Source organism: Hyperolius riggenbachi, chromosome 2 (assembly GCF_040937935.1).
Source record: "Hyperolius riggenbachi isolate aHypRig1 chromosome 2, aHypRig1.pri, whole genome shotgun sequence".
NCBI classification, from domain to species: domain Eukaryota; kingdom Metazoa; phylum Chordata; class Amphibia; order Anura; family Hyperoliidae; genus Hyperolius; species Hyperolius riggenbachi.
The window spans coordinates 83674425-83746513 of NC_090647.1; the positions used below are offsets into that span (position 1 = coordinate 83674425).

Here is a 72089-nt window from a genome sequence, read left to right on the forward strand (position 1 = left end):
GTCTCAGGTTTACTTTGTTACACAGTAGTACTATACTCTACATATGCACTCGCCACAGAGCTGCAAGGAATCCACTGAGAATGTTGTGCACATTGAACACAGAGGTGTTGTCTATCACCCATAAACCTGATTCAGATTATACATGAAGAATGTGTAATCGAGGAAGAATCCCCTTATTCCCCTGCAGAGTACCTGCACATCATTCTTACATGTACCCACAGTTACATTGCCTAGGGCCTGATAGATGTTCTTTGTTCTGGTCTTTACCTTTTACAAGTACTCTTACCAAGGACTAGTTTTAGTCTATGACTAAAGGGAATAAATATGGCAGTCTACATATCCTTCTCACTTCAGTTGTCTTTTAAAATTCCTAAGCGTTGGCAGTTAAGAGACGAATTTCATGTTACATACTTTTAATAAACAAGATTGTAATATGCAAATTAGAGGAGTCGGAGTCGTCGGAATCCTAAACTTAGGAGTCGGTGGATTTTTGTACCGACTCCACAGCCCTTTGAATCACAAGCATGCTTCAGGGACAAATTCTGCTCACTAACCAAGGTTCCACTTGCATACAGTAATGTACACTAGATACATCTAAGAGCCTTTTATGGTGGCAAAGTCAAATGGGTGACAGCACTGGAACAGGGGGACTGTGAGAAGAATGGGAAGGCTCTATAGCAGGGCTTCTCAATCCTGTCCTCAAGTACCACCAATAGTGCATGTTTTGTGGAAATCCAGAGGTAGATAATTGGCTCTGCTGAGAGAATCACTTCAGCTGTGCATGTTTGTGGTTTTCTACAAAGCATGCACTGTTGGTGGTACTTGAGGACAGGGTTGGGAAGCCCTGCTCTATAGGATCTAGAGCCATCCATCCCCATAGGTATGTATTTTTATTTTACATTTTCTTCAGATTTGCTTTAAAGTGTATGAGAGATGAAGCTCAGGTTCAAAATCACATACTTGCCTAAGAAGATGGAAGCCTTTGGATCGTGCAGAGCACGTTTTCATCCAGTCCCCTGTTGTCGAGCAGGGGCCCTTCAAATATTACTGGGCAATGGCTTAGAGTAATGCTTCATACACACTTGAGATAAACGTCTTTGGAAAATGCAAGATCACAGACCAATTTTACCCCCTTCCATGTAGTATGAGAACCATACTCTACACCAGGGGTCCCCAACCACCGGGCCGCAGCCCACTGCCGGTCCGTTGGCAGTTTCCAGCTGGGTCGCGGCGGGTCTGTCATCTTGCCCCTCCCACCCGCGGCCGCCGCTTCTGTTACTTTATGAGCGGGCGGCCGCTTCCGGATTCCCCATGCGCCGCTCTCATTCATGCAGTACTATCTCCTCCTATAACAGCAGCGCGTCTTGCGTCTGCTGTAAGGAGGGAAGGAGGCGGGGCAGCGGTTCCCATGGTAGCGGCGATGCATATCGCCGCTACAGGAAGCCGCTGCCCCGCCTCCTTCCCTCCTTACAGCAGACGCAAGACGCGCTGCTGTTATAGGAGGAGATAGTACTTCATCATGCATGAAGGAGAGCGGCGCATGGGGGAATCCGGAAGCGGCCGCCCGCACATAAGGTAACAGAAGCGGCGGCACCACCTACAGATACTGGGCACTATACTAGCTATAGCGGGGCACTATACTAGCTATAGCGGGGCACTATACTAGCCATGCTGGGCACTATACTAGCTATAGCGGGGCACTATACTAGCCATGCTGGGCACTATACTAGCTATAGCTGGGCACTATACTAGCTATAGCTGGGCACTATACTAGCTATAGCTGGGCACTATACTAGCTATAGCTGGGCACTATACTAGCTATAGCTGGGCACTATACTAGCTATAGCTGGGCACTATACTAGCTATAGCTGGGCACTATACTAGCCATGCTGGGCACTATGCTAGCCATGCTGGGCACTATACTAGCCATAGCTGGGCACTATACTAGCCATAGCTGGGCACTATACTAGCTTAGCTGGGCACTATACTAGCTTAGCTGGGCACTATACTAGCCATGCTGGGCACTATACTAGCCATAGCTGGGCACTATACTAGCCATAGCTGGGCACTATACTAGCCATGCTGGGCACTATACTAGCCATGCTGGGCACTATACTAGCTATAGCTGGGCACTATACTAGCTTAGCTATAGCTGGGCACTATACTAGCCATGCTGGGGCACTATACTAGCCATGCTGGGCACTATACTAGCCATCCTGGGGCACTACCGACCCATACTGGGACTATACTAGCTATACTGGTCACAATACTAGCTATACTGGGGCACTATACTAGCCATACTGGGGCAACTAAACTCCCTATACTGAGGCAACTATGCTAGCTATGCTGCCGCACCCCAGCCCCTCCCCCCGTAACCCGCTGCGCACGACACTGTCCACTAGGTCGCGCGCGCAATAACCCGTAAGTAAGTTCGTAAGGTCAGTAAGTGGTCCCCGAGCCGGAGAAGGTTGGGGACCCCTGCTCTACACAGTCTATTCTATGGAGCTGCACTCCCCATCAAGTAAAATCTTTGCAAGATGCTGCACACAAAGATGCCTGTACACACTCAAAAGATCATTATCTGCAAAAGATCCATTCCTGCAAAATGCATTCATAGTCTATGATATCTGCAGATCCTCATACACACTTGGTTTAACAGACAATTATCTGCAGATCATCTGCAGATCAGATCCACCAGGATGGATTTTCAGATCTGCAGATGATTGCCAGATATGCAGATGAAGTCTGTTAAACAAGGTGTGTATGATGATCTGCAGATCCCATAGACTATGAATGCATTTTGCAGGAATGGATATTTTGGAGGAACAGATCTTTTGCAGATAATGATCTTTGGAGTATGTACGGGCATCTTTGTGTGCAGGATCTTGCAAAGATTTTATCTGATGGGGAGTGCAGCTCCATAGAATAGACTGTGTAGAGTATGGCTCTCATACTACATGGAAGGGGGTAAAATTGGTCTGTGATCTTGCCATTTCCAAAGACTTTTATCTCAAATGTGTATGAAGCATTAGACTAATCTGCTTGGGCCACACTCTAGTAGCATGTGTGAGGGCCTGTTTCCACTCTCGCGAATCTGCATGCGGATTCGCATAGCCAGGACAAGTGGATGGCCCTGTCTCCACTTGTCAGTAATCCTGGGCGTTTTTCTGTGTGGGAAAAATCTGCACGGAAGAGCCCTCAGAATTCTCACCCCGCACACCTCTATGCGAATCGCCGCTAATGTATTTAATAAGGAAATCACATGCGGTTTTGGCACGTGTATTTTACTCCAATTTCGCATAGAAACTAATGTTAAATCACACAGGCAGTGACATGGTTAAAATCGCATAAATACTAACCTATGTGCATTGTGGTAAAATATGCATGCGGAATTGCACTTGCATGCGATTTTATCAGCGGCGATTCCGCAACCGCACAAGTGGAAATAGGCCCTAAGGCTGTACTGCAGACTGCCATGGCTGCTTATGCACGAGCCATTGCGCAGGCATGGTCATGCTTGTGCCAGATGAGGAGCATGCCCCTGGGCAGTGGCGGAGGACCTAGAGAATTCCTAATCCTCCTCCCCATGTGAATTAGTAACTCCCAGCGTGGTCATGCATGCACAGCTCTGTACATTATTATTGATTTATAAAGCGCCAACATATTCCGTGGCGCTGTACAAAGTAAGAAACTAACATGGGGTACATAATAATACAGACAATGCTATACACCAAAATACAAGATACATAATTAGTGACAAAATACAAAGAATGATACAAAAGCAAATTATAGAATTGGTGATGACAGTGATAAAATTAACATGATGAATAACATGTATGATGGTTACCAAGACACAAAAGGGGGAGAGATGCATCTCTAATAATTCCCTGCTGAAAATTACTCCCACAGAAGCTGACAGTTGCAGAGGACAGAGGGTCCCCTTTAGATAAGGAATGGTGGTTCCCCAGCACACACCAGTAGAAACCTCCCCACCGTCACCTGTCTTTCTAACACTCTATGCCTAATCACAACCTGCTTCTGTTGTCTTCACTGGTTGATGTTTCAGCTAGATAAATAAAATTGTCAGATGTTGGCACTAGAGATGGCCAATCAGAAGAAAATGTTGTGTTGCGTAAAAATGTAATGGAAACTATTTGCACTTTTGAACTGTGCCAATCAAATGCACTTCCTTTCGCTTTTAGTCCAATACCAAGCAGCATATGGGAATTATTAGCATCTTATTGGCCACCTAATAAGTGACCTGGTGCAGCGTTTTGGCTACACAGCTGAAACGCTGCATCTAATATCTGCTGTCCATTTCTGACGAGCTGCAGCAGCCCATCTTTATCACTGAGCAGTGCTGAGAAACACCATCTAAACTACTTGTATCGAATTTCTGTTGTTGTCACTACAATTAATGGTGCCTCTTCAGTGACACTTTGGCACTGGGGCCTCCCCAGTATTCCCTTGGTGCCCCTTATGGCATTGAAGCCCATCTCAGTGTGGCCATCAGGATCTTCACCCCCATAACAAGTGTAACCACAAAAACACCTGATCTGAAGTATAGTCCCCTGTATAAGGGGAAGGTCACTAGTTAGGCCATCCCTCTACCCCCCCCCCCCCCCCCCCCAGGCCTTGTTCACACTGCATTCCAATCATGTTCGCGTTGGGCGTTGATTAACGTGATTTATTTTTTGCGAATTTCTGTGCTTGGGTGGGCGGTGCATTTTTTTGTTAAAAGCGCTTTTTTAAGCAATTTTCGAGAGCAGTTTTATAATTCACTCCCTGACGCAAGTCAGGAAGTGAACACTTTCACTCGGAAAATAATAAATACAATGTATTCATTTTTAAAACCGCAAACACAATCCCTGCACAATGATTTTTATGAGAGTTTGCGATTTTTGTATATCTTCCATTGAGGCAAAATTGCCTCAAAAATGGTAAAGGAACCGCTTTGCTGAGCAGATCGGAAATGAACCGCTCAAATGTGAACGCTTTCGTAGGGAATCATTGCACAAGCGTTTTTAGCAGGGCTGTGGAGTCGGTCCAAAAATCCACCGACTCCGACTCCTCAGTTTAGGATTCCACCGACTCCGACTCCTCTAATTTGCATATTACAATTTTGTTGATTAAAAGTATGTAACATGAAATTAGTCTCATAACTGCCAACGCTTAGGAATTTTAAAAGACAACTGAAAGGAGAAGGATATGTAGACTACTATATTTATTCCCTTTAGACTAAAACTAGTCCTTGGTAAGAGTACTTGTAAAAGGTACAAACCGGAACAAAGAACATCTATCAGGCCCTAGGCAATGTAACTGTGGGTACATGTAAGAATGATGTGCAGGTACTCTGCAGGGGAATGAGGAGATTCTTCCTCTATTACACATTCTTCATGCACAATCTGAACAAGGTTTATGGGTGACAGACAACACCTCTGTGTTCAATGTGCACAGCATTCTCAGTGGATTCCCTGCAGCTCTGTGGGGAGTGCATATGTAGAGTATAGTACTACTGTGTAACAAAGTAAACCTGAGACAGATGAAATTAAAGTTTTATACATACCTGGGGCTTCCTCCAGCCGTCTTCAGGATAATCAGTCCCTCGTTGTCCTCCTCCACCACCTGGATCTTCTGCTATGAGTCCAGGTACTTGAGCCAGTCGGGCGTAGTGCGCATGCACACACTCCGCCGCCAGGAGCATACTACACCTGTGCAGCACTATTGCGCAGGTGCAGAATGTTCCTGGCTGTGGGAGCGGCATGCGGCTGGACAGCGCTGACTGGCTGAATTACCAGGACTCATAGCAGAAGATCCGGGTGGTGGAGGACAGCGAGGGACTGATTAGCCTGAAGGGGGCTGGAGGAAGCCCCAGGTATGTATAAAACTTTACTTTTCATCCGTCTCAGGTACCCTTTAATTTGTAGTCACCAAACCAAATTTTAACAACATATCAAATTATTTGATTTCATCAGCAAAGGGAGTGCATACATTTGCATAAATCAGCATCAGTGCAGAATTATTTCCATCTCATTGACCATCTCTATTAGTGACACAGCTACACATCAGGCTTTATTCTTACAGCATAGATGTTATTTAGTATATATAAGAGATTCCTGTGTACACATCATATATACAGTCACAATCAGATATGTATATCTGACCTTAAAAATACGGGGACTGCTTTATTGAAGCAGCACAAGTAACTAATTTTGATTGGTTTATTTCATTTTTGTGGACTAAGCACAGCTATTACTGTATATATACTGTATATATACATTATTTTTAATGACTATTATCTGAGAAATAGAACATTTTATCATATTTTCTATTTTAATTACAGTTACAAATTCATTAGGAGTCGGAGTCGGTGCATTTTTTCCCGACTCCGACTCCAGGCACCCAAAATTGCCCGACTCCACGACTCCGACTCCACGACTCCGACTCCACAGCCCTGGTTTTTAGGGTGATTTTGAAAATCACTTGCACTTGAAAAAAGGGCAAAAACGCCCTAAGAGTGAACGAGCCCTTAAAGCTGGTGAAAAATTACACAGCTTTTAGACCCTAAATCCGGAAACAATTGTAACGTATACATCTGAAATCGGCGCCGCTTGACTTGGGCGCAGGATACAGCCGGTATATGTTAATTACAGTCGGGCCATGTTAATTACTATTCCCCCTCCAGGCCGCCATGGATGGTGGGGAATTATATAATTGGGCTTCCAGCAATTGCTGGAGGCCGAATTATTGTGTTTTTTAAGCAACTTCGGCTACGTCTTCTGACGGCGCCGACGTTACTCACTGAGCGCCGCTGTAGATGTGATTCCCATTATAGTCTATGGTGGCGCCGGCTGCGTCCAAATCTAGCAGCGCTGAAAAGCACTGCTCCGATTGTAACTCCAGGGAGGTTAAAAGATTAGCTGCAGCATATGTTCTTGTAATATGAAGAGGAGGAAGGAGCCTCAAGCAAATGCCACCCCAGTGCAGGAAGTAGCAGCAGACAGTAGCATCTAGTGCATGGTGTTCCACTGTGGTAGATCAGTAATAATGAATCAATCCTGTATGGGGACACCTGTACTCATGCAAGGTTCTCGTACAAGATGATCCTGAGCAATCATCTTTGAGGTGATGATGGGAATCCAGAATGTGTACCTAAATTGTTTGGCTGACTTGCTCTGCATTGCCTCCAAGTGGAGACAATGAGAAGTGCATCTTGAGAATCAAAAAGCCTCCAAATTGCAATTTTAATGAAGCAAGGCAAAATCACTGGTTCTTTGTTATTACGTCCCTTATTGCTTCACATGGAAGTGCAAATCATGGAAAAAGATCCTTTTGTTCTCTTACAATAATGCAAATTGTATTGTATGAAAACAACTTTTTCCATGGTTTAGGCTTTTAAGCAATTGCCCATGGTTTGCACTTTTAAGTGAGGTTTAAATAAAGATCTGTGATTTTGTCTTACTTAATTTAGCCTCAGCATTGCAGTTTAGAGAAATGTTTTTAATATCTATTGAATGATTTAGAATATCTTGATTTTTTTCTAAATGTTAAATATTTGAATATTAATAATGTGCTATGCTGATCTTAATGCAGTACAAGTTGTGTATGCTAAGAAACTGGGCAGCACAGTAGTATGGTGGTTAGCGCTCTCGTCTTGCAGCGCTGGGTTCCCGGTTTGAATCCCAGCCAGGGCAACATCTGCATAGAGTTTGTATGTTCTCCCGTGTCTGTGTGGGTTTCCTCCGGGCACTCCGGTTTCCTCATACATCCCAAAAACATACAGATAAGTTAATTGGCTTCCCCCTAATAATTGATCCTAGACTACAATACACATATGACTATTCCATTTGGGTCCCTGTATGGAACAAATGCCGGTATACTGATCCCACAGCCCCTAGCAGAAGCACCTTTGCGATTTTCACTGGATGCTAGCAACACGAGAAGAAAAACACAGCATGCCGGACTTTTTTTTTAATTGCATCAAAATCGGAGTAGCATGTAGTAAGGACTCAGCCACACTATATTCTGAGCGCTTGCGATTGATTAGCGCTTTCTGAGTGCTTTTTAAAAATTGCTCCCATTGACTTTCATTAAAATCACGGTAACAATCGCTGCGGTCGCATTTGTTTTTATAGCAGTGGTTTTTATCACTATTTTAATGAAAGTGAATGGGAGCAATTTTTAAAAAGCACTCAGAAAGCGCTAATCAATCGCAAGCGCTCAGAAAAGCGCTAAGCCCTCAAAGAGCCCTCATACGTGGTTCATTTGTGACCAGCTTCTGGTTCCACCAGCATGTTCTTATGGCCTACTTCACATTGTGGGATTTTTTTTTTATTATTATTATTATTATTAATAGAGGTAAAAAGGAAACTGTCATTTTTTTTTTTACAATCGATGCAGCAGTCCTAGAACAATTCACAAAGAAAATGTAGTCATGTGACCCAGAGATCCCGCCAGCGTGCATGGAGATTGTAGCAGTGTGGGTGTTCCAAGCTACAGAGCAGCGATCACTCTCCACCTGTTCTCTGCTATGTAGAGATTAACTCTTTGTGGAAAGCACTGCAGGTCAGCTGATTATTATTATAAAAATTAGATGTAGCCACTGGCATAGGAATAGCCATAGCTGGCATAGCATCTGCTATGAGGCCCTGGGCCACTAGGGGGCCCAGTCACCAAATGCATAGGACTCCTTTTTTATATAAGCAAAATATATAACAATAACTCTCTCCCCATACCCTCCTTCCCCCTCCCAATATGCAGCAATGTGCACATATCTCCCCAGTTCCCCCCACGCTAAGTGATGCAGGCATGTAAAGGGGGACTATTTACACACCACTGGCGTATGAACAACTCCCTGGCTAGCCCGGCGACAATATATCTCTGCGTACCCATACTGTGAATACCTTTTGCTACTTATACCGTGGCTACCTAATACCAGGGGCTACCTTGGGTGCAACAGTAACTTTGTAAAAAAAAATTTGGGGGGGGGGCAATCAAAATTTTGCTATGGGTCCCAATGATTTATAGCTACGCCGCTGGATGTAGCTGCAATGCTGGTCGCAAAGATTTAACCTCTCAGCAGAGAGAGGAATTGGGCTGAGTCAGGTGAGCTGCACTGATAGGGAAAACTATCTCACAGCTGCTCTCCAACTCCACTGTGTGAATGTGGTGGGGGACTTTTAAACAGAAGTCCAGGTTTGGGGGGAAAACCCTGTGAGGAGAATGAGCTATAATCACTTTATTCATTATCATTTTTTTTTATATACCTTTTATGGCTGATTCACACTGGCACTTAAGTGGTAAACAGATCCAATTTCCATTCGAACGGATCCACTTCCATTCAGTTTCGTTTCCCCATATTCCTCACAGACCCCCATAACTAAAGTGGATTTTGCTGGCTAAAACAGTCCATGTTTCAGCCAGTGTGTTGTTGAAGGACCATTATCGCGAAAAAAGTAGGCAGTTAAAATCTGACAGAACTGAAAGGTTTTTGGCCAGTCCATCTATACTCATGGGGGATTCTCAGGGTTTTGTTTTCAACAGTATTTCCTGAACAGCAGTTGCAAAGTCTAACTAACAAAATAGTGTGCAAGTCAGTAGGTAGGTATCTTACTGTCTTACTATTTTGGCAGTTAAACTGCTGTTCAGGAAATGCGGTTGGAAAATAAAGAAAATCCTGAGAATCCCCCATGAAGAGATGGACTGGCCCAAAACCTGTCGGTTGTGTCAGATTTTCACTGCCTACTTTTTTCGCAATAGTGGTCCTTTAAGGTTCCGCTTCTTATCACCCCAATGCATTGCTTTAGCGTCTGTTTCTGTTCCGCTGGGCTCCACTGTCTGGAAAAATCGATGCAGTACTAAACTTTTGCGGTACATCCAGTGGATCCGTTCTAACGCACCAATGTGAACGGATCCACAGGTTAACATTGGATCCATTTGCATCCGTTAGGATCCGTTGCGATACGATCTGCGAGCGGACCATTTTTCTATTGCCAGTGAGAACCGGGCCTTAATCCTGTGCTGAGGCTGAGTTTGAGACCCATCTGCACTGACTGTCATTCTGAAAACAGCATCAATTTCCAGAATGGCCCCTAGATCCCACCACCTTTGGGCCCCGTTCACATGTGAGCGTTTTGCCGGCGATTTTGGCAAACTGCTCAAGCGCTAGCGCTTTTTAAAGCGTTAGTGCCATTATACCCTATGGGCCCGTTCTCACTTGGGCGATTTAAGTTAATCGCCGGCGATTAACGCAAATCGCCAAATGAAAATTTGTATCCTGCACTATTTTTAGGCTATAGAAGCGCTAAATGTGATCGCGAAAAAAATAACCAAGTGTAAATAGTGATTTTTTTCGCGTTAATCGTAAAAAAGTACTAGCGTTTTGCAAGTGTGAATGGGCCCTTAGTGACAATCGATCTGGTAAGTCTCTAATGTTCGGTACACATGATTCAATTTCCTGTTTGATCGATGGGTAATCTGATGGGAAGTTGTACCATGTGTACATGTCCAAATTATCAGAATTGATTTTCCCATAACTTCGGAAAATCGATCCCATTACTGAATGGGAGTAGGTCGGAAATATCATCAATTCCCATCAATCAGATGGGAAATTGCATCATGGGTGTTTAGCTTTAGGATACATACACATTAACCCCCTTGCCGGTCCAATTCCCGCCGGCAAGGGGGCAGCGCAGCACTTTTTTTTAATTTATTTTTTCTTAAATCATGTAGCGAGCCCAGGGCTCGCTACATGATAGCCGCTGAGCAGCGGCAGCTCTGCAGCCACTCCGATCGCCTCCGGCGATCAGAGTAAGCAGGAAATCCTGTTCAGAACGGGATTTCCTGCTGGGCTTCCCCGGTCGCCATGGCGACGGGGCGGGATGACGTCACCGACGTCAGAGGGAATCCCGATCCACCCCTCAGCGTGATTGGCCAGGCTGCGCAAGGGGTCTGGAGGGGGGGGGGGCGGCGCGGCGGATCGGCGGCGACGATCAGATGTTACAAGCAGCTAGCAAAGTGCACAAAATTATGCAAATCGGCCCAGCGGGGCCTGAGAAATCCTCCTGTGCAGGTTACCCCGAGCTGAGCTCGGGATAACCGGCAAGGAGGTTAAGGGCCCCATCCAATTCACTAGCGGGATGTTGCATTGTGTTCCCAGTATAACAGGAACGCAACAGAACTAAAATTTGTACGGTATGTTGCAGCCGTGTTGCGTCGCATACAATGAAGCATACAGTCAATGAACAGTATGTTTGAGGCTCCTTTTACACTGAAATCACAATTCTGATTTGCGATTTTCTGTGGATGCTAGCAACACAAGAAGAAAAAGGCAGAAAAAAAACAGCATGCAGGACTTTTTGTAATCGCGTCAAAAATTGGAATCACATGTAGTGTAAAAGAGCCCTCTCAGTACCTGCTAACGCATGCGTTTTGCAGTAGTACAATGTTTTACCATAACATCACACTTTTGTTCTACAAAGCAACCGCAGCATTGCGAACGTTGCTATACATGGTGCAAGCGGCCGTTATACCGCACCACTGTGAACGAGGCCTTACGGTGGCCACACACCATACAAATAAAAGATCCAATTTATCACCAATTTGATTTATTCGATTGGTTGTCCCGAAAAATTGAGAGCTTTTCTTTGTTTTCGATCGATAAATCCAATCGAATTTCCCGTTTTTGTTTTTTTTTCGATTTTTGGAGGTTGGACGTGTTAGAAATTTCAGACCAACTTTATCAAGAATTGTATGGTGTGTGATGGATTGTCAATTACTTGATGTACAGTTCTAATGAATTTTTTTCGGAGCCTTCAATTATTTTATTCATGATTGGGGGAAAATTGAACATACGTGTGTGGGACATTGGTCAGATTTTTCAATTGTTACAATCAGTCAGAAAAATTGATTGCTATTCTTGAACAGATATTTAAACAAAATTGTATGGTGTGTGGCCACTTTAAGGCTCCAATTTATATTCTTCTCTCCTGAGGTTTCTCTGAAAGGTATATTTTTTCACCTTATCTACAAAATACCTTTGCAGCATCTCTAGAAAGTGAAGATGCAGATTGAAATGTAATATCAAACTTCATTTGGGGCAGCTTAAAGTATTTTTTGTACTGTAAGCTAAAGCAAAAAAACAAACAAAAATACACAATGCCAGATCCTGCTGCACTTTAGTAATTCTCCTTTTATTAAGGCGCGTAGGCGGGGCGGTCGTTCTTCCGACAGTTGCACGTAAGTACAGGCTGTTGGCTGACTGTTTTTGATTCATCCGCTGAGCGGATCAGTCAAAAACAGTCTTATCAGTCTGTCGACAGCTTGTACTCGTGTGCAACTGTCGGCAGAACGACCGCCCTGCGGGAGGGTCTGACGGGCCCGTTGTTTGCAAAAGTACGGCATGTTACGGGCCTCTAATCAAAAATGACCCTTGAGTTCCAGGAATTTTTTCTCAATACAGTGCTGTAGGCTAAAACATATTTTGTTAATATGGAGAAAAACTTTCACTTGCGAAATATCAGGAAAAAGTTTGGCAGACATGCCCAAAATTTAATTTTAAGACATTTTTTTCTTATTTCAGTTTAGGATGGTACAATGCTCAACTTGTAATCTATAATCAGCGATTACTATGCCTGTAGCAGTGCTGTATTTGCAGCATGTTCTAGTTACATCTGGATTCCTGGCCCGTGACACAGCTGGTAGGATGAGGGTATTGAGGAATTTGGTCTGTTCAGGCTGGCAGCCCCATTCCAGCCAGTGACAGCTAAAGGACAGACCTTTTAAGGAATAGGATGCTTTATTTTACTGATAGTAGCCAGGCAAGCCCCTATTTGAGGCATGTGGTGACCTTTGACTTCACCACCATCACATCAGGTGATAAGCAGAGGGAGATATACTGGCATACGTGTTTCTGTAAGCATGTAGAACATTTACATTCTATTACTTCATTTGCTTTTTGCCAACATTAACTCTTGCTGGACAGCAATACAACTGTCAGCAAATCCAGACACGCAAATCATTTTAGATTTGCCCTAAAGTTAACCTGAACGAGGTAACATTTTTCAAAATACCTGCAAATAATGATTACATACTTACCTCCCAGTCAGCTCTTCTCAGAAGCTCACCATTTTCTTCTTCGATTCCTTCCATTTCTGACAAGATTTTGTCAGAACTGAAATATATCAGTTTCTGTCAGTTATAACTGAAAGGACAACTGATGAGCAAGGTAATGTCCATGTTTCCCTATGGCTCAAGTGGGTGATATTGCAGTTTAACAGTGTGCTGACTAGGGAACTGTTATGGGGTTACGGCCATTTTCAAAATGGAGGACGGAGGATTCCATTGATCAGAGTGGACAATCAGGAAGCAGGAGAGGAGAAAGAGATTGATGAGTAGACTACACGGGAGGTAAGTGTGACATGTGTATGTTTATTTTAACTTTTCATTTTCAGTTCAGGTTTGCTCAAAGAGGAAAAGTAACCACATATAGCAGAATGTAGTAAATTATTCAGGATGTCGACCAATATAGGCAAATATCCTGGTTTTGGTGTCAGAAACACTTCCTTTAGCTATTTATTGCTGTACAGTAGCCCTGCTCTGACAGAGAGGCTGCCTGTTATTATGCAGAATTGCCAACCCCCCACCCCAAGCATTCTTCTACTGGCTTTAGGAACAAAGATATTCCTGCCTGTTATACATTTCAAAAATTAAAGGATACCAGAACTGACATGTGACATGATTAGATAGACATGTGTATGTACAGTGCCTAGCACACTAATAACTATGCTGTGTTCCTTTTTTTCTTTCTCTGCCTGAAAGAGTTAAATATCAGGTATGTAAGTGGCTGACTCAGTCCTGACTCAGACTGGAAGTGACTTCAGTGTGACCCTCACTGATAAGAAATTCCAACTATAAAACACATTCCTAGCAGAAAATGGCTTCTGAGAGCAAGAAAGAGGTAAACAAGGGAATTTCTTATCAGTGTGGGTCACACCGTAGTCACTTCTTGTCTGAGTCAGGACTGAGTCAGCCAATTACATACCTGATAGTTAACTCTTTCAGGCAGAGAAAGAAAAAAAGGAACACAGCATAGTTATTTGTGTGCTAGGCACTGTACAAACACATATCTATCTCATCATGTCACATGTCACTTCAGGTATCCTTTAAGGGCTTGTTCACACTATGAGTGCTTAGCAGGGATGCTCATCGAGGTTAATCACGAGTAATCACGTCTGATTACTCGTGATTCAAATAAGGGTTAATTGCTGCAGGTGCGGGGCTGGATGCGGCAGGGTTAATTACCCATAATGCTGCCATCCGCCCTGTGCGACAACGAGATTGCAAGCATCCTATTGGTCGCGTTGCAAGCCTCGCTATGGCACACTTCCTCCTTCAAGCCGGAAGGAGGAAGTGCGCCATAGCGATTAACCCTTAATTAACCTCGGTGAGCATTCCTGGTGCTTAGAGGTTTTCCTAAGCGCTGGCGATTTTAAAAGGGCTTGAGCAATGTATTTTAATGTTAGTGTTCTCACAGGAGCGATGAGCTTTCTTTCCAATCGCAAACGTGGGTCCTGCACCATTTTCAGAGTGTTTGCGCTTCAATGGAAGGTATAGGAAAATTGCTGAGCGCTTTAAAAAGCACTGGTATAAGCGATTTTGTGAGCACTTTTTAAAACAAAATACATTAAAACAGATTGTTCCAGGTCAGAGAGCTCACTTCCTAATTGTCTGATGAAAAAAAGCTATATTCACAAAACAAAAGAGCTTACAAAAGCGCTTTTAAAAATTGCTAATCACTCCAAAAACGCCAGGAAAATCGCTTTAAAATGTGCTCACAAAAGCTGTCAGCGCTTAGGATTTCTAATGTGAACTAGGCCGAAATCAGGGAAAGATTGTACCGTGGGCAAACACTGACTAAAAATGTAATAAATATTCTAAAAAAATAAGCAATTTCATTTATGATGTTATTTTGACTACAGTTCCCTTTAAAAGTACCGTATATACGAGGTGGAGAACCTCGTATTCTACCTACATGTCTCCATGATGCTATCAGGATGCGAAATGTGCACGGCTCTGTTGATCTGCAATACAGCCCTGATTTGAGTGGTGGACCGTGGAAGAAGTGGGGTGGGCAGTTTTGGTTGGCCAGAGATGTGGTAAGGACAATAAGGTCACATTCCCAGCAGTGCGTTGCATTGTAACGGCTGCTTTGTAGAGCTAATTACCGCACTGCAATGCACCACCTATGCCTAAACGACTCAGAGTGCGGTGGGAGCGTTGTAGCATAACAGATTGCAGCATTGCAATGCGTTACCACTAAACACGCACGTTAACGGTAAAAGTGAAGCATTCTTTTTGTTGACTGTATTCTTCACTGTAACTGATGCCACGCTGAGATACGTGCGGCGCCGCTTTCCCGATCCATTGCGTTCCTGCTGTCAAAGGGAATGCAATGCAACGGTCACTGTGAACATGGTCTTAGGCCTAGTGCACACCAGTGCGGTTCTGCTGCGGTTTGCGATCCGCTTGCGGGTGCGGATCCGCTAGGGTAATGTATTTCAATGGGCTGGTGCACACCAGAGCGGGAGGCGTTTTGCAGAAACGCATACTCCCGGGCTGCTGCAGATTTTGGATTGTGGATGCGTTTCTGCCTCAATGTTAAGTATAGGAAAAACGCAAACCGCTCTGAAAAACGGCAGTTCAGAGCGGTTTTTCAGGCGTTTTTGTTACAGAAGCTGTTCAGTAACAGCTTTACTGTAACAATATATGTAATCTACTACACCAAAACCGCTTCACAAAACCGCAAAATGCTAGCTGAAACGCTGCAGAAAAATAAGAAAAAGCGTTTCAAAATCTGCTAGCATTTTGCGGATCTGCTAGTGGTTTTTGGTGTGCACCGGGCCTTAAAGAGAACCCGGGGTGGGTTGTACAAATCCTAATTGCATACAGAGGCTGGGCCTGTATATAATGCCTAGCCTCTGTTGCTATATTTCTCCCCCCAGCCCCCCCCCCCCCCCCCCCGCGCTCTGCTGTGCCCCCCAAAGTAAACCGCTGTGCTAGCGACACACAGCGTGTCGCCAGCAGGCTGTTTACATGTATACTGTCATTCTGGCAGCTCCCCGCTGATTGGAGGGCGAAATAGAGAAGGCAGGGGAGCAGCAGAGAATGACAGTATACTGTACATGTAAGAGGGGAGGGGCCTGTGGGAAGAAATATAGCAACAGAGGCTGGGCATTATATGCAGACCCAACCTCTGTATGCAATTAGGATTTGTAAAACCCACCTCGGGTTCTCTTTTTTAAGAACTCCAGGAAATATGCTTTTAAACAAAGCTTAGCTTACAAAGAATGTGAGCAGCAGAACGATAAGTACAGAAAATAACACATAAAACATTTTAATAATAAGATGCATGCCATGAACAATTTCATACTTCAAGGGAACCTAAAATGAGAGGGATATGGATGTTTCCTTTTAAGCAATACCAGTTGCCTGTCAGTCCTGCTGATCTCTTTGGCTGCAGTAGTCACTGAATCACACACCTGAAACAAGCATGCAGCTAGCTAATCCAATCAGACTTCAGTCAGAGCACCTCATCTGCATGCTTGTTCAGGGGCTGTGGCTGAAAGTATTAGAGACACAGGATCAGCAGGAGAGTCAGGCAACTGGAATTTAAAAAGAAAAAATCCATATCCTTCTTAGTTTAGGTTCACTTTGGGCTTGTTCTCACCTAGGGCGTTTTTGCCTTTTTTTAATCGCCTAAGCGCTTGTGCAATGATTCCCTATGAGAGCAAAAGCGCTTGAAAAAAAAACCCTTGTGTAGCGATTTCTCCAATACATTGTATTTATTCATTTCCGGGTGAAAGAGTTCACTTCCTGACTGATGTCAGGAAGTGAAAAAACAGAATCACTCTACAGAAGCACTTTATAAAAATTTGCAGCGCGCAGGTAAGCGCTAAGGGCCTGAGCCCACTGACGCAGTTGTGTCCGCTTTTCAGTTAAACATCAATAGATGCTGAAAAGCGGACAGAAGCGGATACAACTGCATCAGTGGGCTCAGGCCCTAAAAAAAAATTGTGCAAAAAAATCGAATAAAAGCTGACGTCAGCAATTTCGATTTTAGATGTGAACAAGGCCTTTCAGTACATTTTTCTGTTAAAAAGTTGCAACCCTGGCACTCTGGATTTCGCTCCTGTGTCCATATATATTACATAGCTGCAGCTCAGTTAATCATTATTACTATGCAGGCGGCTGGCACTGATACTCAGGAGCTGTTCCTGTGACAAGGACGTCCAGCAGCGAATCCGGATGTGTCCCTGAACACCAGCAGCTGCATAGACATCACGCGTTATCATCCATGCAGGGGAATGCCATCTATCAATGCTCATTCCTGCACTGTAACAATACATTCCACCCGCCCATGTCTGCTCCTGGCGGCCTTCGCTGCATTGCATTGTCCCCCGGAGGATCCCCCGGCTGTGTTTTGTGTATGTGAGTCTCTGATGACGAGCGCCAGGGAACGCGTCACTGTGCGTAACCATTGCCTGTCCCCCAGAGCCGCCCTCATTGCCTTTCCTGGCAAGGCAGCTGCAGGGCGCTGTATGTGAGCGGCGTTTATAAGCTGAGCGCCGAGCTGACACAGCACACACTGCTGCTCATCCCCGGCTGCTGCTGCATCACTCCGGGTACCAAACACTGAGGACTGCTGTCCCGCATCTCTCACTGCTGACCCCCATCTCTCACTGTAGTCAGCTGTATCTGGACTGGACTGTACACCCACTAGCTGCAGGGGTAGCCATCACATCAGCAGCTGCAGGGATAGCCATCACATCAGCAGCTGCAGGGATCACATCAGGAGTACAGTGGCTGGACTGCAGCCGGATGAATTGCACTGTGTAACACTCCCTGGCATTCCCTGGCATTGATCATCCATTCCCATGCGTCTTCCAACGATGTCCGGTAACTTTCTTCTCGCGCCTATCCCGGAGTCCGCGGACTACTTCACCGTTCGGGATATTAAAATGGCAGTGATGGGGGCAAGCAGCGTTGGGAAGACTGGTAAGTGGCACACTGAGCTCTCATTGTGATGATTGTAGATTTATGCTTGGCACACACCAAGCAATTTTTTACTTCAGATCCTATTCCAGTGAGTGATCAGATCGCCAGGGCCGGGCCGAGGCAAAGGCTGGAGAGGCTCCAGCCTCAGGGCGCAGTGTAGGAGGGGCACACAATTCATTCAGCTGTCATTCCTAATTGTGTTTGAAGCAGAAAGAAATAAGAAAAGGGGATACATAGCAGTGACTGCAAGCCAGATAACTAGATATTAAGGTGTTGGGGAGGTTGTGGGCCCCGTGGCCCTCTTAGTCTAATAGCAATCCGTGTGTGACGGCTGGGGTGGGAGGGATGGAGGGGCGCACTTTGGTGTCTCAGCCTTGGGTGCTGGAGGACCTTGTCCCTGCTCTGCAGATCGCTATTCAGTTCCAACATCAATTGGATGTCAATGAAAGCTAACCTACATGTGTATGCAATTTTTTCCAAACTCCAGTTAGATTTTCAATTGTTTTTCCCAGTTGGATATTGATTGAAAATGAAACAAAAGGACATACACATGGAACGATAGCCAGTATTTCGATCAATAATGTCTGATCTGCTGCCCATTGAGAAAGAGAGAGGTTTTAAGCTTGGGACTGGTCTCTGGTAATCAGTAGGCTGTATATTTTAGTTTATGTTTTTTGCCAGATCCCATCATTTCTAGAGAAAATTGCATGGTGTGTAAAAGCCCTTATGGGCATCTAATTATAAAAGGGATCGTTGCATTTATGATGACGATGTAATTATAAATGATAAATACAATACAAATTGGTGTCATTTCTGCAAAACACACATCATCCTATTCATAGGGTGCATACACACTTCCAATTTTGATTGGCCAATGACTGGCCAATTTTTCCACTTCCGTGTAGTACGAGGGTCAACAGATTTTAAATACTATGAGCAGATTGAACAGCTACTACATAGAGGAGGTAAAATTGGTCTGTGATTGGCCAATCAAAATTGAAGGTGTGTACCAGGCAATACTGTTAGTACCGTTGACTTTATAAGTCTAAAATGTTCTCTTCTAAAATATGTTATTTTTGGAAACCCATCAGGCTTCTGTTTAGAGAACGATATTTTGGTTCAGATTCAGCACCAAAATAAAATGACTATTGAAATTCTCTTAACGTTATCAGTCTTCATCGCTGCTGGATTCAGACTTTTTTCCTTTCGCAAACTTTATTAGCTTATTGATTTCTGCCTTGTCTGGGTGCAGATGCTGCAATGTGGCCAGTGATCAGCAGTTATAGTGATAAGTTCATACAGGCAGGTTTCTGAGATTGCACAAGACCAGACAGCCTGTTATTTTGTCTACAGGGATGTTTTCCCCTCATATACATGTCACAGTGACCTTCTGTGAGATAAATGGCTTCCTGCTGGCTTGCATTGCTATAGACCTCTGCAGGGTTAAAGGATTTTTTGAAAAAGAAGGCTGCCCAAGCAAAACTGATAATACAGTACAAGATGATGGGCTGAGCGGATTAAAGTGCTGAGATTCCTCTAGCTTTCTCAGCTTCCTCCATAGAGTCTCATGCAGTTTTATGCATCCCCCTAACCCAGACCTATAGTAAAGATTCTACAGGATTTATTGGCTGTGGCACTGGAGAGAAGCTGGGGTTGGAAGCAGAAGCTATATAGACCATCATCCACTTAAAGGACCACAAAATTTAAACTACATGAAAACACATGTATAAAAAGTACATTTCTCTCAGAGTAAAAATGTGCTATAAATTACTTTTCTCCAGTGTGTTGCTGCCAATTACAGTAGGTAGTAGAAATCTGACAGAACTGACTAGGCCATCTCCTCATGGGGGATTCTCAGGGTTTTCTTTATATGCATTGAGGCCTAGTGCACACCAAAAACCGCTAGCAGATCCGCAAAATGCTAGCAGATTTTGAAACGCTTTTTCTTCTTTTTCTGTAGCGTTTCTGCTAGCATTTTGCGGTTTTGTGAAGCGTTTTTGGTGTAGTAGATTTCATGTATTGTTACAGTAAAGCTGTTACTGAACAGCTACTGTAACAAAAAACGCCTGGCAAACCGCTCTGAAGTGCCGTTTTTCAGAGCGGTTTGCGTTTTTCCTATACTTAACATTGAGGCAGAAACGCCTCCTCAATCCAAAATCTGCAGCAGCCCGGGAGTATGCGTTTCTGCAAAACGCCTCCCGCGCTGGTGTGCACCATCCCATTAAAATACATTAACCAAGTGTATCCGCAGCCGCAAGCGGATCGCAAAACGCAGCCGAACCGCTCTGGTGTGCACTAGGCCTTAGTGAACAGCAATTGCACAATGCAACTGCCAGAATAGTGTGCAGACAGGTGTGTGTGTGGGTGTGTGGGTGTGTGTGAGTTGGGGGGAGGGGGGTGCGACTTGCATCTTTTTATCTTTCCAGTGGGTGCTGTAACAAAAGAATACATGATATATTGAGAACCGCCATGGAGAGATGAACTAGTCAGAAATCTGTCAGTTCTGTCAGATTTCTACTCACTGCAGTAAATGACAGCAACATAGAAAAGTAATATATAGCTCATTTTACTCTAGTAGAAGCCTATTTCTTATTTATGTATGTGTTTACATGTATTATAAATTTTACAATTTTGTGCGACAGTTGTTCTTTTAATTTGGACAGTTGACCAATCATAATTGAAAGTGTGTACCAAGCTTAAAACCCTGATACACACCTTCAACTTTGACTGGCCAATCACTGACCAATTTTACCACTACCATGTAGTATGAGGATCAACAGATTTTGAATACTATGAACAGATTGTGTAGATAAGCTCTCATACTACATTGAGGAGGTAAAATCGGTCAATGATTGGCCAATAAAAGTTGAAGGTGTGTACCAGGCTGTAACACTGACAAAAAAAAAAAAACTTTAGATGGGTGGCAAGTGTGAAATTTGTCCAAAAGATGCAAGAAAACTAAAACAAGTCTGGACCAGTATCCAAATCAACCAATCCGAACCTTTGATTAAACAGCTGGCACCTGATTGGTTGCTGTGTACACCAGCTTCATTTTTGCTCCATCTCTCTTGATATATCAGCCCCTGTGTGTTTATTATGTCTTAAGGGGCCATGCTGGGAATGGCTGGTAAATTGCGGAAACAGATGTTTATTTTTGCAGTGGATACATAGAGGCACTCTGAGTATCCAGTTCACTGCATTCTTCAGTAATGCAAGCACCAATGTGCAAATGACAGTAACACATATCAAATCATCAGCAGTCATGTGATGTGTTCACAAGCTGTGTAACCGATTTTGAGAGGAGCCAATTAACCTATTAATGTTTTTTAGTTTTTTTTGGAGGTGGGAGGAAACCTACGGAAACATGAGAACATACAAACTCCATGCAGACAATATCCTGGGTGTGATTAGGGTCTGATTAGGGTTGATTTCAATAGTCTGCGTTTCCCTGTACGAATCTGTATGCGGGGAAATGGTGCGAACGGTCCCTAGTGGAAACGAGCCCTCATTCCTGGAACCCACTAGCAGCACTTTTCAAAGCCTTTTGTAAGTGCTTGGGATTTGAAAAGCTCTTGCTAATGTAATGCTATGTGTGTGTGATCCCAATTGAGAGTTGTGATTTTTTTTAAAAAGTCCCCCAAAGCATTGCATTAGCAATAGCTTTTCAAATCACAAGTGCTTAGAAAAGTGCTGCTAGTAGGTCCCCTAAGAGTGTGATTTTTGAGTCAGGCGGGATCATCTTCTCCTCCTGTTCATAGTTTGTACTTGTTATGTAGGGGACTTTGTCATCTGCACCCCCTATTTCCTGTACAGCGCTGCATAATATGTTGGTGCTTTGTAAATGAAAGCTCATAAATTGTCCGGAGCACCAATCAGAGTCCAGCTAGCCTATGTTCGTTTCAACAGGAAATAATGGATTTGATTGGTTAAGATCCACACTGCCACATTTGCATCTTTATTGTACCTTGATGTGTGTGTAGTTTTTCTGTTTGTATTATTATTATTATTATTATACTTTTTTACTCAAAGACTTCTGTTTTTCCTTTTCCAGCAATGATCGTCAGATTCCTCACTAAAAGATTCATCGGTGACTACGAAAGCAATACTGGTGAGTTTTCTGCTTAGTTAAGACTGGAAATGACAACCAGTGCTAGCCATACACTATGTGATGAGAACCTGCACGGCAAACTATCGATATCTCCCTGATTGGCAATCGAGCGAGGAGTAACGATTGTTTTAGATGAGATCTCAGCAGAAATCTGTTTGAAAATTGACTGAAACTCCTTAACTGCTAGCTTATACCAATCCATGTAATACAAAGTTATTATTATTTTTATTTATGGAGCGCCAGCATATTCTGTAGCGCTGTACAAGGTGCAAAACTTACAACAATGGGGAGTACAGATGCATGAGCAACTCAACATACTGTACAATCAGGACATCCAGTGACACAAGTACCGATACATACAATTGATGTGTAGTTTAAAAAACCTCACCAATACTGATATTCAGTTGTTAAATTGCACAGAAACAGGAAACCAGAAGGGGGGGGGGGGGGGGGCAGGGCAATCGAGCCCTCGCAAGCTTACAATCTAGAGGTTAGTGGGGTTGAGACCCTGGGGAGTAGACAAAGGGGTTAGCAGGTGAAGCAGTATCCCTTTAAATTCTAGCTATAGCAAATTATAAGCTTATCTAAAAAAGTGTGTCTTGAGGGTACGTTTGAACATTTCCAGGCTTGGAGCATGACGCATAGGCTGTGATAGAGTTCCAAAGAAGAGGTGACACTCGTGAGAAGTCCTGGATGCGAGAGTAAGAGGGGAGGACCAAGCTGGATGACAAGAGGGTCTCTTGGGAGCAGCAAAGGTTTCAGGATGGATGATATCTGGAGATTACTAAGGAAATGTATGGAGGGGTAGCCTATGTAGAGCTTTGTATTATAGGATGAGGAGTTTGAACTGGATGCTTTGTGTGATTGGTAGCCAGTAGAGGGACTGGCAGAAAGGGGCAGCATCAGAGGAGCATGGGGAGAGGTAGATGAGATGAGCAGCAGACTTCAGTAGGGACTGGGGAGGTGCCAGTCTGTTTTTTGGTAGGCTACAAAGTAGGATATTGCCTTAAAGGGACACTTAAGTCAAACAAACAAAAAGAGTTTTACTCACCTGGGGCTTCCAATAGCCCCTTGCAGCTGTCCGGTGCCCTCGCCGTCTCCCTCCAATCCTCCGGGCCCCGCCGGCAGCCACTTCCTGTTTCGGTGACAGGAGCTGACAGGCTGGGGACGCGAGTGATTCTTCGCGTTCCCAGACACATTAGCACCCTCTATGCTTCTATATGGTATATGATATATGCTATAGCAGCATAGATGGCGCTATTGTAGCCAGGAACGCGAAGAATCACTCGCATCCCCAGCCTGTCAGCTCCTGTCACCGAAACAGGAAGTAGCTGCCGGCGGGGCCAGGAGGATCGGAGGGAGACGGCGAGGGCACCGGACAGCTGTAGGGGGCTATTGGAAGCCCCAGGTGAGTAAAACTCTTTTTTTTTTTTTTTTTGACTTAAGAGTCCCTTTAAGCAAGATGGGACATGATTAGAGCTTGTACAAGCATTTTAGTAGCCTCTTGTGTAAGAAAGGGATGAATTGTGGAGATATTTTTGAGATGGAAGTAGCAGGAGATTGTTTATGTGGTTTAAATGAGAGCTTAGAGAGCTCAGAGTCCAGAGTTACCCCCAGACAGAGAGCTTTAGGTGTTGAGATTATTATATTTTCTACAATAATTGTAACTATAGGTGGGGAGGCAGAGAGAGATGGAGGAAATATTCTGTTTTATGTTAAGTTTGAGGAAACAGGATGACATGAATGCACCAGACAGACAGTCAGGGACTGAGAGATAGATTTGAGTGTCATCAGCGTATACTGAAAACCAAACAAGCGTATTATTGTTCCAGGCCTTGAGTATATATATAGAGAAGAGAAAAGGCCCTAGAATGGAGCCTTGTGGTACACCAACAGATAGTAGGTATAGAGAGGAGTTAGTGTTAGAATAGGAGACAGTGAAAGGGCACCCAGAGAGGTAGGAGCTAATCTAAGAATGTGCTTGGCCCTTGACACCCAATGACAAGAGTGTCTGGAGAAGCAGGGAGTGATTTTCAGTGTGAAAGGCAGAGGAAAGATCGAGGAGTATTAGTACAGTTAATTGGCCTTTGGATTTTGCAATGAGGTGAGGATGCCAGACTGCAGGGGATCTAACATGGAGTTAGTAGAGAGGAAGTCAGACCGTTCTGAATAGATGCGTCGTTCCAGAAGTTTTGAAGTAAAGGGAAGAAGTGAATCTGGATGATAAGTAGAGGCGTACGTATTAGTACTTCACCGGACAGGAGGGGGGCAGAATGGGTAAATATATTGATAATGTAAATTACAGATATACTCTGAATAGATCCCTCACTGTACAGTTTTTGAACAGCAAGAGATCTATCTATCTGTTGGTCTAATTGGGTGGCCATCAGCCAGTGTATGGCCAACCTTTACTTTCTGAACAATTTATGTTCATCTTGTTTGGTTCCTGGAATCGAACATCTAACCCGTTTAAAATGTTGCACAGTGTATGGTTAGCGTTGGTGTCATATTCCTTTATCTATGACTTTATCTGGAATGCCGTTTAATTCTACTTTCATCCAACAGGAAACCTGTACTCCCGACTTGTAGCCGTGGAGGGCGAGCATATGGCGTTACAGATCCAAGATACACCGGGCTACACCAAGGTAAGACACATATATCACACACATACAACCCCCCTCCCGCTGTACAGCTCATTCATTGTCTACATCCACCTACCTCCTTCCCAGCACATACAGCTTTTTCCTTTTTTTTCTTTATAAATGTGTCATTTGTCTTCAGCCCCCTTAAAGTCTGGAGATGAAAAATGGCTGTGACCCCACAGATGAGTCATTGATTCCTGTGACTCAGTGTTATTATAGGATGACTGACACTTACAAATTGCTATTTTGTAAAGAATTCAGCCTGATACGATGCTGTGCGTTGCTGAAAATGAGACGTAGCGTATTTCTCGAGGCGCCGATACTTAGATCCAATCACAATGGAACGCAGGGGGTGGCAATTGTCCTTTCAGAATATGTGCCGCCAGTCTTGAGCGTAGGCTGGTAGGGCAGCTTGTGGGCGAAATTATTTTTACTTCTAGTAAACCCTGCGGCATATATTATCTCTGATTTCTTTCTCACTACGCATACAGTACATAGCGGTGCAGCACTTCTGTATGCGGTGGGCGGCGATACGGGGTGGTCACTGGGGCACTCTGAGTAGTGGGCAGCATTTCACATAGGCTGCTGCCATTCCTGAAATAAAAAAAGCGGGTTATGCGAGTGTCCTGGAAGATGTTTAGGGGAGGTCAGTCATTCTATGCTTCACAAAATCAGGATTCAGTTCCTAGATGTACAGATTATTTTTGGTGATTATTTTATCTCACTTCCTGTTTCTTTAAGAACACCTGAGTGAGAGGGTTATGGAGGCTGCCATATTTATTTTATTTTAAAAAATACCAGTTGCCTGGCAGCCCTGCTGATTACCTGCCTCTAAGGCCAGGGTCTCACTTAGCAGAATCGCATGCGTTTTCCACTATATTCTATGGGAAAAACTCATGCAATTCTGCTAAATGTGACCCTGGACTTATACTTTTAGCAATAGACCCTGAACAAGCATGCATTCTTGTTTCAGGTGTTCAGTTCAGATACTACTGCAGCCAAAAGGATAAGTAGGATTTACTTAAAGCTTTAGAGGCAGAGAATTAGCAGGACTACCAGTTAATTTGCATTGTTTAAAAGGAAATAAATATTCAGATTCACTTTGAAAGAAAGTCCATCTGCCTCTTATGCTAATTTTGCTAATTTCTTTACTTCAGTAGGCTGGGTCACATGAGTTAGTGCAGATTCTATGCTAATTTTTTATGCAAATTTGTTTGCTAGTATTCCTTCATAAGAAACATTTTGAAAGGGAACCCGTGGTGAAATGTGTATGGAGGCTGCCATATTTTTCATTTTAAACAATACCAGTTGCCTGGCAGTCCTTCTGATCCTGTGTCTCTAATCCCTTTAGCCATAGACCCTGAACAGGCATGCAGCAGATCAGGTACTCTGACTCAGGTGACTCAGATTTTACTAGATTAGCCATATGCTTGTTCCAGGGTTTTGACTCAGACACTACTTATGCCAGAAGATCAATATGGCTGCCAGGCAACTGGCATTCTTTACAAGGAAGTAGATATGGCAGCCTCCATATCACTTTCACCTCAGGGTGCCCTGTAAAAGTGAGATAGCAACGGCGATTCTATATTGCTCACCTCAGGCTCATTTTTAAAATGAAAAACAACCAGTCTGTCTATACTGACCGAGGACAAGGGAACACCCATTGGCTGTTCCAGTGTCCACTTATGTGGTCAGTGTAGTCTATGCTACTTCTGTCTTGTACTGAAATCCTATTTCTGATGGAGGCTTGGAATACATGCATTATATAGTGTTATGATTCTTATTATCATTATTGATTGTTGCATGAATGTGTAGCACGTCTCCTGACCATCTTGTTTGTGATTTGTGTGCAGGTGGAAGATGACATCTCTCAGGTTGGAGACATGCTACGCTGCATACAGTCTGTAGAAGGTTTCCTCTTGGTGTACTCAATCATGGACTACACAAGCTACGAGTACATCCGCCACCTTCACCAGCACATCCGGAAGGTGCACTCGGACTCTAAGGTCCCCATTATCATTGTGGCCAACAAAGGGGACCTTCTCCATGTCAGGCAGGTCACTTCGGAATCGGGGATCCAGCTGGCCAACGAACTGGGTTGTCCTTTTGTTGAGATCTCCACTAGTGAAAACTGTCAGGATGTTTGCGAAGTGTTCCATCACCTGTGCAAGGAGATCAGCAAGCACCAATCCAGCACCAACTCAGAGAAGAGGCGGAGCTCTATAATGCCCCGCCCAAAGTCGCCCAACATGCAGGACCTCAAGAGACGCTTTAAACAGGCATTATCGCCAAAGATAAAGGCTTCTGCCGTGGCATAGCTAACATTCCTACCTAAAGAAGACTGTTTATTTTTTATTACATATTATAGAATAATTTATTTTTATACGGACATTTCATTGTGTATGTCAGCATGCATAAAGCCTAAACCAAATATATATATTTATTTAAATATTATTCTCTGGCTATTTGTGTCTTTGATTCAACATTACAGATGGTCAATGGGATGTACAGGTGAAACTCTGAAAATTAGAATATTGTGCAAAAAAAGCCATTTATTTCAGTTATTCAACTTAAAAGGTGAAACTAATATTTGAAACAGACTCATTACATGCAAAGCAAGATATTTCAAGCCTTTATTTGTTATAATTTTGATGATTATGGGTTACAGCTTATGAAAAACCCAAAATCAAAATCTCAGACCATTAGAATATTGTGAAAATGTTCCATATACTAGGCTCAAAGTGTCAGAACCTGTATTCGTGTCTAGTGTTACTGCAGCGGATGTGCGCTTGCACCTGCTGCTTGTTCCCAGCGGCTTTTAAGAGGTGACAATTGGTGAAGGGGAGCAAGTATTCCCTGAGCCAATCGCAGTGCTTGTAATGAATGGACATAACCCCGTTCACGGGCCATGTCCATTCATAATAACGAAAGTTTAAAAAAAGAGTAATAAAAAAAAAAAATTAAACACTTCCTGGTAACCCAGGACAGTGTGTCAAGCACCATCTAGTGGCAAAAAAATGACCGGCTCAATACATTTTTTATATTAAAAAAAAAAAAAAGTAAATCACTTCCAAAGCTGCCCTCCACCCACAGTTGCCAAACAAACTTGAAATAAAAAATTAAAACAATTTTAAAAAATACATATATAGTTGCCTTAGGGACTCAGCTTTTTTAATATGTATGTCATGAGGGTATATTACTGTTATATTAGTAAATGAGCATGTCATTATTGGCCGGATACAAAGGAAAAACAAAGACAGAAAAAATGCACCTTTATTTCCAAATAATATAATGTCGCCATACATTGTACTAGGGACATGATTTAAATGTTGTGATGACCGGGACAAATGGGCAAATAAAATGTGTGGGTTTTCTTTATAGTAGCATTGCTTATTGTAAAACTATAGGACATGAAATTGGAGAAATAGTGTATTTTTTTTTTTTTATTCTTGTCCTTACTTATAAAATGAATAGAATATAAAGTAATTTCTGAAAACAAGTATCACCCACAAAAAAATGTGTGGCAAAAAAAATAAGGTATATATAATTTGGGTGTGAGAAGCAGCGATAAAGTTATGGCCAAAAGAATGGGAGGACTGCTGACAGGTGAAAATGTCTCTTGGTGGTAAGGGTAAAATGGCGTGTGGGCTGAAGTGGTTAATCCAAAACACATGCAAAGAGTTCTTATTTCATATATTAGTTTCACCTTTTAAGTTGAATTACTGAAATCAATGGACTTTAGCACTATTATTCTAATTTTTCGAATTTCACCTGTAAATCATTTCGGCATGCATTTAAATTGTATGCAGTTTGGCATTGGCTTGTCAGAATCGACAAGAAATTCTATTGGCTGGCCCAGTTTCAACCTGCATATTATTTGCACGAAATCTACATGAAAGCCTGGATTATTAGCATTTGATCTCTGTGCTCAGCGACTCAGCAAGCAGTTACCAGGCAGCAGCAAGCAGTTGCCAGGTAACAGCAAGCAGTTTTGAGAGTTTGAGGCTTTTTACTTCCTCTCAACTGCTTGTGGAAAAGGGGCCTTAACCTATTTTGTGCTCTGGGAACATATGGTGGTTAAGGGCCCTTTTCCACGAGCAGTTGATAGGCAGTGAAAAGACTGTCAAATGCTCAAAACTGCTTGCTGTTGCCTGGCAACTGATCGCTGCTGCTTGGTAACGTTTCACAGCGAGCAGTTGCCAGGCAACCAGTGTGTCTACTTCCTGCTTTCACGGAAGCAGACATAGGATTAACATCAAATTACACTGTTGATTAGTCACAGATGAGGCGGAATTAGACAGGCTAAACTCTCTAAATACATACAGGGTGCATTTTTCTCTGTTTTCTTTCTGTCCTTTACAAGAGTTCTGGTTCACTTTAAAGGGATCTAAGGATCCAGAGTTGAATTATAGATCTCAATCAGGGTTCCTATCTTCAGAATATGTGGCAGTTATGTGCTGGTTTACATGTCTTCAGGGGACTACAATAGAAGCTGATAGGCAGGGAAAAGCCTCTGAAACTCTTACTGCTTACTGGCAACTGCTCGCTGTTGCCTGGTAACTGCTCACTGCTGCCTGGTAACTGCTTGCTGAGCACACAGTTGAACTGCCTGTGGAAATGAGCCCTTACTCACATGACTGGGATCTAATGGCTCTCCATCGATATCTGGAGACACCTGTATCCATGCTAGATTTTTTTCCCGAGACAAGTGGCACAGAAATAAGAGGTGTAGACTTGCAGAGGTTGGGACCACACCAGTGTCCCTGGACCACAGGGATCCACTCGGGGACATTCCTTCAACTGCTGTATTAGCTCTTCATTGGTGTTATCCTGGTAATGATCATGGCAATCATTAACAAACTGTTCCTCACCTCTGCTTACACCTCTCTGACACTGCAGCGGTCCTTGGCAGAATTTGATGCCTCACCTCAGCTGTGCTTGAGGGGGCCCAATGAAAATCTAACACTAGGATCTATTGTTCCTTCACTATACCACTGCCCAAGCCAATAATTAACTTTTGTCTTGGGCAACGAAAATCTAGTATGTGGTCATAATATTACATTTCTGGTAAGCTTTGTGTGTGTACCTAATATGTATCTGTACGAGGAACACAGCACCCAATACTCTGCATCCCTTACATTTCCCACCTGCTTCTCCACAAATACGGTACATGGCTTCAGATAGTTGCTTAAAGGAATCTTATTGTTCATACTCAGGTACCCCGCTAAGTCAATACACAAAGGACAATAGCTGTACAAACTTTATTGACAACGCGTTGCATATTCACAGTACAACAAATATGGTTCCCCACCCCCAACACACTACTCCAGCTACTGAAAAAAAACCCTAACATCTTGAATGTAAGATTCTTCTTTAAATTAAACATGAGGGTACCTGTGTGTCTTCTTACACAGAAATTCTGCCCCACTTATATTTTGACGCTCTCGATGACAGATTCCCAGCCTCCCAGGCCTCGTCCCTCCCACCTCTCTGTGTGGTGCTGGCAGGTGCTACTTGGCATGGAAGTTTCCGTCATTTGTTCAGCCTGCATAAATGGATTAGTGATGTGGGTGTTCAAATAATATAAATGTGATGGAAGCCGCAGCAATCAGCCATATACAGACTTTGCATCACTTGTTAAAATAATTGCAACGATAATTAACATTTAGGGCCAATGGTTTCAATAAACTATTGGAAGTGCACTTCCTAGGATTTTTCCCCTGATGACATATGCAGCTGTTCTGCATTTTAGGTGTTTTTATTGGGTTTTGTAAGATTGTAAGAATTTCCAACTGTTGTTTCCAATTAATACATACTTAAAGAGAAACCGTAACCAAGAATTGAACTTCATCCCAATCAGTAGCTGATACCCCCTTTCCCATGAGTAATCTTTTCCTTTTCTCAAATGGATCATCAGGGGGGTCTGTATGGCTAATATTGTGGTGAAACCCCTCCCACAGTGTGATGTCATGGCCGTGTTCCTGACAGTTTCCTGTCTGTGAACCTCATTTCATTGTGGGAAAGAGCTTTTTACAGCTGTTTCCAACTGCCAAAACAAGCAAACCGCATATCCTTCCACTGACATCACCTGCCAGCAGTAAAAATGTCACAATGTGGTAAATGTCAGAATGTAAATCAGGCAGAGGAAAGATTTTACAATGGGCATACACTGACTAAATCATTTATACATAATTATTGTAAAAAGGAAGCACTTTTCTTATTAAATTATTTTCACTGGAGTTCCTCTTTAATAATCCCAGGCTCCTTTATGTGGTATTATTAAATTGCTGGGATTATTACTGTAATGATGGCAACCTTTATTTTAAGTGGACCATCATTGGGTTCCTACCAGGGTCATAACTACAAATCCTGAGGCCCCCCTAGCTAAACTTTAATGTGGCTCCCCAATGGTCACACCCTTTCCTTGCCTCCCCTTGCTGACCACTGGAGTAACATTATCCCCTGCGAGCACTGCCATCACAGGGGGGCCTGGGAGCTAAGGGGCCCAGCAGTGGCAGTTCCTGTGCGCTCACTCCCTACCTCCCAAACTCCTCCCCCCTGCACCTCTGAAATCGCACAGAGCAGCGGCAGCCACAACGGAGTGGTACACTTTCCCTAAATCCAGCGGGAGAGGTCCTCTTCATTACTCCGCGTAGCCACGCCATGCAGCCTATTAACTTGTGGCTTCCTATCACATGACATTGCAGTGTCAGGAGAGCCACAAGCTAACAGACTGCACGTCGCGGCCAGCTACACGGAGTAGTGAAGAGGACCTGTCCTGCCGGAATTAGGTAAAGTATAGCACTCCTTTGTGGCAGCAGCTGCTCTGCACAATCTCAAAGGTGCAGGGGGGGAGAGGAGAAGGTGTCGAACTCCAGGCCTGGAGGGCCAGATCCATGCCAGTGTTTAGGATGGACTGAGAAAGAGAGGAATGTGTTCTACCTGATGGACCACACCTTTCCTGATTCAGTCCCATCAATTCATTTGAGTTGTGTCAAAAATGTGTAAGGACCTCGGCCCTCGTAGGACCGGTTTGACATCCCTGGGCCACTGTGGAGGAACAGCTGTGCAGCCACATGGTGCTCATTGGCACACTGCAGTCTATTACTCTTCCAGAAGTCTTGTGTCCAACTAGTTCACACAAAGCCCCATTGACGTTTACACATCTCTTCTTTCGGATGCATTGCGACTATTAGAATGAGTTTGGCCGGCACACATCGGGTGGAATGTTAATTTGGAGATTCATCTCCCTTCCTACAGTTTTTTTTTTGTAATTGAACATTCCTGAGATTTCCTGACTATTATTCCTGGAGCCCTTTTTTCAGGCATCAACATAATCCAGATGCTGTCAGTGGCGCACATCCAGTGCTGCAGTAGCGAGTTTTCCCTCCGCCAGACAAAAGGCAGACACAGAATCTTCTGATCCTTCTCTTCCCCACTGCTTCCAGACATATCTACCTTTCTCAGAGCCATATTTTATCTGGCACATTCAGGCTTTTAATAACAGTTACAGTCCAGCATTGCTGAATGATAAACTACTTCCGACGTGCGTCTTAACTAAAAACACATTTTATCCTTTGTGTGCCTATAAAGCATATGTATAAGGAGAATCTCTAAAGTATTTACAATAAGAGTTCACTTGGAGTTATCCATGTCAACATGAAAGCGGTTTTTGACATGTTTCCACACTTAATAAGCTCGCTATGTCATATTAGCCCTGACTATACGTAACATTAGTATGTGCAGAGCACTATTAGCTTTTGGGATGTCAAAAAGGCGAGTAAGCAATAGAGGTGAATGAACCTCTGAAAGTACACATACACTATGTAAAAACAAATATCAGAATTTGTTGGCATATAACATGCACTTTTTCTCCCCCCAAAGTAGGGAGAAAAAGTCACTGCATCTTAAATGCCTTATACAGGGAGTACCTGCCAATACAAACCCCCGACCCGCTGCAATGTTGGGGACTTCTTGTACTGTCCCCCTGTGTCCCCCTCCCACCTCTCTCCTGTCCTCCTGCGCACCTCATGAATAAATAGAAATTAGCGGCAGCACAGCTTTCACCTAATCCAGCGGCAATCAGAGAATGCTCCTCTTCTTCACTGCACCTCTAGTGCCGCATTTGCTGATGATATGATCAACAGAAGCCGACACTAGGGGAGCCATGAGGGAGAGGTCTCTGATCGCCGCTGGAGGCACTGGATTAGGTGAGAGCCGTGCTGCCTCTGATTTCTAAATATTCATGGAGAGGACACGGTGAGTGGAGGAGACACACTGGGTGACAGAAGGGGGAGCACACGAGGATACAGGGAACAGAGAAGACACAGAGGGACAGAAGGGGGAGCAGAAGAGGACACGGGAGTGGAGTAGACATGGGGGGCAGAACGGGACATGTGGGAGCAAAGGAGGGTATGGGGACACATGGGGGGGCAAAGGTGGACACAGGGGACACATAGGGGAGCAAAGGAGAACACAGGGGGACACATAGGGGAGCAAAGGAAAGAGAACTTCTACAAGACACCCCTGTAACATGGACATACCAGGTTTAGTATATTTTTTCTTTCCCTGGTTTTTGCCCTATAAACCTCGGTGCATCTTATATGCTGAAAAATACGATATGAATGTAAATCCATTTAACAAAGTCCTTCTGATCAGTGTTTAATTTTTCTGTAGATGGAACATTGATTGGGGAGGCCATTCTGTTTGTGATTGAGTGGGTAGAGGTGGCAGGGGGGTGGGCAGTGTTGGGCATTGGCCAATGACTGCATAGCTTCGTATCAAGCATCAGGCAGTGCTTTAAAGGATATGTTGAGAAAAAAAAACACAAAAAAACAAGATCTACTTAGCTTGGGCTTCCAGTCCCTGGCTGCGCAGGCGCAGCGTGATTACGAGCGGCGCAGCCGCAGGCTCACACAGACGAGGCAGGTGTTGACCTGACGAGGTCGGCATCTGCAATAGAGGGGATCCGGGGACACCGGAGATGTGGCGAGGGACAGATAGGCTGCCATGGGCTGGAGGAAGCCCCAGGTAAATAGATCTTGCTTTTTTTTTGTTGTATTTTTTTTTTCTCAAATGTATCCTTTAAAGTGGCCATACATCGCTTGATGTGCCACTAGGTCGACCATTAGATAGAACCCTCTCTGAATTAATCTTCATTGCCTGGCCACACACTGCACAACAATTCTCAAGTGATTTCAGCACGACAGGGAACAAGAGATGATTGCTGCTTTTATAAGGGGTAGGTGATGAGTGCATTAATTAATATACAGTATGTATATTTCCAAGGACATTTCTAGAGGAGACTACACCAAGCAGTGGCATAGCAATAAGGAATGCAGAGGTTGCAACCGCACCGGGGCATCCGAGAGAACCTCCCTCAACCACGGTATTAGCTCTCTATTGGTCCTGCGCTGGTAATAATCACTTCTACAGATACTTTGAATAGTAGTTATAATTAACTACCGGTACTTGCACCTCTGACACTGTGGTTGTCCTTGGCAGGTTTTGGTGTGCTTTATCAATTGCTATGTATAGAGTGCTTGGGAGCCCAATGTACAACTTGCACCTGGGCCCATAGCTTCTTAGCTACACCACTGACACCAAGAGCATTACCAGTGGGTAGGAGGGTTGGGACATGGGAGGTATCACTCTTAAAGCAACAAAATAGTCAGAAAAAACACAGCACTGTTAGTTTTTGCTTCGGAAGGAAACTGGGAGGGGAGCTGAACTATGTGAGGCATTGAATGTTGCAAACCTGTCACCTGGTCTCAGCTTGTGTTTTTCTCCGCACCTAATTCTCCCACAGGCTAGCCTTTTGCAGCTGCTATGGCAACATACATAAACAAAAGAGGGAAAGGCTCAATGACAAGAACAGATCAATTGAGATTGCTTTGTGACTATGACTATTATTCCCACAGGCTGCGTTCTGAACTCTATCATTCTGTATGTCACATGTCCTGTTCTTTCGCCTGTGACTTATGTCCATGAACGTTACGTGGCCATAACACAGTAAGGGCCTGTACACACTGCTGCGCTTTTCAAATCGCATGCGCTTTTTAATCGCAAGGCCTTTTGAAAAATAATGATAATCGTGAAGACCTCTACACACTGGTCCCATGCGCTTTTTCTATTCTCATGAAGGCTTGCGGTTTAAAAATGCAACATGCATGGTATGATTGTTGCCTTTTGCATTGCAGTTGGATGCGGCAGGAGCACAAATCCAGTGTAGCACCAGCCTAAAAGAAAAAAAAATTCCTTGAGAATTGAGAACCAGTATACTGTATAATTGCTTTGAAAACAATAAATATACTGGACTTTCATTTATTACTTAGAATGGCAAAGGTCTCACTTTGAAATTGAAGATGATGGACCCAATACAGACCCATATACAAAGAGGACAGAATTTACCCTATACTCCCTCCACATCCACACCCCAATATGCTACCAGACTACCACAGAGTGCTGAAAGGGGCATACAGGCTGCTGGATGCAGCAGCAGTAGACCTGCACACTTACCAGCTCTGTAACCTGCTGGCCTTCAGCCCTTATGACTGGGGAGGTAAAGGCTTATTGGTTTGTTTGTGGAGTGGGACCCCCACGCCCCACATTTTTTACAAATGATTACTTAATTAAAAATATACAGTATATATATTCTCAGTAACTGAATTGATACCTTGTGTTGGCTGTGTGTGGTGACTCCTGGTGTGTGGTAACTAAGTTTATAGGCTTAGACAGCTGCAGGAGATAAGCGATTTGGGTGTTTTTTTTCACAGTTGTCATTGAAAAGAGGTACCATGCACTAATGAATGTACATGATACAGTACTGCATCTTTCCTGCATGATAATCAATCAGCCCCCTGGTGTGGCGCGGGGTTTCATGACTAAATTCATGAACATCTGTCCATTCCAGCTGATGCATCGCAATCACTGGCACAGCACTGACTTCTGCAGACTGGCTGTCTCTCACTTCAGTTTCGAAGCGAAGGCAAAAAATCCTGGGATGCTTTCTGGCCAGATTCATCGGATAATTTTAGAGACGTGTTGTTTTTCATGGAACACAAAAAGAGAAACATCTGGTTCCCGTCTTTCATTGTCTTTCTCTTTACATGCCTAGGCCTCGTGTGCGGTAGCAGAAAGCTTATTACTTCTGACCATAAACAAAGCATAGAGCTCCACTCAGAATGCAAATGGTTCCCAGCAGCCACTTGGGGAAAGAGCCGGATTTTAATCTGTATAGAAGCCCAAGGGTTAGCTGCTGGAAAATCAAGTGAAGTATGCAGGGCCTGTTCTATAATTTTTTGCTGCCTGAGGCAGACTTGTGAGGATGCGCTATAGCTGCGGTGAGCCCCCCAAAAACACCCTCGGTCAGAGCAGGGCCGGATTTACCATAAGGCACTGTAGGCACGCACCTACAGGCACCTGATGATGGAAAGGCGGCTCACCCCCCTCCCCTAGTGTTTCCCTCCTTCCCTATGCAGAGTCCAGATGAGTGTAAATGAGCTTACTCCCCCATCATTCCACTGACGAGATCTCCCTTCAGTCAGGCACCTCTAGCTACTTTATACTGAGGGTACCTGGTATAGGTAGCCAGCTATATGGTGCCCCCAGTATAGGTAGACAGCTATAGATGCCCCCAGTATAGGTAGCCAGCTTTAGGTGCCCCCAGTATAGGTAGCCAGGTTTATAGGTGTGCCCAGTATAGGTAGCCAGGTCTATAGGTGTGTCCAGTATATGTAGCCAGGTCTATAGGTGTCCCCAGTATAGGTAGCAAGGTCTATAGGTGCCCCCAGTATAGGTAGCCAGGTCTATAGGTGTCCCCAGTTTAGGTAGCCAGGTCTATAGGTGTCCCCAGTTTAGGTAGCCAGGTCTATAGGTGCCCCCCGTATAGGTAGCCAGGTCTATAGGTGTGCCCAGTATAGGTAGCCAGGTCTATAGGTGCCCCCAGTATATGTAGCCAGGTCTATAGGTGTCCCCAATATAGGTAGCAAGGTCTATAGGTGCCCCCAGTATAGGTAGCCAGGTCTATAGGTGTCCCCAGTTTAGGTAGCCAGGTCTATAGGTGTCCCCAGTTTCGGTAGCCAGTTATGCATTGCTCATGGGGCCCCTCAAAATCCAGGGCCCTAAGCACCTGCTTTGGTTGCCTTGTGGATTATCCGGTCCTGCCCTCAGTATAGGTAGGCAGCCAGGTATAGGTGTCCCCAGTATTGGTAGATAGGTACAGTTCCCCCCAGCACAGGTTAGCCAGGTACAGTTGCCCTGAGTATAGGTTGGCCAGGCACTCTCTTCACTTCCTGTTTCTGCCTGATGCTGTCCCCAGACTTCTGCCACCTTAGGAAGTCACCTCACTTGGCATCATGGGCGAACCGGGCCTGGAAGTATGGCCAGTGTTAAGGTGCCTGTACATTAGATGCTGTATGGGCAGATCAGCCAAGAGACAGATCTCTCTCTGATCGAATCTGAGTGAAGAGAGATCTGTTGCCTGCCCATACACCGCAGGCCAATTCTTGATCGATTTGATTTCAGTATGAAATCTCTCGGGAATCAGCCTTGTGATGCTGCATCTGCCACCTTGTCGGGCCGAAGCTCCCCCCCCCCCCGGTGATCCACATACACACGCCAGAATAACGTGGGCACATGTGTGACATCACGTATGGACAGGTAAAGTATACTGCCCCGGGGAGGGGGGGGAGGGTGGACACACAACATTTTACATTAGGGGGACAGCATCGGTGGGTCCATCACGTTTGTCGCTCGTCCCAATATTACTGCTGCGCACCCAATCAACCATGGCGAACAACATCTTGCAGCATGTCCGATCGATACATGCAACCAGTTTCAGCCCAAAACTGTTTACATCATTGATCGGGTATGCTCTTGTTGGCACTAGTTTCATCCAATTCAATAATAATTATCGAATCACATGGTGAATCGGCCGCCAAGTCAATGGATGTATGGCCACCTTTACTTATGGAGCAGATATGCAGACATCACTTTTGTAGAGTCCAGATCCAGTTCTGCATAATGCCTGAAAAAGAAACTTAACATTTCGAAAGCTTGCAATAAACCATGTTCATTCATTAACCTCCTGAGCGGTATGGACGAGCTCAGCTCGTCCATCACCGCCGGAGGCTGCCGCTCAGGCCCTGCTGGGCCGATTTTTATCAAATAAAGTGCAGCACACGCAGCCGGCACTTTGCCAGCCGCGTGTGCTGCCTGATCGCCGCCGCTCTGCGGCGATTCGCCGCGAGCAGCGGCGAAAGAGGGCCCCCCTAGCCGCCTGAGCCCTGCGCAGCCGGAACAAAAAGTTCCGGCCAGCGCTAAGGGCTGGATCGGAGGCGGCTGACGTCAGGACGTCGGCTGACGTCCATGACGTCACTCCGCTCGTCGCCATGGCGACGATCTAAGCAAAACAAGGAAGGCCGCTCATTGCGGCCTTCCTTGTTTATTATGGGCGCCGGAGGCGATCGGAAGAACGCCTCCGGAGCGCCCTCTAGTGGGCTTTCATGCAGCCAACTTTCAGTTGGCTGCATGAAATAGTTTTTTTTTAATTAAAAAAAAACCCTCCCGCAGCCTCCCTGGCGATCTCAATAGAACGCCGAGGAGGTTAAAGAGGATCTCCATGCAAAAAAAATAATAAAAACTCTGTCAGCCCTGCTGTATTGAAAAGTTATATTTACCTCCGGAGTCTTGTCCCACGAAGCCACCCCGAAGTCCCTGTAGTAAATAACTTGGAGAGAGGGGAGGTGTGGCCAATCGGCGGAAGTGTAGTGATGCAGGGACTTCGGGGTGGCTTTGTGGGACAAGACTCCAGAGGTAAATATTACTTTTCAATACAGCAGCGCTGACGGATTTTTTTTTATTTATTTTTTTTGCACGGAGGTCCTCTTTAAAGTAAACCAGAGACCTCGCTATGCAAAGATTTTTTACTTACCCGGGGCTTCCTCCAGCCCCTTAAGCACAGATGCGTCCCTCGCCGTCCTCCCGCAGTCCTCCGTGTAGCGGCAATCGTCCCCTGTAACTGGCTCAGTCGCGTCAGTCTAGGTCTACTGCGCATGCGCGGGAGGTAAGGCGCATGCGCAGAAGACCCAGACTGGACTCAACTGAACCAGATACCGGGGATGATTGCAGATGAATAGAGGACCGCGGGAGGACGGCAAGGGATGCATCTGTGCTTATGGGGCTAGAAGAAGCCCTGGGTAAGTAAAAGATCTTTGCATAGCGAGGTCTCTGCTCTGGTTTACTTTAAAGGTATTACCTGGATCACCGTTTGTTGGTTTGATGTCTGCATATCTAATAGAAGATAAATCCCTTGTAAGGTACCTGGTTAGAAGGAGCTCCTGCAGATACCAACGAGTGCAGCAGCAGATTTCAGAGCTGCAGGCTGTAATCTTCTCAGTCAGCTCTGTCTTCGTATCTTCACCATGCAGCTTGAGCAGCAGGACTAGACGTTCTTTAAGACCTAAAGTGGAACTTTCCTGAAAGATGGAAGATAGAGCAAGAAATGATTGATATTTGCTGTGTTATTCGTTCATGATGTTTGATCTACCGTGATCCTGCAGGTCATCATCTTTACCGCCTGGAAGACATTGGAAAAAAAAACTGAACAGCACAAACTGTCCTAATCTATTAACACACCCACTAAAAAGTCTAAAAGATGGGAGATACTACTTGCTTGGCAGTTGGCAAATGTCGTTATGTCCCACAATGCAACGAGGTTTACAGGCAGGAAACTATCAAGGCCATGGCCATGACATCACACTGTGGGAGGGGTTTCACCTCAATATGGGGCAGCACGGTGGCGTAGTGGTTAGCGCTCTCGCCTTGCAGCGCTGGGTCCCTGGTTCGAATCCCAGCCAGGGCACTATCTGCAAAGAGTTTGTATGTTCTCTCCGTGTCTGTGTGGGTTTCCTCTGGGCACTCCGGTTTCCTCCCACATTTCAAAAACATACAGATAAGTTAATTGGCTTCCCCTAAAAATTGGCCCTAGACTACAGTACTTACACTACATAATATAGATATATGGTAATGGTAGGGATTAGATTGTGAGCTCCTTTGAGGGACAGTTAGTGACAAGACAATATATATATATATATACACTGTACAGCGCTGCGTAATATGTCGGCGCTATATAAATACTAAATAATAATAATATCAGCCATACAGATGCCTAATTATCTATTCAATAAAAGGTAATTTCTCATGGGAAAGGGGGTATTTGCTACTGATTGGGATGAAGTTAAATCCTGGGTTAAAATTCCTCTTTAGGTTCTCATTAATGTGTGGTACATGTACCCCTGGGAGTACGTATGCTGGATTTACAGTCAGCTTCAACTTTTTACATTCAATCCAATATAGTAAGTTTTGACATTAAAAATGATAAATCATATACAGTACAATCTCTGCTTGCTAACCTCTCAGAAGGTATATAAATTTGCCTGCATTTTGGTTTTGAGGCTCATCCCCTGCCTTTCTGACAGATGCATTTATAGGGAGTTCTATAAAATAAGACGCTTTTACATTTTGATAAGTTTAGTACTTGATTCCCAAATGCTTGTACAATGTTTGCAATTGAATGTGTGTGCTATGAAGTATGCCCAAGAGTAGACTGTACATTCCTAAAGCGTATCCAATTCCTCCAGAGAATTTCTGGACATATTTCATACAGCATAAAACAAATTTATAAGACTTTACAGATTTCAGGGGCATGGGAACAGGTAATAAATGCAATATTTCTCTTATGAAAAGTTCCAGCTGGGTGAGATAACAAATACAGCTAGGTGCAGAGAGATTGCATCACACTGTGCCACTGTAAGAGATTGGATCACACTGTGCCACTACCAGACATGGGAGGCTGATCAATGACTGTGGCTGCTTAGTTAAAGTGACCAGCACCGGGTCCACTCCATGCATCTTCCTGCAGTCTTGAATTATTTTTTTAAAGGGGTTGAATGGTGGCCATATAAAGCAAAGGCAGGAAATAGTGACTGCACTCTGAGAAGGTAGGTAGGGACGATGGCTGCACTTGTTAGGGGTTGGAAGTAGGGGTTATGGTAGGCTGGTAGCTGCACTCACTATGGCACAGTGGGTAGTCGGGGTGTATGCTGGCAACAGTATCAGTAGGAGAGCTATGAAGAGTGAGGGGGTTAAGGTGGTTACTCTTGTTATAGGGTAACAGGAGATTATGAAGGCTGTTGTTACATTTACCCTCCAAAGGATTCAGGCCTATCCTCTTCTGCAGCATCCACCTAACGGCATCCCGTAACTTGGCCAGGACATCACAGTCTTGTCAGTCACAGCCGTGTCAGTAAGTCCAGTCCACCCTAAAAGTCTCTCCTTTTAGTTCTCCCTACAAGTCTCTCCTTCCAGTCCACCCTACCAGTCTCTTCTTCCAGTCCACCCTACCAGTCTCTTCTTCCAGTCTGCACTACCAGTCTCTCCTTCCAGTCCACCCTACCAGTCTCTTCTTCCAGTCTGCACTACCAGTCTCTCCTTCCAGTCCACCCTACCAGTCTCTTCTTCCAGTCTGAACTACCAGTCTCTCCTTCCAGTCTGCACTACCAGTCTCTCCTTCCAGTCCACCCTACCAGTCTCTTCTTCCAGTCTGTACTACCAGTCTCTCCTTCCAGTCCACCCTACCAGTCTCTCGTTCCAGTCTGCACTACCAGTCTCTCCTTCCAGTCCACCCTACCAGTCTCTTCTTCCATTCTGCACTACAAGTCTCTCCTTCCAGTCCACCCTACCAGTCTCTTCTTCCAGTCTGCACTTCCAGCCTCTCCTTCCAGTCCACCCTACCAGTCTCTTCTTCCAGTCTGTACTACCAGTCTCTCCCTTCAGTCCACCCTACCAGTCTCTAGTTCCAGTCTGCACTACCAGTCTCTCCTTCCAGTCCACCTGACCAGTCTCTTCTTCCATTCTGCACTACCAGTCTCTCCTTCCAGTCCACCCTACCAGTCTCTTCTTCCAGTCTGCACTACCAGTCTCTCCTTCCAGTCCACCCTACCAGTCTCTTCTTCCAGTCTGCACTACCAGTCTCTCCTTCCAGTCCACCCTACCAGTCTCTTCTTCCAGTCTGCATTACCAGCCTCTCCTTCCAGTCCATCCTACCAGTCTCTTCTTCCATTCTGCACTACCAGTCTCTCCTTCCAGTCCACCCTACCAATCTCTTCTTCCAGTCTGCACTACCAGCCTCTCCTTCCAGTCCACCCTACCAGTCTCTTCTTCCATTCTGCACTACCAGTCTCTCCTTCTAGTCCACCCTACCAGTCTCTTCTTCCAGTCTGCACTACCAGCCTCTCCTTCCAGTCCATCCTACCAGTCTCTTCTTCCATTCTGCACTACCAGTCTCTCCTTCTAGTCCACCCTACCAGCCTCTCCTTCCAGTCCACCCTACCAGTCTCTTCTTCCATTCTGCACTACCAGTCTCTCCTTCTAGTCCACCCTACAAGTCTCTTCTTCCAATCTGCACTACCAGTCTCTCCTTCCAGTCCACCCTACCAGTCTCTTCTTCCAGTCTGCACTAACAGTCTCTCCTTCCAGTCCACCCTACCAGTCTCTTCTTCCAGTCTGCACTACTAGTCTTTTTATTGGAGTTGACCCTGCCAGTCTGTTTTTTCAGTCCACTCTGACGGTCTCTTCTTCCAGTCTGACCTTCCAGTCTTTCCTTTTAGTTTACCCTGCAAGTCTCTTCTTCTAGTTGGTTCTCTCAGTCCCTCTCTCCAGTCCACCCTGCCAGTCCCTCTATCTAGTCTTCCCTGCTAGTCTCTCCTTCCAGGTGACCTTGCCAATGATTCCTTCTTGGTGACCCTTCCAGTCTCATCTTCCAGTCCACCCTGTGCGTCTGTCCTTCCAGTTGACCCTGTTAATCTATCCTTCTAATTGACCACGTCAGTCCTTCCTTCCTGTTAGTCCACCCTGCCAATACTTCCTTATGTTCTGCCCTGTCAGTTATGCCTCTGAGGGCGGCTTTATGAATGTAGCCCAGATCCACATGGCACCCAGAAGACTGTTGATTTCAGAGCAAAATAACTCCTGAAAAGTTTTAAATCCACTCCTGTTGCTGTTTTGTAAACTTTAGACATTAAAATTCCATCCAGGCTGCATTACATGCTGTCTTTCCAATCCATAAATGTGTCGAGAGCACATCTGGGGACTTGAAAGGCTGCACCGGGCCCACTTGTCGCTTCCTGTACAGAGCACAGACTGTGCTGCTGGCACCAGAACATGCACTTATCTTACCTATGCTGAGTGGCCTGTGCAGGCTTCCCTTATAACTAAATTTGATGGATGGTCTCCTGAGCACCGTGCTGCAGGAACACCGCCACAGCAGCATCCTTCACAATCCGCTCGCAGTAAATTAAAAGCGTCTTAGCCTGAGAATGCCTCCACTTAATGCCATTCACTAATGAGGAGGAATGGAAAAAATCTGGTCATAATGTGAAAGAGTAAACAATCTGGTACGAGGGTAATATAAATTGGGAAAACAGATGTACTGAAAGGTACTGCTTGTCTCCTCATGGGATGAATACAAGGTTTGCTTTTTAGTCGTGACTCAAAAATTTAGTTTGTGACTCAAAGTAAAAAAAAAAAGTTTTGCCGAAATGAACTTCTATAGTTTTTCTTGGTGTCAAACATGGCAGACCCTTTAAAGTGTACCTGAGCTGAAGCAGGGGTACACAATCACATGCTTACCTAAGAAGAGGGAAGCGTCTGGATCCTAATGATACTCTGGTGCCCCGCTGCCGACTGCGGGCCCTCCAAAGGTTACCAACAAGGGCTTGTCGGTAATTTTATTGGGGCTGCGTTTCTTTTTAAGCAAGAGCATGGCTGTACTGCACTCGGGTCATGGGCGACCCTAGGCATGTGCCATCTGTGCATGTGCACAGGGACACCATTCCGGGGGGGGGTGACTACATGGGCTCATCAAGGGACGAACTGGTCGCTATGGCTGCAACGTCACTGCCAGTGTCTCACATCACTGCAGCACAGCAGGTCACAATGGCACACGTCTGTGTGCTGTTGCCATCACTAGTAAAGGCGCTGTCTGCAGCCTAGTCACTGGGAGGGTCTCCCCATAAGCCCAACCCCCAGCAGCGTGAAGAAAGGGCACCATACCCTGAGACAGTAGAGAAGAGGAAAAACACATGGCAAATTTCAGCAAAAAACATGAGCACATGGCAGCTATGCAGTGTCCGCAACAGACGTGGCTATTTACCATGCAAAAAATACCATATTGACATTGACATGTATACACTGGGGGACAGTGGCGGGGGTTTTGTCATTTCTTCACCTGTTCCGAAACCAACCGCCGTTCCGCCGCACACCCGATCAACCAACTTTGGCCCGACATCTTGCATCAGGCGCGATTGACTAACGCAACCAATTTCGGCCCTAAATTGGTTGCATCGTCGATCGGACCTGCACTTGGCGGCACATATTTTCAACCAATTCGATAATAATCAAATTGGTTGGTCGATCGGCCGCCAAAGTCGCCTGATGAATCTTTAGTGTTTTATGAAAGGCCTAATTTCTGACTTGCTATCAGTTTCTTGTGATCTCCATATCAGATAATATGCTGGGTCTGCTGCAGAGAAGTTTTATTGCTTTATTGCACCCTCTACAGTGGAAGAATAAACACATGTTGTTGGTCAAAGCTGACCCCCCCCCCATAGTAAACAGTCACCTCTTAAGGTTCATACACATGGGCTACTCTTGTCTGCTGTTGCCAGCAGACAAGAGACCAGGGAGCGACAGCTCCCTGGCAGCAACAGCTATCCACATGTCTCACCAGAAAGGCAGAGACAAGGCGGAAGCTGTCTGTGAAGGGAGCATCCCCCGGCCAGAAGCTCCATTCACTTGCCTTTGTCTCCTGTCGCTAGTCCGCATACACACGCAGTACGCGTGGCGGACTAGCGACAGTTGCGGAGACAGAAGTTGACGGCGATTGAACTCTGATAGAAACACTTCTTTTTAAGCAAAACTAAAAACATAAAGGGGTATTCCACAGCACACCTTTGTGCGCATACTTTCATGTGAGGGGCGCATCTGGCACAGGAAAATGCATCACAGGGAGTTCTGTGCATTTTAAATTCAAACCATTGTGATTGATTCCCTGACATTTGGCAACCCAAATATCATGAGTGTAACATTTATAGTCATTATGTCTCCACCATCCTTTGGAATCATATATCAGGCCCAGTTCCCTAGATGTTCTTTCCGCTGCTTTTCCTAAGTATGCATTTGTATAACCCACCCATGTTTACTCCATACTCTGTCGCATGCCATGATAGGGGATGGTTTTAAATAAAATGATAATAACAATATGTTAGCGTGATCGCTGCTGTCCTAAACTGTGGTTGAGGAATGCATTGCCTCATGCTCCTTGTAGAATGATGGAGTCAATACAGGAAAATATCCTTTTGTTTTCCCTGCTAAACCGTGTTGTCTCTCAGCAACTTTTATTGTGTCACCAAACACTCCATACGGAGGTGGCAGAAGCAGGCTCTGCATCCTGCCAGGAACATCTGGGGAGTCAGACAGTGGCCTCAAAATAGTGGCAATGCCAAAGATAGTTCATTCTTAATTCTTGCAAAATGCAGAAATTTTAATATGGCGTCAAAACAACTGTAAACATTTGTGACATACTTCTTATCCCAGGCATCTTGTGACCCAGCACTGAACGTCGTTCTTTAACAGGCAGCACTGTACTTGCTTCCCATATTTGGAGAGCAAGAATGACCTGCAGCTGGGGGCAAGAAAAGTAATAACTTTCAGAGGCAAAGCAAACAGTTTTTGGTGCCAAGCATGCCACAGTCTAGTGAGTCCAATGGAACACGCTTGTGTAGGATGTGCTAGAACTCCATTTAGGGAAGAGCAGCCCCCTGGACAGTGGACAGATCACAAAGGTACCAGAGTATAGCAAGGGGTGTCCTCCACTGATACAAAAGCAACAGGGGCGTAACTATAAATCATGGAGCCCTCCAGCAAAACTTTGACGGGCTCCCCAATGTTTACACCCTTTCCCTGGCCTTCCCCTGGTGATCCTCACAGCCTAGGAGCCCATCTAGTAAGGGTCATAAAACAAGTGTGGCCATCATGATTTTCACACCCATAACATTTGTAGCCACATAAACACCTGATCTGAAAGATAGACCCCTGTATCAGAGGGAATGAAGTAGTAGTAGTAGGGGCCCCCTCATAGCTCTGAGCCCCCCTGCAGTCACAGAGATTGCTCCTCTCTAATTACACCCCTGGAAAGCAACAAAATAGACTATGGAGTGAGGAGAGATGCAGGACAGAGGTTGTCAGGAACATTACCGTGGTTAGCCTGCTGGTGGCAGTATACATTGAAACTTTGATTAGCTTCTGTTGACCACCATCAGGTGGCCCTTTCCAATCTATAGACTAAGGCTAGGTTCACACTTGGTTAAAACAGCTCAGATTCAGCAGGGTGCAAGAAGATGTGTAAACGGATCCTATGTCAAGAATCTATTCCCACTTTCCACTTAAAATGGAGTGGAAATGGAAACGTTTCCGACAGGCATGATTTTTCTGGAGCCTGCATACACTGTGGATGCTCACAAAATCAGTGGAGGCCTGTGGGAATGGATGGAGTCCATACCTTTCTAGGCTGTTTCCCATCTCTATTCCAAAGATACTCACCTGTCTTCTATGTCTTCCACCACTAATCATGTCCTCCACGCTGCTGACAACGCTGCTGGGCTCCGGGACAAGCGCTGGGAGTTATAAGCATTGGGAGGCAGAAGCATAGGGTTCACAAATTGATTGCAAAAGCCCAATGCGAAATCCTCACTATTGATCCCATTGATCTTTTACAATGTAATGGGAGCCTTATGCTTCTGCCAGGAGTCCCGGGCCTTGTCCCCGAGCCCAGCAGCGGTGGCAATGACGGTGCTAGCCGTGGGTTGGATGCACAGTGGTGGGAAGTGGAAATGGCATGTGAAGTGGCATCAGGGAGCAGCAAGGAGCGGTCACACTGCATGGCGCAGCTGAAGAGAGAAGTGAAAGGGACAGGGACATGTCAGTAGCTCTCCTGACAACAGGCAAGCAATGTATACGGCTTCCGCTACCACCCTCTGCATCCGGGTTCTCTAAGCCCCCCTAATTGGCGGAGATTGCGGGAGCTATTGTTATGCTCCTGATGGAGGCGGCTGCTACATTCCAGTCAAGCTCCGGAGTCTGGAGACTGTGCTAACAGTCAGATTTGGACAAAGCTTGGCATAAGGGATTACTCCACCATATGGCAGAATATACAGATCAGGTGTGCCAGCTCCACTCTGAACCCACTGGCCATATACCAGATAGTGACAAGAACTGTCCAATGTACTCTATAAAGTGCACCAGAACATTTCTGCAATATATAATCAGAATCAATTTATTTGGCCAAATAAATTTGCACTTACAAGTAATATGACATGGCAGTTGCTTAACACAAACAAAACAATCCAAGGACAATGTATATGTTAAAGTGATAGTAAATAGGGTGAGAAGTGTTCATTTTAAGCTCTGTGCTGTAATGCTTTCCAGTCCTAGCAGCTTTAGCGTGGTTCTGCATTAAAGGGATACTGTAGGGGGGTCGGGGGAAAATGAGTTGAACTTACCCGGGGCTTCTAATGGTCCCCCGCAGACATCCTGTGTTGGCGCAGCCACTCACCGATGCTCCGGCCCCGCCTCCCGTTCACTTCTGGAATTTCAGACTTTAAAGTCAGAAAACCACTGCACCTGCGTCGCCGTGTCCTCGATCCCGCTGATGTCATCAAGAGCGCACAGCGCAGGCCCAGTATGGTCTGTGTCTGCGCAGTACACTCCTGGTGACATCAGCGGGAGCGAGTACACGGCCGTGCAGGCACAGTGGCTTTAGACTTTAAAGTCACAAATTCCAGAAGTGAACTGGAGGCGGGGCCGGAGCATCGGTGAGTGGCTGCACCAACACAGGATGTCTGCGGGGGACCGTTAGAAGCCCCGGGTAAGTTCAGCTCATTTTCCCCCGACCCCCCTACAGTATCCCTTTAAGCATGGCTGCCCATGCTCTGAGGGAAGAAGCTGTCCCTAAGCCTGCAAGTTTTTGTTGTGATTGACCGGTATCTCACAGGAGAATGCATGAGTTGTAAGATGGAGTGAGCAGAGTAAGAGGGGTCAGAGGCAATCTTAATTGCTCTCTTTCTGCATCTGCTAGCATAAAGATCCTGCAGGGGAGGTAAGCTACAGCCACCTGATGATGATGCCTTGCAGTCTCACCTTTTCTAGTACTGAGCAAGGGCCGACCCAGACAGTCATAGATGATGTCATGATGACGGATTTGTTGACAAATATTTGTAATAATAATAAAATAAACTTTTAACAGAATAGCCATAGCTATATGTTATTCATAATACAATATGCTACTGACAAGGAGAAAAAAATCCAATACTTATAGTTGAAAAATGATTTCATTGTTTTCAATGATTTCAAGGTTGTGGCCTAATCGCACCCAGGTGTGTTTTCAAGAATAACAGGCAACATACTTGTCTAAAGGCTGCCAGCACAAATCCAATCGGATTAAAATGCGTGTAATCTCCTTGTAATGAACTGCCTGTTGTGCTGGAATTTGGTGACTGTTTTCATACTTGTTTTATTTAAAGTGAACTCGAGCTAAAGCTCAGGTCAAAAAGGAAATACTTACCCAAGAAACAGAAAGCCTTTGGATCCTACAGAGGCTCCCCATGTCCTCCTCACTCCTGTTGCCGCGCACTGGGACCCTCCTCTTCAAGCACGAGCGTGGCCAAGTTGCAATCGCAGGAGCTCGCAGTTTGTATGCTTTACCCGTGTCTTCATGGTTTTCCTCCCACATCCCCAAAACATACCGATAAGTTATTGGCTTCCCCTTTAAATTGGTCATAGACCTATGACATTGAGTATGGTAGGGATGAGATTGTGAGCCCCTCTAAGGGACAGCTAGTGACAATACTATGTACCCTGTAAAGCTTTGTGGAAGATGTCAGTGCTAACCAAATAAAATACATTTTTACATAGATTTGCTCTTACAGGGCGTAACTACAAGGGAGCATCCTCTGCAACCACATGGGGCCCAGAGCTGTAAGGGGGCCCCAACTTCTACTTCACTCCTTCCAATAAAGGGGTCCATCCTCAAAAAGGGATTGTCAGCCACAAAATCAAGTTCCATTTACCCACTGGGGTGTGTTTAATATGCAGCCTGCAGCCTTACCCTGCATTGCAAGCACTCCAATCTATTCAGAAATGTTTCTGCTGTAATAAATCTTATCTCAGTCAGCCTGGCTCTATTTTTGCCATTGTTATCTCCCCGCCCACATTCCTGCTCCTCAGGCCAGTTTCAGACTGTGGATTGGCAGCAGCGGTGCAGTGCGGCCCTAGGGGATTATCGCATTACTATGCGGTAATCCCCTTCTGGCCGACATCTAAACAGGAACTGACGCTTGCTTGACGCCTGTTTCAGAAATGTGGAAGTGCATGGAAGCGTATTGCAAAAAATACGCTTCTGCGCATGCGTGCCGCACCGGCATCATTTATAAAAATTCCTACGTCACCATAGACTTACATGACTTCCTGTCCACCACACGTCGCTGCAGAGGTTGCACGATAATGTCGGTGTGCGCTCGCAGTAAATCAGCAACTTCCGGCCTACCACTCCGCATGATGTATGAAAGCACCCATAGGCTTTCATTGACATAGTGGTGAGGTGTGGTAAAATGACCCTCTGCACCAGTGGCCCTCACAGATTGGCTGAGGGCAGTTCAGTTAGCTGCTGAAGTCTGATCAATGCAGTGCTCACATGTGTTTACAAAGCAAGCTAGATATGACAGTGCAGTTTCTAGGAGAAAATAAAAAGTAAGAGAGGAAATTATATCAGGACTGGCTTCAGTCAGAGCCAGTAGAGATGAAAAATGCCTGTTTTCTCTTTATTTACTATATACAATTCATGAAACCAAAACGTGGACAGTACAATTTACAGTTTATGTAAGTAGAACAAGTAGTTATCTACTTATATATGTGTTTTTTCCCTGGGATAGTATGGCTGTCCCTGCTGCTTTAAAGGATACCCGAGGTGACATGTGACATGATGAGATAGACATGGGTATGTACAGTGCCAAGCACACTAATAACTCGGCTGGGTTCCTTTTTTTTCTTTCTCTGCCTGAAATAGTTAAATATCAGGTATGTAAGTGGCTGACTCATTCCTGACTCAGACAGGAAGTGACTACAGTGTGACCCTCACTGATAAGAAATTCCCCTTTTTATCTCTTTCTTGCTCTCAGAAACCATTTTCTGCTAGGAAAGTGTTTTATAGTTGGAATTTCTTATCAGTAAGGGTCACACTGTAGTCACTTCCTGTCTGAATCAGGACTGAGTCAGCCACTTACATACCTGATATTTAACTCTTTCAGGCAGATAAAGAAAAAAAGGAACACAGCATAGTTATTTGTGTGCTTGGCACTGTACATACACGTCTATCTCATCATGCCACATGTCACCTCGGGTATCTTTTAAGATGATGTGTTTTTGTGGCTACAGTTGTTACGGGTGTGAAGATTACGAAGTCCACACTTGATTTATGGCCCTTGCAAGATGGGCCACCAGGCAGTAAGGGTCACCAATGGTAGGCGGGGAAAGGGTGTGAGCATTGGGGGGGAAGGCCATCAAAGTTTTGCTGGGAGCCCCATGATTTGTAGTTATGCCCCTGCTTACATCTAAACTCTCCCAGTGTTGACGTGTTTGCCTTTCACTGCAATTTCATCAGTATAGGGTATTTCTCAGCGCTGACTTCCCAACCACCCACTCTGAAAATGCAGTAAACAGTTCTAGAGAAAACTTTGTTTGAGATCAGCCCACACTAATAGATAAACAGATCCAGACAGAATGAACTATGTGATCACAGATGTTATGATGTGACTCATAGGATGACCTATATTGTAAATGGTCAGCCCACCCAAAAGTGGTGCTTTGGTAGCTCACTTCTCCTAACAAGGGAATTCCCAAATCTGCCCACCTGACATACAGTGGCTGTTATGATGGGGTCTTCTTCTCGTTCATCCTGGTTTTTATTTTGCATTATGAGTAAACTTAGAGCCTGTGAGAGATATACAAAGCCAACGGCCTGCTGGAATACTGGAGACTATGGCTGTACAGCTGTGAAAGCTGTGGTTGCATTATACAGCAGTGAGACAGGTCTACCCCTATGGTGACAGCTGGTGGTGCTGTGTATAGGGATAGTTTTGTTTGTCTCGGCAAACCAGTCATGGTGGTTACAGTATGTGTTAGTTTTTAGGCTTATGTGCTCAATTCACAAAAAGTATGTAATGGATTATCTCTCCTTAATAATTTATAATTTATCTCTCCATGAGTGTATTCTGATAACATGTAATCAGGCCAGGATTTACCTCACAGGAGCCTATAGGCACAAATGTCCTGGTACCTTAGACTTCGCCCTCCATAAACCTACAAACCCCCGCCGAACTGCACTGTTAGTGTGCTGGCTGTTCCAGCTGTCACTTCTCTCTTACTTCCCTTGCCTGTCGTGGGTAGCTACAGGTGCCCCTTAGTGTTAGGTAGTCAGATGTAACCTCAGTATTTAGTAGCTAGTGGTGCACCCGACTGAAGGGAGATCTCGACAGTGGAATGCCGAGAGCAGGGTGAGTAACCTCTCATTTACACTTTCATCATCAGGACTCTGCATAGGGAAGGAAGAAGGGAGGCACTCGGGGAGGGGAGTGAGTCACCTTCCCATCATCTTGTGCCTGTAGGCAAGAGCCTATAGTGCCTTATGGTAAATACGGCCCTTAATGTAAAATTTAACATGTGATATGAACTCTGTACTGCAATTTGTGCAGATAGCATAATCATGCTATGTAACGAACGCATGTAAGTTGCAGTGTTCAGTTTATGTCACGCTCATTAAATTTTACTTGCGCTGTCAGCGCAATACAAATTGTAATGTCCTTTCAAGAATTAAACTTGGAGGAAGAGGATGGACCTGGAGAACCAAGGAATGAAACAAACACAAAGGGATCAAATTCCAAGAGCCAATAGTGTAATATGTCAATGTACCACAATATTTAGATAAAGAGGATTAAATACTTACAATTTTTAGGTTGCAAATAAAATGCAATCAGAAATAAATCCTGCGGAGGAATTCCCACCACAGCTGGGGTTTGTGAGGATCATTACTGGTCAAGCCCCTGATCATTAGGTAGGACAACGCACACTAGGGTCATATAAAGGCTCGTTATGCAAATATCATAATGTGTGGTAAACCACCATTGTGCATGCTGTATAATGTATATAACACAAGTTTCGCTATGTCCAATGCACTGGAAGATGCTAAAAACATTACAAGGTTAAAGAGGCACCCAATATCTGATAAAACTAGGTTAAAAGCACATAAAGTCGAAAAAATAGAGGTGGCTTACCTCTAAAGATGACACAGTTATAGGAAAAAATGATTTTATTAGCATGGGTCCGTCCTCTATTTTTTCAATTTTATGTGCTTTTAACCTAGTTTTATCCGATACTGGGCACCTCTTTACCCTTGTTGTGCTAGCTCCACCTTCCCATTCCTCCAGATAGGGGAGGAAGTAACAGTCTACAGTGGCTGATAGCCACTGGTAGTAGCGGTTCTTCTTTTTCCAAGAATTTTACCACCTTGCATCCAGCCATCCCGGGAAGCACCTGAGTGGAGATCGGCTTGTGTTCTCCACCTGCTTAATGTGGCTGGTTTCCGTTTCCCCTCACCCAACCCACCTTTGTGAGTATAAATCTCTTTGAAAGTCCTTCCTCTGAAAAACCTAACATATATTGCGCTATTAGGCTCCCGTTGTCTCTGTGTTTTTCTCCAAGGTGTTCATCACCATCCCTCTAATGCTAAAAACGTATACAGTCATGCCAGAACTTTGCAGTAGCCAAATATGGTTCTAATGACCAAAAACACAGAACTCCTTAGTTCCTGAATATTGTTTTATTAAATTTAGCAATAAAAAACACTTCACCCAGTTATGTAACCCAGTTACAATAGAATATAGAGGTTTACATTGTGAAGCAGGCAGTTCCAAGGAAGTTGAGGGTGGAATGAAGGAAAAACGCTCCCAGGCATACCAATGAACCCAGACATTATCATACCATCATATTCTAGGAAATCTACAAGACGTATCTTCCTCTGGATTCTACGAACCCGAGCTCTAATCATAACCTATTGTGAGAACCTTTCAGTACTTGACAGCACCTGTGAATTTATGACTTCCAACCACAATGTTACCCGAGGCAAGAGAAGCAATTTAACGGAATATCAATGGCTAAATTATTACAGCATATGTATTCTGAGAACATTGAGTGTACAGAAACTCGACTGATCCCAGTTGTGCTAGGAGGGCATCAGGAGGCAGGGAATGAAGTAAGCAAGGCAGCTGCTGCTAGGAGGGAGGGGTTGGGGTGGTCAGCAGGAGGCAGGGGCTGAGGTGAGCAAAGCAACTGCCATGGGGAGGGAAGGGTTGGGGTGGCAGAAGGAGACAGAGGCTGAAGTAAGCAAGGCAACTACTGCTGGGAGGGAGGGGTTGGGTTGGGCAGCAGGAGACAGGGGCTGAGGTGAGCAAGGCAACTGCTGCTGGGAGGGAGGGGTTGGTAGGCAGCAGGAGGCAGGAGCTGAAGTAAGCAAGGCAACTGCTGCTGGGAGGGAGGGGTTGGGTTGGGCAGCAGAAGGCAGGGGCTGGGGTGAGCAAAGCAACTGCCATGGGGAGGGAAGGGTTGGGGTGGCAGAAGGAGACAGAGGCTGAAGTAAGCAAGGCAACTACTGCTGGGAGGGAGGGGTTGGGTTGGGCAGCAGAAGGCAGGAGCTGAGGTGAGCAAAGCAACTGCCATGGGGAGGGAAGGGTTGGGGTGGCAGAAGGAGACAGAGGCTGAAGTAAGCAAGGCAACTACTGCTGGGAGGGAGGGGTTGGGTTGGGCAGCAGGAGGCAGGGGCTGAGGTGAGCAAGGCAACTGCCATGGGAAGGGAGGGGTTGGGGTGGCAGAAGAAGACAGAGGCTGAAATAAGCAAGGCAACTACTGCTGGGATGGAAGGGTTGGGGGCAGCAAAAGGCAGGGGCTGAAGTGAGCAAGGCAACTGAGGGTATCTCTGGCTACCTAATGTTAAGGGACACCTGTAGCTATGACGGGCAAGGGAAGTAAGTGACAGCTGCAGTGCATTTCGACGGGGGTTTGTAGCCTCATGGAGGGCAAAGTCTAGGGTGCCAGAACATCTGTGCCTGTAGGCTCCTGTGATATAAATCCTGACCTGAGACAGGTGGTTGAACCACATATGATTAACGCGCAATGCAATCTTGCTGCCCTGTCACATAGATTTAGCTCAGTGGATGCATATGCAATCAACGAGGTTCATCCACATGTTGGTTGGGTTTAGCAGTAGCCAGGCAGTGATCAGCAGTGCAGTTACAAAACCATTGCATTGCTTGGCAGTTGCTGGCTGCCTTGGTGTACACTATAAGTCAGGTACAAATGTTTTGAACTGCCGTACCACCGCCTTCCACTGCCCGTGTAAGCTGCATACATAACAATACTGGGTGACAGCCATTTGTCTGAGGTAGCCCTATGTAGCGGTGTGTGGGCCGATCCACCAAGAAACTGACTTCTCTTTGATCGGGGAGAGATCAGTTGCAGGCCCATACACTGCAGGCCAATTCCCAATAAATTCCAGCTCCTCCGCCACCTGTTTGGCATCCCCTCAAATGTAAATGTCCTCCCTCCCCTGCTGTGTAAAATCTCACCTGACCTGCTGCTGCTCCCTGCCTCCTCTGCCATCACCTGTGTATCTGCCACTGCACTGAGCGCCACCATGTGGTGATGTGTGTAGCACGTAGTGCATGTGTGACATCACACATGTGCCTAGTGCCTCACGGGGGTGGAGGCCAGGAGTCGCAGCAGCAGGACAGATGAGATTTTACCCAGCACGGGCTCCGGGGGGGGGCATTTACACTTTGGGGCGGCCAGGCAGGGGTAGCCATCGCAATATTGAACACTGTTACTGCCACACACGCAATTAAGCACCTGCAGCTGAGATCTATGCAGCATGTTCCATTGCGAGGAGAAGGCCGGCGCATACCACAACAGGCTGCATCTGAAATGACCAACAGCTCACATGTGCAGTACCTCAAATAAGCTATCTGCACACTTCACAATCAAATCAGATGCAAATCATATGCATAACTACTATTACTTACCATGCAAACAAGAAACTCAGGAATACAGGCTAACCTGATGTTTACAAACTAACAAAATTAGGAAGGTTGGTTGTGCGGGGGTTGTGCATACCACAACAGGCTGCATCTGAAATCACCATGTTTGTAGGGATGCGCAACCCACCAACCCCCCCTTTTCCAAATTTTGCTAGTATGTAACTACCAGGTTAGCTGCTCCCAACCTGTATTCCTGAGTTTCCTGTTTGCGTGGTAAGTAATTAAGTAATAGTAGTTATGCATATGATTTGTATCTGATTTGAATGTGAAGTGTGCAGATAGCTTATCAGAGGTGCTGCACATGTGAGCTGTTAGTCATTTCAGATGCAGCCTTTGTGGTATGCGCTGGCCCTCTCTTCGTTGTCCATTAAAATGTAAGTTACACATTTTTGCTTAGCTGCTCCCAAGGTTATACATCTGTTGTTTTTAACTTAGGTTAGGCCACTTGCCTGGAGGTTTACCTCACCGTGGTGCAAGTGTCCAGTATATTATACTTTGCATGCAAACTATACTAGAAGTCAAAGTTCCTCCATAGCTTAATAAATGTAGCATTTGTTTTGGACGCAGGACATGCATTTTCAGCCTAATAGAAGTGGTGCATGCCTGAGCGATTAACCAGTCAATTGCCGCAAGTTGTTAGGGATGCGCAACCCCCTTCCCTTTTCCTAAGCATGTTCCATTCATGCATTCAGCTGGTTTCAGCACAAAATCGGTAGAATCATCGTTTGAGCATGCTTGCTGTGGCACAAATTTTTAACCAAATCGATAAAATTATCAAAAGGGCTGGTCAATCAGGCTGCAAAATCTGTATGGGCACTTTAACTGTGCACTCAGCTGTCTGCCAGGAGTCTATCTCTAATTGCCTTCAAGTTACAGCAGTATTAGTATGGAGTTTGTTATGTTTATTGGTTCCCTCTGTGTTTTGGTGGATTTCCTCAAACAATCTACAGGCCTACGGGAAGGCTAGCTGGCTTTCTCCCAAACTTTGAATCAGCATGTGTTCTGCGACTGTGCGGGGACATTTATTTTTATAATTCATGGCTTGTTATTGACAATGTATATTTTACAGATCGTAGTTTGTTAATAGAAATACATTTCTAAATACTGACTCTGTGTTGGAATCCTGCAGCTACAGCAATGGTTTACATGTGTTTAGTACTTAGGAATCCATTAGGGGAACATGGACTTGTTTACTTAGGAGAGAACATTAGAATTTTTGGAGAGGGATGTAAACTGGCAGACAGAATGATTGGAGACATATCCTGCACAATGTGAAGGCGCATATTGCCAACTGAGTTAACACTGCAACTCGCTAGTAGAGCAGAGTGTGCGCACCATCTCACTGGATGTATTGTTCGCCAGCTCGACGTACGCGCGAGCCATCCAATCAGCACTGTGGCCAATCACAGCGGTGTGGAGCAGGAGAAGGTATGCGTTAGCTGTGGCCAGTAACAGCGATGTGGAGTAGGAGGAGGCTTGTGTTAGCTGTGGCCAATCACAGCTGTGTGGAGCTGGAGCAGGCGTGTGTTAGCTGTGGCCAGTCACAGCGCTGTGGAGCAGGAGGAGGCGTGTGTTAGCTATGGCCAATTACAGCGGTGTGGAGCAGGAGAAGGCGTGTGTTAGCTGTGGCCAATAACAGCGGTGTGGAGCAAGAGGAGGCGTGTGTGGAGTGGACAGATACAGCGCCATGGCCAAGCAGAGCAGGGCGGGGCAGGAGGTGGACAGAAGGACATCCAGAAACACAGCGGCCGGATTGGAAATGATTACAGATGTTGCACTCAAATTAATTTTCATCCTGAGCCACCCTTTTAGACAGTGGAGAAAGGGTTAAAGTTGCTAGTTACTACAAGATTTTTTTATTTTTTTTATTTTGCTGCCTGTGGCCTCTTTGCGGAATATTATTTACCTTGCTTCCTACCTTTATGACAGCTGGCAAACAACAGTCCAGGACCAGGAGGTGAACTACCTAGGAACGAGCCGGTGCCAAGCCTCGACCGGATTGCTCTACTCTAATGGTCGCAGTACAACCAAAAAAGGAAAAAGAGGCAGCACACCACTGGCTGCAAAAACTTGCTTGTATTGCGGAACAGTGACACTACATGTTACGGACACGCAGGTCCTTCATCATGTGCAGAACCACCGTATGCACCTGACGAAGGACCTGCGTGTCCGTAACATGTAGTGTCACTGTTCCACAATACAAGGAAGTTTTTGCAGCCAGTGGTGTGCCGCCTCTTTTTCCTTTATGACAGCTGGCCCTGAGATCAAGAGTGAGCTGGATTTTAAAAGTGTATACAGCACAGGCCAAATCTGGCCCACGACATATTTTAAAGAGGAGCTGTCAGCTATACTATCTAAAAAAAAAAACCAACACATAAATAAGTAGATAAATACTTGCTCTGCGTACGTAACATATGTACTGCACTGTCCACGTTTTGCTTTCAGTGAATTTTATATAGTAAATAAAGAGAATTCTGTTTCAGGCATTTGCCATCTTACTTCTCTCTGACTGAAGCCAATACTGGTGTCATTTCCTCCATTACTCTGGGAGTAGGGCGGCCAATGCAAACAAAGAAATTCTTCAGACACTCCCAGTCAGCTCTGTAATAGAGAAGTGCATTGTCATTGTGTGGCAAGCTTGAGAAGCATGAGAAATATTGGCCAATCAGAGAGGAACAGAGGTGTGGGAGGGGAAAATAGGAGGGAAAGAGTCTTCAGCCAATCATGCTGCATTAGTTAAGTCTGATGGGATAGTAAAAAAGCAAAAAAGACAACCCAGCATGCCCTGCAACTTCCTTTGTGCGGCAATGTACCAAATATGAGCCATGTAAACTGAGGAATTATCTTTTATCAACAACAAAAGTAAGAGTGATTTTTAACTTTTGGATTGCCTGGTTAGCATCCTTATTACTTATTTACCAGTTAAAAATAAAGAATTGATTTTTTATTTTATTCCCGACAGTTACGCTTTGATGTGCATGACTGTAAACAGTTAAAAAAAAACAGAAATGGAGAGTATTAACTTGTGCTGTATACACCGTAGTATTGCTCACAGCAAACTGGAGGTTTCAACATAGTCCATAGAGATTGCAGGTCATAGCCAGTGGAGAACTATGTTGTAGTGGCTGGATAGTATGGTGGTGGCTGGATAGTGTAATGGTTAAGGGCTCGTTTCCACTATCGCGAATCCGCATGCGTCCAACGCATGCGGATTCGCACATGTAATGCAAGTGGATGGGCCTGTTTCCACTGTAGCGTTGTTGAGGTGCGTTTTTTTCAGCGGTGAAGAAACGCACAAAAGAGCCGCAGAATTCGCCTGCGAGTGGAATGCATGTGAATCGCAGGCAATGTATTTAATAGGGAAATCGCATGCGTTTTTCTGACGCGTTTTTTTACGCTATTACGCGTGCGATTCCGCATAGGATCCAATGTAAATTAACACAGGCAGTGACATGGTTAAAAACGCATATAGCCTAACCGCATGCGTAATCACGTAAAATAACGCGTAAAAAAAACGCACCTGCATAAGATTTCATCAGCGGTGGAATCCAGGCGATTCCGCACCGAAATAGTGGAAACGAGCCCTAAAGGCTCTGCCTCTGACACAGACAACCTGGGTTCGCACCTCAGCTCTGCTTGTTCAGTAAGCCAGCAGCTATTCAGTAGGAGACCTTGGGCAAGTCTCGCTTACCCTGCTACTGCCTAGAGCATGTCCTAGTGGCTGCAGCTCTGGTGCTTTGAGTTTGCAAGGAGAAAGGCACAATATAAATGTTCTGTGTTTGTGTGTTTGTGGTACCATTCACTTCCTGTCAGGTGTCTGGAACAGTACCATCCTTCCATGTGTAGGAGTGGCTAAAGAGGAGATGACAGGGAGGATCAGAGAGAGCGTAGGTGACGGTAAAACCGAATGTTTGGCGACAGTGTTAATTGACAAGAGAGATTTCAGTGCAAACATTAGTGACCTCATATTTTAAAGGGATACTGTAGGGGGGTCAGGGTAAAATGAGTTGAATTTACCCAGGGCTTCTAACGGTCCCCCGCAGACATCCTGTGTTGGCGCAGCCACTCACCGATGCTCCGGCCCCGCCTCCGGTTCACTTCGTTGCCGTGTCCTCAATCCCGCTGATGTCAAGAGCACACAGCGCAGGCCTAGTATGGTCTGTGTCTGCGCAGTACACTCCTGGTGACATCAGCAGGAGTGAGGACATGGCAACGCAGGCGCAGTGGTTTTCTGACTTTAAAGTCAGAAATTCCAGAAGTGAACTGGAGGCGGGGCCGGAGCATCGGTGAGTGGCTGCGCCAACACAGGATGTCTGCGGGGGACCATTAGAAGCCCCGGGTAAGTTCAGCTCATTTTCCCCCGACCCCCCTACAGTATCCCTTTAAAGAGTGGACAGATGCATGCTCTATCTATTTGCCTATTTCAATATTGAAAGCACATTAGGACATATTCACTAAACGTTGTTTAAATTACTGTGCGCACAGAGCCCATGACTATTTTACCAGTATTTATGCAACTTACATTGCACGAGTAGCGCAACTAGGTAATACATGTATTGCTACAATAGCCTGCATTATGCTACTTGCTACCGGCATTTAGTGAATATGCGCGCATGTGAGATTGTTTCTCTAATCTCCAGCCATAATAACCTCAATAGCCAAAATAACCAGGATTTCCTTCACCTATTTATTTTCAGGACTTCAGCAAACAGAAATCTGATTGGCTACAGCGAACTTCTGCCCTTTGTGCTCTAAACATTCAGAGTAAATCATCTGAGGAAAATGTAATACTGTACATTATTCTGCGGGTTCAGCGGATTCTATAAATAAGCAATGTCTGGACAGCATTTCTTAGAGAAGGTTTTCAGATGAGAACGTCTATTTTAAGAGTTCTGTTGAAGAGTCCTGCTCTTGATGTAAGGGAGTTTCTTATGGGAAGGTCATGGTATTGGTCCTGTACATTTTCCCGAAGTCTTAAATAACAGCACTGGCTTCTGTACCATCTTCTGTTCCTGTATGCAGGCTTCCCATGGGATTGTCTTAAACCCAGTAGTCTTGATTTATTCCTCACACCCAGACCTTCTGAAAAGTTTGACGCCTCATTTGTAACTCTTAAAGGAGCCAATTGCCACTTTTCTTTCTGCAGTTTGTCATGGTTACTAATAGCTATGGGAGCTGCCATGTTTCCCCCTCCCCTTCGAGCTGCCCATTATTTATCCAGGGAAGGTGTGAAGATAGAATCTGTTGCTTTTCTAAACTGTATGAAGGATAGTGTCATACAGGGCCGGGCCGAGGCATAGGCTGGAGAGGCTCCAGCCTCAGGGCGCAGTGTAGGAGGGGGCGCACAATTCATTCAGCTGTCATTCCTAATTGTGTTTGAAGCAGAAAGAAATAAGAAAAGGGGATACATAGCAGTGACTGCAAGCCAGATAACTAGAGATTAAGGTGTTGGGGAGGTTGTGGGCCCTGTGGCACCTCTTAGTCTAATAGCAATCAGTGTGTGACGGCTGGGGTGGGAGGGATGGAGGGGCGCACTTTGGTGTCTCAGCCTTGGGTGCTGGAGGACCTTGTCCCGCCTCTAGTGTCATACCTCTCCACCCTCCCTCCCCCCCTCTCGGCTGATGAAAGCTTTTGTGTTCTCTTCTAATGTGTGCAATAAAATGATTACATCAGTCCTTATCTGCCTGAAATGTCTGTGGTCCGGAAGGCCTCTCTTAAACATTTAAATGTAAAAAGAATAGGTAAAATTTAAGTTCCTTTTAATAATGAGCCACTGTGATGATTTGCTCAGCTGCCTGTGCAGGCAGGCAGCTTTTTGACCATTGTGTAGGTTTGCATGCTGCAGGACTCTGGAAAGAAGAGCTTCTGTCAGTTTTGCAGCTTGTGCTTGCTGAGGAATTTGCATACGTTGTCATGCAAATTGCCTGGCCACATTCATTGGAGGTGTGTACTATAAGTACTATGTGTGTCCCACAATGCTTTGCTGTTCATAAGGAGTCTTCCTGTGAAACACTCTGGAGAGTGTCAGCCATGCTCTTGGTTTGAAGATCAGCTTAGAGTAATTCCTGGAAACTGTGCTAGGCAGATTCCATAGTGCAGTTAGGATTGTTTATCTGTTTGTTTGTTCTGTTGCTGTTGTCCTGTCCCAGCGGTGGTCGACAGGAAATGGTTCTGATCTCTGTTCTTGGAGTATAGCTGGTGCAGCGGTTGCTACCAGCTATCTCTTCTGTTCTGTCTCCTGGGATCGCGCTAGCCACTTTTCGCTAGCGCTGTGGATCCTTCTGTTCTGTCTCCTGGGATCGCGCTAGCCACTTTCCGCTAGTGCTGTAGATCCTTCTGTTCTGCTACTCTGTACCTGGATCGCGCTGGCCACTTTTCGCTAGTGCTGTGGATCCTATCTCTCGCTTGTCCCTGTTTTCGTGTGTCTGTCTTGTCTGCTACGACCGCTTGCTAGAGGCTCGGTGAGGTAACCGTTAAGCAAGCGTTTGCGTCCTCTGTTTCATGTTTGTCTGTCGATGGTTAGTTAGGCGTGCTTGTCTCTATTGTGCTTATCACGTGGAGACCGCGCATAACCGCGTGCACTGTTGCGAATGAGTGCGGTGTTCGCGGTTAGCTAGCGTTTGTTATTTTCCGCATCTTCTCGTTGTATTATTTGCTGTGCCTTTGCTACCCTCGTATTCTGTTCTGATCTGCCTTGTGTCACGTCTGGCGATCGCACCTCTCGCGATCGCGTTCCTATTTCATATCTGCTGTTGTGTGTGCGCGGTCGCGGGGTGGCGACTGGATTGGCGCACACACATATAACCTGTCCCTTTGCTCGTTCTCATTCGCAATCGCCTCTCTTGCGATTGCGTTCTGCGCTTCGTACAATTCCTGTCTGGCATTTGTGGAGGTACAGAGGATTGGTTCCTCTGCACTCCCCAGCGCCATCTGCCGACAGGAATTTCCCTCTACAGGTGCGTAGCACCTTTTGCTGGGTGCCTGCAATTACACGCTTGTGGAGGATTTCCACCGTGTCAGCGCACGCGTTGTGCGCTGATCACGGAGAAAGTTCCACAATCGTTACAGCCACATTGTTGGCATGTACAGTATATTTAATGTTCTATAGAAGATGCCTTGGGTGCTAAAAAATGGTGCTTGGTTCACTTTAAAGGTAACCTGAAGTGAAAGTGATATGGGGGCTGGCATATTTATTCCTTTTTAACTATTTTGGCCTTTTGGACGTGACTGTCACATCCAAAAGACAGCTGCGCACTCCCGTGCCACCCCCCTATTAGCCCAGAGATCAATGAATGGGAACATAGTTCCCATTCATTGATCGAAGTCCCCGGTAGAAAGACCAACAGCTTCTTATTAGAAGCTGCGGGCTTTCTGAACAAAACAAAAAAAATCACATCCTCTGAAAAACTGAAAAAATGCACCTTTATTTCGAAATAAAATATTAGCGCCATACATTGTGATAGGGACATCTCTTAAAAGGTGTAATAACCGAGACAAATGGGCAAATAAAATGTGTGGGTTTTAATTATGGTAGCATGTATTATTTTAAAGCTATAATGGCTGAAAACTGGGAAATAATGAATTTTTTCAATTTTCTTCTTAATATTCCTGTTAAAATGCATTTAGAAAAAAATAATTCTTAGCAAAATGTACCACCCAAAGAAAGCCCAATTGGTGGTAGAAAAAAATAAGATATAGATCAATTCATTGTGATAATTAGTGATAAAGTTATTGGCAAATGAATGGGAGGGAAAATTGCTTGGATGCATAAGGTGAAAAACGACTGAAGGCTGAAGTGGTTAAACAACAGCAGTTGCCTGGCTGTCTTGCCTCTAATGCTGTAATGCTGGGTACAACTGTCAGATAAAATGTTTTGGCAGATGAGGAATCTATCGACCGTGTAGGTTTCTCACAGGGGTTTGACCAATGGATCATTCTACATACAAAAGACCCAAAAAATGCTTTGTAGTCCATTTACTTCTTTCTTTTTCGTGCATGCGCTGTGCACACAAAATGTTATAAATATCTGCAGATCTCATACACACCTTGTTTAACGAGCAATCATCTGCAGATCAGATCCAACGGAATGAATCTGGAAGATTGAGAGATCAATATGTTTTGTCTGTATCTTTTGAGGTTTTTTGTAAACTTTTTTTTACAAAGATTATCTGCAGATTATATTTGATCTTTCATTTTCCAAGGGAATGTATCTCATGTTTGTACCCAGCTTTAGGCCGTACACACTGATTGATCTTGCCTGTCGGGGATCGGGACCCGATCCTCTTATGCAACATTGCTGGTTCAGCTCTGTGCAGACGCATAGTCAGCCTGTGGGATGACTCCGCTCTCTGTTTCAATGCAGAAAGACAGAGGGCCAACAGAGTGGGACAGATGTGACGTCAATCAGTGGGCGGGGCAGGCACAAGGACAAAGTAATTGGGCAATGCCCAGCTAAGTTGATTCACCTGGTGGATCGCCCGCAGAGAGGCGGTCACCCATCTAGGGCTGCTGTACTGTACACATGCCGACCGGGCCAGTTCTCAACTTTTTGCTGCCTGAGGCAAACTTATGAGGATTCCCCCCCCCCCCCCCCCAATTTGGAGTGAGCACACAGCACCTGAAAATTTTCACCCGCAGTATAGGTAGGTAGTTAGCCAGGTATAGGTGCCCCCAGTATAGCTGCCCCAGTATAGGTAGCTAGTATAGTTGCCCCCGGTATAGGTAGCATAGTTGCCCACAGTATAGGTAGTATAGTTGCCCCAGCATAGATAGTATAGTTACCGCAGTATAGGTAGTATAGTTGCCCTCAGTGCATCACTTGGAGTCATGGGCCCACTGCCCCTGCACTGATAGGGAGCAGCTCCCATTTTATATATATGAGCTGTTCACACTTGGCACTTTGCAACGGACCCATGCGATCCGTTGCAGTGAGCGGGCCACACTTCTGTGCACACTTCAAAGGCAGGCGGATCCATTCACCATATAGCCTATGGGGATATTGCATCTGCCCAGGAACACTACCCTATCTGCTCCCCCTGGCCGTACGTCGTCATGCTGCTGCAGCTGCAGATGGGAACCGAGCCTATTCCTTTAAGTGCACTTTTTAAATGCAACTCTTCAGATAAGCATAAATACAATCTATCATAGTTACCTGTCACATACCTTTGTATATCTGCACTACATGGCACAAACGCCTTACATTATCTGCTACATCCTTCCTCACCTTACCTATTATGTCTTCACCATTACCTTGTAGTTTGTAAGCTTTAATGGGCAGGGTTATCCCTCTGGTGTTGTCATGCCATGTATTAACTCTGTACTTAGTTTTGTACTTCTGGAAATTCTGTTTATACTATGCATGAAGTATGTATTTATGGTGCTCACTATTGTCTATGTTGATCCCTGTACAGCCCCACAGAAAATGATGATGTAGGAATCCTAATAATTCACTGACAGTGGTGGTGTGGTTTGTGGTCATGAGGTGTGACCAGGGCTGGCTTTACCGTAAGGCACTGTAGGCACGTGCCTACAGGCGCCTGATGATGGAAAGGCGGCTCACTCCCCTCCCTGAGCACCTCCCTCCCTCCTTCCCTATGCAGAGTCCTGATGAGAGGTTACTCACCCGGGTCTCAGCATTCCATTGATGAGATCTCCCTTCAGTCTGAGGCAACTCTTGCTATTTAATACTGAGGTTCTTCTGGCTACCTAATAATAAGGGGAACCTATGATGGGCAAGGAAAGAAAGGGAGAAGTTACAGTTGGGACAGGCAGCACACTTGCAGTACAGGTTGGTGGGGTTTGTAGATTCATGGAGGGCAAAGTCTAAAGTGCCAGGACATCTGTGCCTATAGGCTCCTCTGAGGTAAATTCGAGACTTGGGTGTGACAGAGAAGTGAGAGTGATATGGCGGCTGCCATATTTATTTCCATTTAAAACGCCATAGACCCCAAACAAGCGTGCAGATCAGGTGATCTGACTCCAGTCTGACTGGATTAGCTGCATGCTTGTTTCAGGGTTGTGACTCAGACACTACTGATGCCAGAAGATGAACAGGACTGCTAGGTGACTGGTAAATATGGCGGCCTCCATATCACTCTGACCTCGGGTTCACTTTAACACAAAGCATATTTCAAACCAGGGTCTAAACTTTCACTGTAAAACTCTGATCTTCTTTCTCATGGTGAATTCTCTACGGTGGATTGCTTAATCTTATTGGAAACAGAGAATGGAAACAAGACAGAATAAACAAGCCCTAATGGCGATGCTGAACTCTATTCTGTTTATCCTGTCTGTTTCTTGTTACACCCTAAAGCTACGTGTGTTGTAGCCTCCAAACAGCGAATTCCAGAAAAGCTGCCCTGCTGCTTGCAAGCCTCTTTTTAGTTCTGTTCTGCTGAACTTTGATGTATTTGCAGTGTTCATGTCCATATTAGGAGTGGGGCTGCCCAAACTGCTCTCTCCTTTCAAAATATTTTTTCAATAAAAAGTCAGCCAGTCAGTCATAATGGCATTTGCTAGTTGAAAATTAACATAAAACTGGCATTGTATCCAGATCTAAACTTAGAGCTGTAATTTTAGAATCATTTCCACCAGCCAACATCTGAAATGACTTAGAGATTTGTGGGTCAAGAATTCAGGATTTCACAGCTTCTCCTGGATTTCAAAACATTAAAATGCTGGCAGCCACTTATTCTAACAGCTACTCTAAATAGCTTTATAATGTTTTTCATGCAGGCATGTTACCATCACTCCTCTATGACTTTAAGCCAAAATATGCAGACAAATCCTAACACTCCGGTAGTCTAGGCCAAGCCTCCTCCTGTGGCACACGGCAGGAAGGAGGTGCTACATCATTAAATTGGGAGACAGTACCCTTTCCACAGTGCCAGGGGGAGGCTGAAAAAGTAACTCAAAAGCAGTGACATGAGCATAGAGGAAAGCTATGGTAACATGCAGGGACGTAATTAGGGGGAGCAGCAACCCAGAGGTGTGAGAGGTCCCCAACTACTAACCTTCCTACCTCTGATACTCCAAGTCAGGTGTTTTTGTTTCTACGCATGTTATGGGTGTGAAGATCCTTAATGTAAACACAAAAGGGGTAAGAGGCGCCTAGAAGTAAATGAAACGAAGTTAAAAACAGCTAAAAATAGAAAAATGTTTTTAGCTATTTTTCTATTTTTAGCTGTTTTTAACCCAGTTTTATCTACTTCTGAGTGCCTCTTACCCCTTTTGTGCTTTTCACCCTCTTTTAGGAGAGGTGTTCGTTGGTACCTTGTGGCTTTGCCATCGACAGGGTCTTTGATGGTTTTTCCCAAGAGTGTGACCATATCCAGCTCCAGCTGGACATCCGAGTGGAGTCGGGTTTATAGATCAGCGGTTGGTTGCCCCCTGTGCAACCTTCCTTTGTGAGTACCCCAATTCTTTTTGTTTTCCATCACTCTTCTTTTGACATACTGCATCTTTTGGGCTCCCGTTGTCTCTGTGTTCTTCTTTTTTAGGGTGTTTGGTCACCCTAGCTTGCAGTTCTTAATTTAAAAACCTTTGTCTGTTACTTGACTTGAATATTGAGGATGTGTAGGAATGAGATGTTTTATAATCTTGGTAATCTACTGAATGGGTAGCTATGGTCACTTTTAATACTTGCTTAGATGTATCTTTACAAGAAAAGCGCAAAAAAAACTGGTCTACAAAAGAGTTTCAGAACAGGAAAACATTGGTAATTGCCAACATAAAACCAGTTGTTGATTTAGGTAATACCATTAATGACTAGGCCTCAATTCACGGAGCTTTATCAAACACTTTATCAAACGTTTATCAAACGTTTGATAATTTACTTCATGGGTAAAATCTAATTTTGAATTCACTAAGGTGTTATAGATTCATTGAATGTTTTATCGATGAAATGATCAATAAATCTATAACACCTTAGTGAATTAAAAATTAGATTTTACCAATGAGGAAAATTATCAAACGTTTGATAAAGTGTTTGATAAAGCTCTGTGAATTGAGGCCTAACTGTACATAGTGTTCTTGCAAGTTTTCAAAACTTAAAGGGAAGGTTCAGGGAACTCTTGAAAAAAATAAAAATCCCTATCCACTTACCTGGGGCTTCCTCCAGCCCGTGGCAGGCAGGAGGTGCCCTCGCCGCCGCTCCAGAGGCTTCCGGTCGTCTTCGGTGGCCGACCCGACCTGGCCAGGCCGGCTGCCAGGTCGGGCTCTTCTGCGCTCCATGGCCGGGCTCTTCTGCGTCCCACGCCGGCGCGCTGACGTCATCGGACGTCCTCCGGGCTGTACTGCGCAGGCGCAGTAGTTCTGCGCCTGCGCAGTACAGCCCGGAGGACGTCCGATGACGTCAGCGCGCCCGCGTGGGACGCAGAAGAGCCCGGCCATGGAGCGCAGAAGAGCCCGACCTGGCAGCCGGCCTGGCCAGGTCGGGTCGGCCACCGAAGACGACCGGAAGCCTCTGGAGCGGCGGCGAGGGCACCTCCTGCCTGCCACGGGCTGGAGGAAGCCCCAGGTAAGTGGATAGGGATTTTTATTTTTTTCAAGAGTTCCCTGAACCTTCCCTTTAAAATTTCTGCTCTAGGCCTGATACAGAATTGGACTGTACAAAACTGTACAAAAGTGAATGTTACATGCACAGTCTTACTTATTCAGTAATCTGACACCATGGCCTTGATTCATTAAAGAGAACCTGAATTGAAAATAAAAAGTCAAAATAACCATACACAGGTCTTACTTACCTCCTGTGTCCACTGTGATCAATGGAATTTCTGCCCTCCATTTTAAAAATGGCCATTACCCCATAACAGTTTCCTGATTAGCACACTGTTAAACTGTAATATCACCCACTTGAGCCATAGGGAAACATGGACATTACCTTACACATTCAGTTGTAACTGACAGCTGCTGATATATAACTAACAGCAACTGGTATATTTTAGTTCTGACAAAATATTGTCAGAACTGGAAGGGATCACTGAAGATGAAAATAGTGAGTTTCTGGGGGGAACTGACGGTGAGGTAAGTATGTAATATTCATTTGCAACTACATCATGTGTTTATTTTAAATAATTTTCCTCGCTTTAGGTTCCCTTTAAGCATATTGGGCTGAAACAGTACAAGTTAAATCTTCATAAATTAACATAGTAGCAGCCGTGTTAGTGAAGTATCGCAGTAGCGATACGTCACTATCGCGCCTGTGGCCCTTATCCAATTACCTTCTCTCCTGAGTTTTCTCACGAGATATTTTTACTTTTTAAGCTTCCTGCAAACAAATACTACCCAAAATGAGTGCTATATTTCTTTTTACCTGTAATTTTTCACTTGCCAGGTGATGAAAATGTTTTTTTGCAAAGAAGATGAAAAGTGAAGTCCTTGGGAGAAGACTTAATAATTCATTGAAGAAGGGTCCATGTTCTTCTGTCATTTGGTCTTACCTGCTTTGAAATGTAAAGAGCGACATCAGTGCTTAGGTCTATTCAACCATGAGAGCATTTGACAATACAGGTAAAGGTCACAACTCTGGGCCAGCCAGTACAGACATGTGTCAGCTATGTAGCTGATGGCGCCTTCTGTTGCTATGCGGGGGAGGGTAGAGGGATAACAGAGCGGCACGTGCGTAAAGTCATGCGGGAGGGCGGGGGAGCAGCGTGAGAAATGGCGTTGGCTGGCAGTCGGGTGAGTTGATCGCGGGCTAAGGGTGGGGGGCGCCATACACATGCTTGATTTTCGGCTGAGGTGGTCATTAGCAGTCCTCTAAGCCGACTTTAGTCAAGTGTGTGTATGAGGCTTAAAACACAGTCAGTCAATAAACAACTGCACTGTCATCCAGAGAACAGAAGCAGACAATAACAGTTTGGTATGTGTGAAGGAGTCATCCAGCATATCTAAGTTATTTTCAAGTCTCCCAGTCTGTCATGACACAGTTATTAATTAAATAAGTGTGGCTAGGCCAAATAGGTTTATACTTCATACATAACCGTGAATCCAGATTTTATATTCAGACCATTCAACAGGGTCTGAAAAATGCTCATAAATTTGCATTCAAATCCTTGTCTTTCCTTCATAGCTTTGAAATTTCCCCTAAGCACGGTAATGCTTACGTTTCTTACGCTGTTGTCAGGTGTGTTAAAGTGCAGCCCTATGGGGTGTCCATGATTTTAACAGTGAAGAGATGAATATTCAGTCCCTTCTGTACTGTTTGATCTGTTTCCCCAATGTACAGAACACTGGCAGAGTATTTTTTGCACTTGCACTGCATACACCAGGATGTTTGCTAGCCCCAAAAATCAGTGGCACGTGCCCCGGATCTATTCTGGGGTGCCCCAGATGTCCCCCAGGCAATGTCAGCTGTGGTGCCTCAATGGCGGGCATGCTGGGAGATGTGATGCATCAATCGTGGGTATGCTGTGGTGCTTCTATGTGGGCATACTTTGTGCTGTGATGCCATGCGGGTCCCTGTGATTCCTTTATAGAAGCATGCAGGCAGAGCCGGGACAAGGTCCACCAGCACCCAAGGCTGAGACACCAAAGTGCGCCCAGCCGCCCCTCCATCCCTCCCACCCCAGCTGTCACACACTGATTGCTATTAGACTAAGAGGTGCCGCAGGGCCCACAACCTCCCCAACACCTTAATATCTAGTTATCTGGCTTGCAGTCACTGCCATGTATCCCCTTTTCTTATTTATTTCTGCTTCAAACACAATTAGGAATGACAACTGAATGAATTCTGCGCCCCCTCCTACACTGCGCCCTGAGGCTGAAGCCTCTCCAGCCTATGCCTCGGCCCGGCCCTGCGCAGGGAGCTGTGGATCTTCTATGGGGGCATGCTGGGAGTTGTGGTGCCTTAATGGGAGGCCCGTGGGAGCATGGGAGGAGGACCACTAGAAGGTCAGGGAATGTTATGGGGGAACTACCAGATAACCTGGTGGCAGGTCAGCCCACCCAGCAGAAAGCCAGACCAGCCAGCGCAGAAGCCAGGTAGCTCTGCCTAGTTATGTGATTTGCTGCATTTTTGTGACGCTGCCTATTTGTTATTTTCTGCATATTTTTTTTTGTATTAATACAGAGAGGGCTTCATCCAACAATTTGCTGGGCAGGCCTACTTAGACCGCTGTTAAGTTCATGTAATTTTGGCCCCACTCACGACCCCATCCACATTCTGGTGCATGGCCACACCCATTTTCTGTCTGGCATACCCAAAAGTGGCCTGGATCTCTTAGGATCCTAGCAACGCCCCTGGCATACACCGCGTCAGATGATGTGCCCTGGATGTGCTGCTGGGCCCAAGTAGAATCTGGTATTAGCAAGCTATCTATTATTATTGTTATTTAGTATTTATATAGCAGCAACATCTTCCTCAGTACTTTTCAGAATATATATATATATATATATATATATATATATATATATATATATATAAAAATATATATATATATACCATTTATATTATATATATATATATATATAATATATATATATATATATATATATATATATATATATATATATATATACAGTGATGTGAGAAACTATTTGCCCCCTTCCTGATTTCTTATTCTTTTGCATGTTTGTCACACTTAAATGTTTCTGCTCATCAAAAACCGTTAACTATTAGTCAAAGATAACATAATTGAACACAAGATGCAGTTTTAAATGATGGTTTTTATTATTTAGTGAGAAAAAAACTCACAACCTAGATGGCCCAGTGTGAAAAAGAAATTGCCCCCTGAACCTAATAACTGGTTGGGCCACCCTTAGCAGCAATAACTGCAATCAAGCGTTTGCGATAACTTGCAACGAGTCTTTTACAGCGCTCTGGAGGAATTTTGGTCCACTCACCTTTGCAGAATTGTTGTAATTCAGCTTTATTTGAGGGGTTTCTAGCATGAACTGCCTTTTTAAGGTCATGCCACAACATCTCAATAGGATTCAGGTCAGGACTTTGACTAGGCCACTCCAAAGTCTTCATTTTGTTTTTCTTCAGCCATTCAGAGGTGGATTTGCTGGTGTGTTCTGGGTCATTGTCCTGCTGCAGCACCCAAGATCGCTTCAGCTTGAGTTGACGAACAGATGGCCGGACATTCTCCTTCAGGATTTTTTGGTAGACAGTAGAATTCATGGTTCCATCTATCACAGCAAGCCTTCCAGGTCCTGAAGCAGCAAAACAACCCCAGACCATCACACTACCACCACCATATTTTACTGTTGGTATGACGTTCTTTTGCTGAAATGCTGTGTTATTTCTACGCCAGATGTAACGGGACACGCACCTTCCAAAAAGTTCAACTTTTGTCTCGTCGGTCCACAAGGTATTTTCCCAAAAGTCCTGGCAATCGTTGAGATGTTTTTTAGCAAAATTGAGACGAGCCTTAATGTTCTTTTGCTTAAAAGTGGTTTGTGCCTTGGATATCTGCCATGCAGCCCGTTTTTGCCCAATCTCTTTCTTATGGTGGAGTCGTAAACACTGACCTTAATTGAGGCAAGTGAGGTCTGCAGTTCTTTAGATGTTGTCCTGCGGTGTTTTGTGGCCTCTCGAATGAGTTTTCTCTGTGCTCTTGGGGTAATTTTGGTCATCCAGCCACTCCTGGGAAGGTTCATCACTGTTCCATGTTTTTGCCATTTGTGGATAATGGCTCTCACTGTGGTTCACTGGAGTCCCAAAGCTTTAGAAATGGCTTTATAACCTTTACCAGACTGACAGATCTCAATTCACTGGCGTAACGATAGGGGATGCGACCCCTGCCGCGGCCCGCTCGGGGACTTTTTGGGGGCAGGAGGGGTCACAGCATAAGAGGAGAGCTGTGGCCGCAGATCGGTGGGGAGGGGGATTTTTTTTTGCAGGGGGGCCCGGGGCTTTCTAGGTACGCCCCTGTCTCAATTACTTTTGTTCTTATTTGTTCCTGAATTTCTTTGGATCTTGGCATGATGTCTAGATTTTGAGGTGCTTTTGGTCTACTTCTCTGTGTCATGTAGCTCCTATTTAAGCAGTGGCGTAGCTAAGGAGCTGTGGGCCTCGATGCAAGT

The 72089-nt window shown here is 45.0% G+C and overlaps 1 protein-coding gene across 1 annotated transcript; it reads left to right on the forward strand.

Moving 5' to 3' along the window:
* Window positions 1-17606: 17606 nt before the first annotated feature.
* RASL11A (RAS like family 11 member A) lies at window positions 17607-27258 on the forward strand. The gene is made up of 4 exons (XM_068265009.1): window positions 17607-18054; window positions 22106-22162; window positions 24728-24807; window positions 26658-27258. The coding sequence occupies exons 1-4, from the start codon at window positions 17934-17936 to the stop codon at window positions 27120-27122; spliced, it is 723 nt and encodes a 240-aa protein (XP_068121110.1). The 5' UTR covers window positions 17607-17933; the 3' UTR covers window positions 27123-27258.
* The last annotated feature ends 44831 nt before the right edge of the window (window positions 27259-72089 follow it).

Coding starts and splice junctions, on each gene's coding strand:
- RASL11A (XM_068265009.1), top strand. CDS start 17,934: ATGCGTCTTCCAACGATGTCCGGTAACTTTCTTCTCGCGCCTATCCCG. Junction 18,055..22,105: donor AAGCAGCGTTGGGAAGACTG/GTAAGTGGCACA, acceptor TTCCTTTTCCAG/CAATGATCGTCAGATTCCTC. Junction 24,808..26,657: donor ATACACCGGGCTACACCAAG/GTAAGACACATA, acceptor ATTTGTGTGCAG/GTGGAAGATGACATCTCTCA.